Source organism: Macadamia integrifolia, chromosome 5 (genome assembly GCF_013358625.1).
Source record: "Macadamia integrifolia cultivar HAES 741 chromosome 5, SCU_Mint_v3, whole genome shotgun sequence".
NCBI classification, from domain to species: domain Eukaryota; kingdom Viridiplantae; phylum Streptophyta; class Magnoliopsida; order Proteales; family Proteaceae; genus Macadamia; species Macadamia integrifolia.
The window spans coordinates 40,807,232-40,879,320 of NC_056561.1; the positions used below are offsets into that span (position 1 = coordinate 40,807,232).

Genomic DNA, 72,089 nt, shown 5'->3' on the forward strand with positions numbered 1-72,089 from the left:
TCGATCTGTGCAAGTACGCTTTCAACAAAGTTGTTTTCATATATTCAAAGCTATAAAATTGTGTTAGGTGCTGTTTGGGCTTTAGGTCATTGGGTGGTCATAACGTTTGTTTAAATAAAAATTAATGTTGTGGAGTCCAACCCAAAATCTAAAAGCATTAGGTGGAGAAAACTCCTCAAAAATGTATAGGCATCTAGAACTTGAATAAACTGAAGTGGGACTATAAACTCCCAACAATCCCCTCACAGCGGAGTAAGACATCGTCAAGTTTAATTTTTGAACAAAAAAAATACCACACTATTTTAATCCAAAACTTAAAACATTAGGAGGAGAGAATTTCTTAAGCATAGAAGGCACCAAGGACATGAACAAACGGATGTAGAACTATAACTTTAGGAAGAAGGATCTCTAAGCTGCCGAAACATTGTACATTAGGACCTATGTGTTTCTTTTTCCTCTTCACATAAAATGATCTTACTGCCTTCCAATATATTTTACCATTTTATGGCATCTCATTGTGCTTTCCTCTATGCAGTGTACTCAAAGAACATTCTCCTATAACATTATAACTTGGAACAAAGAGGCCCTTAGAAAGGAGAGTTCTCCTTTAAGTCTAATGTTAAAGTTGTGTTAGAATATAGCCCTAAGTAACTGTTGGAGACAAGATGCATGTATTTAAGGCCAACTATCTTTCTCTATTTCTTTTTATTTATTTATTAGTTGGGTTCCGCCGGGGGGGGGGGGGGTGGAGTGGGGTATTGATCGGACAGGTATCTTATAAGCACTATACTATCTGGGATAAACTATATTGGAATGCCATGTTCCGAGGGATTTCTGTCCCTAGACAAGGGTCAAATTTTAATAATATATTAGCAAGTATCATTTCTATGCTTCCGAATATTGAACAATCTAATCTAATCAACAGATTGCTTTTAAAAAAGAAAAAGAAGAAAAAAAAAAAAGTAGTAAATGATTCCCTATTTCAACCAATCTGATTCTCTTTTGCCCCTTCAATGATTAATATGTGGCATCCCCAAACCTAAAGAATGATATTAAAAATGTTTTCCATGACACCAGTGTACTATCATCCTCTCACATGGGTTTTTTTAAATATTTTTTTCTCCGTTATGTGAGAGATTCCTCTTACACTGGCATCACGAGAAGTTTTTCCCCTTGACTTTATCCCCTCTTGCAATGAACGAGCAGCACCTGGACCACAGATGGGCCTTTTCCTCATGTAATTATGTAACCCATTAATCTTGACTTTTCTATGTAAGCTCCTTTGCCTCCTTCCACCTCACTTTCAAAAATTTAAAACAAAATAACAATTCCAAAAAAAAAAAGTTATAACTACTCGTTTCCCCACAAGAATTACGAGAGCAGATCATCTACTTGTACGAGCAGTTTAAATCATTTACTTGTACGATAAATAAATGCCATGTGTCCAACCTCCTTATGGAGGTAACCTTCCGTTATTTTTATTATTCAAATTTAATATTTTTTTTTATTTTCTCTATTTTTGAGGAATTTGAAATTATTCAATTTTATTAACCTTTATTATCTCCTCTATTTGTGGGGAGTTCAAATCGTGAATACTTATGTTTTTCTGTCTTTTTCTTTCATTAAGATTCTGGACCATCACTTTGTTGATCATGTGTGAGTACATGTATGGCTAAAAACCATTACAAGCATGGGTATAGTAATCGAACTCATCAATTCATCTGGTTCTAATTTAGATAAGGATCTTTATTTTTATTTATTTATTTTATTTATTTTTTTTAAATGTAAAAGATTTGGATCAGCTGGATCGGCTTGAAGTGCTCAAAGTTAAGAGTAGGGGACTATGAGTAAATATAGGTTGAGTATAGGAGAGTGATAGTAAATTCCCCTAATAAATCCCTTCTAATATTTTTTTCCTTCTTGATTTTATTGGATTTGTTCTGCAACTTCAATTTTTTTTTTAAGTTTCTAGATTGAGTGATCTAATTCCTCTTCAAGAAGATTTTGCGTACCTTTAGCTCTAATTCTTCTCTCAAATTTCTTATGCTTCATTGTAGATGATCTTCACCCACAAAGACGGTGATCAACAGTCAAACACACACATGATTCGATACTTTAATTACTAAAACAAGTTTAAAATTGGAGAAAAACGAGAGAGAGAGAGAGAGAGAGAGAGAGAGAGAGAGAGAGAGAGAGAGAGAGGATATTACTCCATTTGAAATTTCTGGAGATAAAATTGAAATATATATATATATATATATATAGGACAAATGAGGGGAGATGTGTTGATGAGTCCGATTACTATAACATTGCTTGTAATGATTTTCAGTCACACATGATTAACAAAGTGATGATTGGGATATATATATATATATATGTATATATAGACGTAAATAAACTCCACACAAATAGATGAGATAAAAAAAAGTTGATGAAATATGAATAATTTCAAATTCCTAAAAAAAAAAAAAAAAAAAAAATATTAAAATAAAAAAATTAACAAAAAATTACTTCCATAAAAAAGTTGGACACATGGCAATTATTTATCGGACGAGCAGTTTGAGTCATCTGCTCCTACGAGCAGATGATCCGCTCTGAAGAACTACCACTACCAAGCCCATGTGGGTCCAATAAAAAAAAGAGTAGTAAGCCGACCCAATACATCATCCCCCTCGTCCTCAACCTTGGACATCCCGAATCTGCCACTCTCTCTCTCTCAATAGAACTGGTCTTTGCTCAGCCCTTGTTACAGGAGAGTAACTACTAACAACTCTCCTGCATCCTATTTTTGCATGGACACGTCGCTCCATTCCCTGTCGTCTCCAACACACCACACTATAAAAACCATGCCTAGACGGCCTCCCCAGCTCTCTCTCTCTCTCTCTCTCTCTCTCTCTCTCTCTCTCTCTCTCTCTCTTTGTGTTAGCCAGTCAAGTTTCAAAGACAAGCTATAGCAACGTCAATGACGGTCCGAACCTGGGAGGCGACCTGCTCGTCAACCTTCCTTCCTTCCACTGCCAATGACGCAGGCGCATCCATCCAATTCCCCCATAAAAAGTTGCAGTTGCTCTCTCCCAATCTCTCCGCGTCCGACATCAGAAGCTCTTCCGAAATCCAGACCAGCCCACCCACCTCCCAAGAAAACAGTTTCAGCAGTCCTCGATCCAATTTCTCCATCCAATCACTACCCTCCGTCCCTTCCCTCCAATCAATCTGTTCAGAAACAACCCATAATAACGTCTCCGTCTCTTACCTCTGTGTCTCCATTCTTAAGCCCCAAACCCACCGACCCATCAGTTGCCTCGCCGTCTACGGCGATCTCCTCTACGCTGCCTCCGGCGACGAAATCAACGTCTACACCCTAACAAATTATCAACATATTGACACATTCAACGGCAAAGATCCCTCTTCCGGCTCCGTCAAGTCCGTTACCTTTGGGGAGGGAAAGGTCTTCACGGCTCACCTAGATTGCAAGATCCGTGTCTGGTTGACAACGCCGGAGAAACATCACCGCCTGGTGGCGACGCTTCCGACCGTCAAGGACAGGTTACGCCGTCTCGTTATACCTAAGAATTATGTCCGGGTCAGGCGTCACAAGAAACGGCTCTGGATTGAACACTTTGACGCCGTCTCCGGCCTCTCGATGACAGACGGTTTATTATACTCCGTTTCCTGGGATAAGAGTTTGAAGATCTGGCGGACATCGAACCTACGGTGTTTGGAGTCCGTTAAAGCTCATGACGACGCCGTTAACGCCATCGCCGTTTCAGATGACGGAACCGTTTACACGGCGTCAGCTGATAGACGGATCAGGGTGTGGGGCCGGGCGGGGGAGACGAAGAGGCACGAGTTGATTGCGACGTTGGATAAACATCAGTCCGCGGTGAACGCTTTGGTTCTGAGCAGTGATGGGTCCACACTGTTCTCGGGAGCTGGTGACCGTTCGATCTTGGTGTGGGAGAGGGAAGATAGTGTAAACCATATGGGCGTCATTGGAGCATTGAGAGGGCATAAGGGTGCAATACTGTGCTTGATCAATGTATCGGATGTTCTGGTGAGTGGGTCAGAGGATCGGACGGTTAGGATATGGAGACGAGGAGTGGATCAAGGGTACATTTGCTTGGTGGAATTGAAAGGACATGAGAGGCCGGTGAAATCGTTGGTAGCCGTTATGGAAGGGATTGGAACGGTATCTCCTCCTCCGTCTGTGACGACGATTTCAGTTTGTAGTGGAAGTCTCGACGGAGAAATAAGGGTATGGGAGGTCACAGTTCCAAACGTCAAGGCTACCTCGTCGTCCTTCACTTCGGAGTCCGATCTAACCGACGCAGTTCTTGATTCTTAAAATGGAAAAAGGTCACGCATCCTCCTTCCCACCCCCCCCCCAAAAAAAAAAATTGGTTTTCATGATCTACTATGGGGAGAATCTCTTCACCCATCATAATATGATCTTATGATTGGATTTTACATAGTGAATTCTATCACTATGCACCCATCCTCAAAGAAAAGAAGAAAAAAATAAAAAGAAAAATTCTTGACTGTCCCTTATTAGAAATGATCACAATTACCTATTATAGTCCAATCCAAGGGTGAAAAATATAGTGGCCTACCAAGTTCTCTCAACATCTCACTATGGATGAGGAAAAACTTGTCCCAAGTAAATTGTTTTTTTTTTTTTTCTTCATCTTCTTTTGAGAAGATTATTGTGTTTAGGAATTTGGGTTAGGGTTTTGGAATGTTGATGATTATTGGGCATTCCATGATTTTATATTTATTTATATGTATTATATGTTTTTTTTTTGAAAATAATGTACATATTTTACATATTAAACATTATCGATTATTAATAGTACATAGCTTCTCATAAATTCTCTCTCCTCCTAGAAATTCTGATTTGATCTAATCCCTCACCAAAAAAGGGTTCCCCTTTATATTTATTGTAGAATACCCCTCTTATGTGCCCATTGACTTCTTGGTGTAAGAGAGTTCAATACATGCAGACCGAGTATAAATCCCTCCCTATATTTTATTGAAAGTAAGCTTTAATTAGTGTGGCTGGCTGTGCAAGGAATTTAGTAAAATGAGAATTAAAATTTAATTAATTAAATAAGTAATTAACAAAAAAAAAGATGGAGTATACTTGTCAAAGTGTATTTGGACAAAAGCAACTATCAGCTATCCTAACGCCTTGGAAGATTGTCAAACATGACTACATTAGGGAAAAAAGATTGCTAAGTTACTCTTATACATATTCCTTTATACATTTCTCTTATAATATGTAGCGGGGGCCCACACTAACACACACACTCTCTCTCTTATTCTGACCATTGTGGGTCTCATGTGGACCTCATCCATCTATGCCATAGATAATAAATTAAGGAGGACCAAACAAGAACCAGAACTAGGACCACGACCACGACCATGACCATGACCACAAACAGGACCACGACCACAAACTTGGAAGTTGATATAATTACGATATGTATATATAAATAAATAAATATATATATATATATATTGGATTGATATTGTTGTTTTGTTGATCTTGCTGAGTTGCTGTTACGTTTTTTGTTTTAGTTTATTGGATGTGGGTCTCCTTGATCTCTCAGGTTTATCTCTTGTGAAGTATAAAATGGAGAAGGGAGATGGTGGTGTACGTAATTACTGATGTATATATTTATAAGAAGTCATACGTATAAGGACCAGGCCATGCATGCAGCGCAGGGAAAGGCACAAATTAATACAGCCAAGCTATATCAACATTTATATATATAGTACATTCAATGCTGGAAAAAGGCTTAAATAAAGCAATCAACATGTTTAAGATAATAAAATCCATTGTGGAGGGGGAACCACCTCATTTTCTCTGATGCTTATTCCCTCTCCCTTTGTGATAGGGATGAACTGTTTTGGATTTTCAGCAGAAGCTAGTGTTTGTGGTTTTGGATCCCCTCTCCAGCTCGGATAGGTGCTAGAGAGGGACCAGCGAGGAGAGAAAATAGGAAAGAGAAATCACGAGAGAGAGAGAACCCTCATTGGTCCCTTTCCACCACCCCGATTAGAGAGGATCCTAATCTAGTGTTTGTGAACTGTTTACATCAGACACTTACAGTTAGAGCTTCAATCTTTCTTTCTTCCTAGGTCCATGTTAGGGGTCTATATTCTACCCAAATAAATAAATAAAGTAAAAAAAAAAAAAATTTGTTAGGGATCTGTTAATGTTGTTATCACTATGTTTTGCGGTAGGTCTTGAGATACCTTTTTATAAAAAAAATTTGGCTGTTGCCCGGGTGGCACCATAGCAATGAAGTAGTTATAAGTGCCTGCAACCTTGTTGGTAGCCAATGAAATAGAATAATTCACCTTCTCCCTTGAGTTCACAAATACCCTCCTAGGTCTTAGTATTTTCAATAATACTTTTCTAAATTCCATTTCATTGGTTATCAGCAAAGGTTGCAGCTACTTGACTGCAACCTGGACAGTAGCCAAATTTTGTCCTCTATGAAAAAAATTAAAAGCCAATTGTTGCATAAAATGATTCTCTTTTCTTCTTTAAGCTCACATATTGAAAGAAATCACTTCCCAGAAATGTATTAAATTTGATTATAAGGTTTTGGGAATTAAATGCCAACAAGTTAACAGGTAAAGTGGTTAATAAAACAAAATCCATGGCCAAGAGAATGCATATTCAGGTCATGGGTGAGATCATTTCCACCATTTTTTTATCCCCAAGACCCAGGAGCTCCACTTATACTTCCTCCATTAAACTAAACCAATACCCCTCCTCATTTCAAAATCAACAATGACCATTGTCCGCATCTCTCTAAATATTCTTTTTCAATTTTTTTTTTCCATGACATAAGAGTTTGAAATGGGTTTTAAAAATCACTCACTTCCCCTTCCATTGCATGTAATTGATTGAGGTATCTTAATTAAATAGATTATTTTTTCACTGTTACATGTGACAATGAAGCTAAACAGATTAAAAGAACCTAATTTTTCTCTCTTAATATAAACTAAAAGATTCCAGTTTTCTCCATAAACTGCCATCTTGGGACTCTGATATCCTTTGATTGATTCGTTTCAGACTTCTTGAACCTTAATTAACCAATTACACATGTTTGTCATCGTTATTAATGATCATGTTCATATGATTAATTAAAAGTAGATAACTTTACATTGATCCTTTTGTCTTAATACTGATTAATATATGTAGCCTTACTTGGTTTCTTCGCTTTGCTTGTTTAATTAATTACATTGCAATTAGTTTCTTGTTTTTATTTACTAATAAAACATGTACCAAGGTAATGAGCATGTGTAAAGTATTATTAGGTAATCCCTTTAGATCATTCCTAAAGCTTGTGTGAAACATGTACATCCATTGGCCAAAGCACAAGTTCCTCTTTTCCATACCATGAAAAGTTGTTGGAAATAATTTATCAGATGAACCTCACTGACCCATAAAAGTGCCCCTTTTATCCCCAACCACTTAGCATTACCAGCTTACATTAGGACATATTATATGGTTTGAGAAGCCAACCCACATTTCTCTTTATTACGGTAATCAAGACCTAAACAGTTTGGTTAATATCGGTTAATTTGGAAAAAGTATATTGTACCATACAGATCTATAACTCTTCCATAACAGGCCATGAGCTATCAAAGAAAAGTAGATGACCACCCTAGCTAGTTAAACATTAATTACTTTATGGATTAAGTCTGTGTGATCAGAGTATTATTAATAATACTATAAGTTCAGAAAGAAAATTGGGAGGGATCAAACCTTCATTTCAACTGGCTCAGTTAAATCTTATCCAAAACGAGTTTATCGAAGAAAATTGATTCAACGATTCATTAATTATAGTTAATACCACCATTAGCACCGACATTATTGATTGTTAATTGGGTTTTTGGTACCAAGTTACATCTTCTACAGATTGTATCCTCCTAGTCATCTCATCCTAGCTAATGACTGATTATTCTAAACTTCAGATTTTATTTATTTATTTTTTCAGCACAAACTCGAAGACCACCCACTAAATCCTTATTTATAGGTAATCCTTTTATTAAATTAATGAAGTGGTGCAGAGTCATCATTCAGCTTTGTCTTCACTATGACAAGAGTTAGAATACATTTAGGCTATTTTATGAGTGATGGCTACACTCAATCTTGAGAAAGCAAGATTATCTCACGTAGCTTATAAAATAAGTATTCTTTAGTTGATTCTCTTGAAAGCACAACGCAATATAAGTTTCACTATCAACTTGAAAGTTCCATTTAACACACAAAACATGTTCTAACTTTTAATAAAAGAATTAGAGGGAAATTACTACAACAATGTGCAGACAGGAAGCATCTAATAATTTTTATTTCTTCTTGCTTTACATCAAAAGGTTAGTTGTTGCCTTCTGGAGCAATTCATCTCATGTTTTGAAGAATTTGAATGGGTTAGAGAAAATGATGAAGAAAGGTAAGGAAGGCCAGTGATGGGTTAGGTGGGAGTTCAAAAGGGAAGAGTGAGGATATATATATTTGAACATAAAACAATCTTGATTAAAACAGAAACAAGTGTACAATTGAGTCTATAGTTATACAACACCTTTCCACCCTCGCGTCCCCGGAATGAAGGTTAAGCTTCAGTGTTATTTGAAACATTTAATGCAATATTACCACGACTATGGGATGGATGTTAATAATGACATCCTTTTCCATGAATCCAATTATAACGTCAAATCACTTTGGATAACGTCATACTGTTAGGTATTACCACACTCTTCATCCCCACCCCAACAATTCTCCTTTATCCAAACAAGTTCTCTATGTGCATCAATTGCACAAGATCACAAATGTGTTCACTAACCTTGTTTCCAAGATACCTTTCACTGCTTCTCATGACAACTACACGAACAACTACGAGAGGCAACCAAGGATTATCGTTGCACATGTTAACTGCGAGAGATAATAAAAGTTTTATATCTTGGATGATGATTACAAGTAAATGTTTGAGCTTAAGCGAAGGTTTAACAAATGCACCAAAGAAAATTCTAATGTCTTTACTTCTCTTACTCCATAAAATAGATCATTTGGAATACTTAATTGTGGAATTTAATGAACACTTATCCAAGTTACCTTCAAATTCTGGTGACTGTTGATCTCTACCTGAAACTGGAGTCTCATAAACCAATCCATCCCTACCAGTTTCCAAATTTTTACTAACTGCTTGAGATGCAGTGAGGACCATCCTTCAAGGTTATCGTATTCATGCACACCAATGCAAATAGTATCTTCTACTTCTGCATTAAATTGCCACACAAAGAGAGTTCAGTATGTTTCTACCATTAAAAATCACCTGTGTGTGGTTGAAATTGGAAACATTTCTCTTCACCTGTGGGCGACTGACCACACATGCTAATCTAAATGGGACTGAAACATCACAACCAAGATCTAACATAAGATTCACATCCATGTTGGCACAATCACTCCTGCACCTCACTAATTTAGCACTTCCAACACCCATTAGGAAGTGCAATAACCACCAAAGATAGTTTAACTGGAAGGGGAAAAAAAACCACACCACCAAGGAATAGCAAACAGTTGCAGACCCAACCCAGGAAAGCTCACTGAAATGCAACCAGTTGACTAATAAATAGGATACATATTATCACAACAAGCGCATCCCATTAGTTAATTTCTCAGCAGTTGATCAGTTTCCAAATTTCCGAGCAAAGTCAATGAAAATGCTTTAACAGTCAAACCAAAACATAAGACACTAGCAATAGACCAAAAACTCTTAGGCACCGGAACATCAATTAGATTACCAGTAAATCCAAGTCGCTACTACCAAAATCATTGAGCAAGACTTAATAAAACTAACAAGTACATGAAACAGCAGTGATTACTCCAACTTTTAGTCTTATCTATTGGGTGTGAGGTTCCTAGACTGGCAGTCTAGGAAGGAATCCATGGACAGACACCTAGTTTTGTCACCCAGCAGGTCAGTTGATTCTGAAATTTTGTGGACGCTAATGTCTCGTGCACACATGTCAAGTTTCAGTTCAAACAAAGTTGGCCATGTGGCAGAACAAAGCATTGAAAAATTAGAGTGCTATGGATTACAAGGAGGTGCATGGACATACATGCGAGGGTATTGGACAATAGATGGGATGATATATGATTGAATTTTGAGTATGAAATTTGATTGTGGCCAATTTAGACCATTTCCAAATCTACCTGTTGCAATTGCCATATCATTTTCCATGTGGCAAAATTAAGAGTACCCGTCGACAGAACTTCTCCAAATATTCCCATCTAGGGAACTTTTGCCCTATCCTTTATCTGGGCTAAGCAATACCATCTATACTTGATCAAGAGTGAACCCATTCCTCAGCCTGCTATGGCAAGCAGGAAGTGAAACCCACAAAAACTGGTTAGGGGACAGGTCTTGGGATTGAGTAACATCTTCACATTTCTTCTTCTAATCCAAATCACACTCTTTCTTAAAAGGGAAAAAAACCAAGGACCCCCAAAACTGGTTAGGAAATCACGCACTTTCAGTGCATGAGGATAAAATTGGACATGCTAGCTATGATGTTGAAGGTTACCATTCATTTTTCTTTTCTTTTTTTTGGGGGGGGGGGGCGCAAGGGTATTAGCAGGATCCAATCCTTGTGCCACCACACATTAGATCTGAAGGTGCAAGCTCCTCTAATTGCATTGTGGTCTTCCTTGACATTCTATAACTCCAATATCTTTCATTCAACAAGGCGCAGTGGAACAGATCATTATCCAGCTACTAATCAAAGAGGTTGGTTAAATCATGCTGGGGGCATGCAAGAATATAGAAGATCCTATTTTGACATTTATTTTTTATTTATTTGTTTTAATAGCTTCAGGAAATCTTTGCTGTCTTGTTAACAATTTATTCCTTTTGGATACCAGATAGAAATTGGAGCAGCATGAAAGACCATGAAAGGCTAAAGTAGGTGTCTGAAGGGTCAAGAATGTCAAAGTGTGATGAGTACATGAATGCTGGAATTAAGTTTGTTGATGAAGGATATAATGGAGCAAATCATCCTCCAAATAGAGGGATGTTCTGGTTGAGGAAAATCAACAAAGAGCTAGTGGACTGGTAAGCAAAAGTAATTCAAGCTGAGGAATCCAGTGTTAAAATGGTGAGTTTAGGTAACTTAGCTGTATATTAGAATAGAGAGAATCATCATCAAATTCAATGATAAGCTCAATGTTAGAGAAAATGTTCACCCTGTATCGGGAAACAAAAGACTCATTACACTTTTCATCTATGAGCCACGAAACAGTGTTTCCACTGGACAATTAAATCCAACCTTCAAAAATAAAGGAACACATGCATTTTCACTTTGGTGCTGTAGGTCAAGGGAGCGGAGAAGTCCAATGATTAGGTGGGGCGGTCAGATTAAGGACAATTAAGTGGGCCTACTAAAGAAAAAATGAAGTGAATTGAATAATCTGAGCTTACAGTAAGAGTTCTGACAAGTGCTAATTGCACATTAAAAATAGAGAAAATTTGGTTAGAAAAAATATTGTGGTGGAATCAAGCACTAAAGAAACCTGAACAAACAAAATAAACAGAGATAAAATCATAGAATCCTGGAAATTCAGAAAGGAAAAATAAGGGTTTAAGAAGAGTTAGAGCAAGCCCTAGGAAAGACTGGTCACTGTGGGAAATAGAGGAAGTTGGCTACTTGAGATTGGATTTCTCCAATCTACTGAAGGGGTTCAAGGCACAATTAGATTTAGGGTGAAAATAAGTCCAGGCTCTTGGGTCTAGGGTTGGGATTTAGAACTGGTTTTCAAATTAAGGTAAGGAGAAACAGAAAGGAAAACTTAGAAAATATAAAGAAAAAAATATGATCACAATAGATTGAATTAATAAAAAACATAATCGATGATGAGAACAAGTGAAGAATAGAACATAGGTTCTGCCTAGGCTCCACATGGCTGACTAGCCGCTCCCATATTGATTTAAATTCATTCAACATAAGTCTTACATCAGGGGAGAGTATTATATACATATAGAACCTTGATGAAAGACAAAAAAAAAAAAAAAAAAAAAAAAACTACAATTTCTTAAAAACCACTACATGATTTAAACAGATGGACATAAAAGACTTGCGACAAACATCAACACTTGCATAGAAACCCACCATACAGCTAAAAGAAGGAACCAATCAACCCAAAACAAGCCCACAACTACACAATCCTTGGATCTCAGCTAAAAAAAAAAAAAAAAAAACTCAATCCTTGGTTAAACTACTACTACTATGTCCTAGCTTGTATATTTCCTCAGATTGCAGCCATCGATTGGTTTTGATCAAGTGAAGGAGACTAAAACAATGCCATCTTTCACCTGGCATAGACTGGCAAGATCTTCTCAATTCAGCAGCTGTTCAATCAGCTCTGATTTGCTTTAACATTCTGAATTCTGTTAAATGCTGATTTTCAATTATCAAAGGGTTCTTTACCATCATTTTCATGATCTATACAAAGACCATTCACCTGTTTTTGAGCCAAGAAAAACTCCCAACAAAGCAGCCATAAGGAAGTAAGGAACTAGTAGACAAACTAGAATGTGAGGAAATGAAGAAACCTATATCCAATTAACTATCTCCTTAATCCCCCAAGTCCCAACCAATCATAATCTAACCCTTACCTTATACCTTACGGTTTTCTCAAACCAAAAAACATAAACATCCCTATTACCCCCCTCCCACCCCCACCACACCAAAAAAAAAAAAGAGTACAATACTGCCTATCTTAAACCTGTTATCACCTAAACTTCTAAACACTTCATAGTCAAACTTATCTTTCCCAAGATCCTGCATCAGTTCCATACATTGTTGTAACATACAGGCAACACATAATATCAACCAAGCAGGCCAGAGAAAATCATCTGTAAAAACTGAAGAACTTTTGATCCTGAAAAAGACTTGGACAGTATCTTGGAAAATTGAGGATCACAGAATGTGGAACATGAATGTCAAGCTCCATGTGGATTGAATAGCAGGACTAGATATGAGTTCAAAACACTTGAAGAGTCGGCAAACAAAGGGTAAAAACTAACTAGGTGAGATCCAAGCTGTGGAAAGATAGATCCATCCTTTTGAAGACAACAAAACCATTAAATATGATGTTAGAAACATATTTGAGCTCTTTAAGGAGCTCCATTTTTCTAGCAGTAGATGCAAACCCACAGTTAATGAAAAAAATACAGAGGCATGATACCAACTTTACTCTGTCATAGGAGTAATGTTCATGTTGTGATTTGGGGAAAATTCTGACTTGTGTCAGTAATGCGGGACCGGTGGGTCTCAAATGACTCAACTCGGATTGCTGGGTCCACCCATGAGTGCAATAAAGAAACACTTAGGAGTGATGGCAATTCTTGTAAATAAGCTGAAGTTAAAACAAAGGATGGCAATACTGTAAATAGATTGAAGTTTCTAATGAAGTGGCAGAATCGTAATATAGCACAAATTCAACAAAATAAGGGAGAGTGTGCCACGTAGGATGATAGGGGATGAAAGGGGCTTTGATTTATTCACTAGAGGTAAACTAGGAAGGGGCAAGACTCAATGGTAGGATGTAATAAAGGGAAAAAAATAAGGGTAGTGATATGGAATAAAATAAACGCTATCACAAAAGACAAAAGACCAAAGACTAACGGATATCTAGTCTAAGAGCTTACAAAGGTGAACGGCAATCTGGTAATTAGTTGGGAATTAAAGCCAAAGAGAAAAGAACAAAGGGATAAGTAACATATGAGTTGAGAGGGATATATTAGGAATGGGAAATAAACTAGTGGCAAGATGTAATAAAGATAGGGGGTAGGGGCAATATGGAAGGGGATTTAAAAGGGTTTTAATAACAAAGGAAAGAAATGAATCATGAAAGGAAGGATGGGTCATCTTCTTCCTTGCACACATAACCCATGGCGGAGAGGGCAGCAAGGTTTTGTTGCAGAGATCTCCTTTGTTACCTGTCAGTTGAGTCTAAATTCCAAGAGAAGGGTCTCAAGAAGAAGATCTACCAAAGCCACAAGGTAGCTGCCCAATTCGGCAGGCTAGAATGATGTGGGAAGAACCTGAAACTGGAGCTGGCGATAGATGTTGCTGCCACTCAGCAGGTGTTGAATCTCACAGCCGAGGGGAAACCCATCTCACCTAGAGATGGGTTTCCTTTGACTCAAAACTCAGGACCAATCGGTAACAAACCAAGACTCAAAAAGCTTTCCTTCTTGAGACTGATACTACTGTCAAAAAACAGAGGGTGTGAGAATAAACCAGAAAATAAGGGATATCTACCCAAAGAGAAACAAGGAGGAGAAGAAGAAAGAAGAGAGACAGGAGATAGAGAGGGTCCTGTAGGGAAGAGGAAGAGAGATCGCACAGGTGGGGGTGGGGGGAGAGATTCTTGCATGGAAGAAGGGGGCAGGGAGATTGATTGCACAAGGAGGGAAGGGAAGGGAGAGCACACAGCCACGCAGAGGAAAGCGTCCAGAAACAAAGATTGGGGGAGACAACCTGATGCAAATAAGTCACTTAATGTGCCTATTTTATTGGAAATAAGCCTTAGGTTGGGTTATGTATATGTTGGGCCTTTGATCCCATGGGTTTTCTTTGTAATGGACCACTTTAATGGGCCTAAAATATGGGTAAAAGTAGGAGAACGAGATTTAATTCATTAGTTTAGTTAGAATCCTGTTTTGAGTCTATTGCCTTTGTTATTTCAGTTTCCTAATCAGTTTAGGTTTCCCAATTAGTTAAGGATTGGGTTAGACCTTTCCTTTTTAGTGCTTGAGTAAGTTTTGAGTCTTCTATATATATTTGTAAGGGGCTACAACATGGAGCACGAATTTGATTGAATGAGAAAAAAAAGCTTTGCATTGGAGAACTGTGAGATGCAGTGCTGTGAGAGATAGCTTGGGTGAGATGCCCAAGGGAAGAGTGAGATACTTGACCCAACGTATTCCCTTACACCCATTCTTCCTTTCATTCTCTTATTTCTGTTTTGTTCATACTATCTATCATACTATCTGATTTTTATTAATTTTACTAAAGATCCTACCTGGGATTGATCGATTGTGATTCTATCTTACATTACAACCAGAAAAAAAAAAAAGATGGAAGAGAGAGATTGGTTAGAAGAACGGAGGGAGAATTTCGTTGATTATTGTGGTAAGGAGCGTCATGTTAGAAATATTGTTAGAAACTCCATTGGCGGCCTAGCAATTCTCATGGACATGGTCCTGGTCGATCAAATCAGTCCCATGCACACCATACTGAGACTTCTAATGCTGCCCCCATTGGTGCTTCTTTATCACATGTTGAGTTATCGAATTGTGTCGTCTGATGACCAAGTTAGAGCCCTCATCGACTGGTGTCACTACTGCCTCTATGCCAGTTACATTTGATTCCCATTTTGCCAATTCAGGTATTTCTTTTGGTGGTCATTGAACCTCTATTGTATCCATTCCTTCGATAATCGACTCATTTGCAACCGATCGTCTAACTAGTTCGTCCAGACATTGTTTTAGACTTTTAGTATTCTCCATCTTCAGGTAAAGATAAGGTACAGGTCACTAATGGTTCCCTTTCCTTTGCTTCAGGAAAGGGTACTATTCAATGTTTTTGTTATCCTTGTCATCAATGTTTACACGTTCCCAATTTCTCTACTAATTTTTTATATACTTATAATATTACTAGGGACTTGAATTGTAAAGTCGCGATGGGTGCAACCATTGGTAGTAGTAAAGTCCGTGGTGGTCTCTATTTGCTTGACAGTGATTCCTCCTCTACTGTTTTCACTCAGGCTCATCACACTGATTCTTCTACTGCATTGTCCGTGTTATATTAGTGGCATCAACATTTAGGACATCCTCCGCTAGGCACTGTAGCTAGAGTTTTTCCTTATTTATTTAAATGATGTAATATGAACAATTTTTTCTGTGATGATTGTGTCTTTACCAAACAAGCGAGAAGTGTTTATTCCAAGTCAGATAATAAAAGTCCAGTTTCTTTTTCGTTGATACATTTTGACGTTTAGGGCCCTTCTCATTGTGTTTCTTTGTCTGGATATTGTTGGTTCGTTACATTTATTGATTGTCATACCTGGCTTACTTGGATCTATGTATTGCACCATAAGAATAAGGTTTTTCAGCATTTATAGTTGTTTCATCGTTTGGTTCAAACTCCATATGATGCTCATATAAAGGTATTTCACACTAATAATGGTAAGGAGTATGTGGATGGTGCTTCCTAATCTTACCTTGTTGATCACAACATAAATCAAACTAGTTGTGTTGATACTCGAAGACAGAATGGAGTGGCCAAACGAAAGAATAGGCATTTGTTGGAAGTGGCCCAATCTCTTATGTTTGAGATGAATGCTCAATATTGGAGTGAGACTGATGGGGACATCAAGACGTACAGCTGAAGGAATGAAGAATATTGAAGGCAAAACAGCCCCCAAACCCCCCCCCCACGATTTCTCTTTCTCTTCCCTCTCCCTCTTCTCATCTCTCTCTCATCCTCTGTCTCTCGGTTACTGCTCCTGCTGTATCCACTATTTGTGAGCTGTTGAAAGCTCCATCACCCACACAAGCTCCATCGGCAACAACAAGGATCACTATACAACAAGCTGGATTTTCTTCATCAACCAAGGTTGGATTACAACTCTTTATTTTGGAGGACTTCGACTTCTTCTTTACTCCTCAGACCAGGACAGCAACAAGGTAACTAATTAAACTAAACCCCTCCCACCTCCATATATCCCTGTTACATGTTGCAGCCCATTAACATTGAAACCAACCTATGCCCTTTTGCTTATGTCTATTTTTACCCATTGTTTTAAGACGTTTCGTCACTGTTATGTTTCCAAAACCTTTGCTGATTTTTCTAATTTTAGTTGGCTGCTAGAGAACATTGATTGTTTGCATATCCTATTTGGTGTTTGGATTGATTTGTGCTGAACCTAACATTCGCATGACGTTTGTTCCCTTCCCCATGTCCCCACTTGAAGCTTAAGTAAGAGTTTATGTGTTTTTCCGCCTAGATTATTATTGCTTTTTGCTACTTTGTTTATTAGTCTCATTCTATTTTGTATGCTTAATCTTGTTTGCTGAGTTTCTTTTGTCCTATCTACCCAAGTACCTTGAGTTAACCCTACCTAGTTAGTTAATCATGTAGGAGACTTCCCTACATCATCTTGGTATCAGAGCATGGTTTTGTCTAGGTTTAGGGTAATTAGGTACTGCTGTCCCTTGTTTACATGTCTTACCTTTTGAGGTCTAGTCTCCGTCACCATCTGTCCGTGGTCGAGTCTGAGCTAAGAGAGCGATACCATAGATTAGAGGACACCCTTTTCTTTCTTAAGTTGGCGGGACCAAATAGCATTGGACGCTATTCCCTCCAAAAGCACATACTTGAGAAGGAGATTTTTGACCTCAAGATTGAAAGGGCTAACTACTTGTCTCAATTGGAGATCCTGAGTAGACCTTGAGTATTTGGTGGCAACCGTACTTTGGCTGCCCATCTCGTTATGTCCACTCGCAGTGGTAGAGCATACCAGATATGTCTGACCCTCCTAGCACCTCCACCCAATCGGAGCAACTGGCTGAATTCATGAAAGCCGTTCAAGCTATACAGGAAACACAAGCTATCCATCTCCAAGCCCTTACCGATAAGTTGGCTGCCCTCGAGACAAGTGTCCAAAACCCTGATGGACGGCAAGGCCATAACATAACTGGCACTGAACCTAGGGGCAGAGGCCCTAACCCTAAGGAAGTAAACGAAAATAACCAGATTGATGGTTATGACCAGATAGGGGATAACTTCCAAGGCCTAAGGCGTGGTAGGGATTAGGGTAGGGGTCGAGGCCCACCGCCAAGACACCAAGACGCCAAACCCAATATGGAGATGATGAGGGCTATGAGCACCATGATAGGGGCTTCGATGTCCGACGAATGATTAAGGTAGATGCCCCTACCTACGATGGTCAGATTGATGCTAGGATCCTTCTAGATTGGATCAAGCAGATGGATAGGTACTTCGATTTCTATGATATGCCAGAGGAAGTCCGCTACTGATTTGCTAAGTTCAAACTTATTGGAGCTGCCCAGGACTTCTGGACAGACCTAGAGTACCAGGAGGACCACCTAAGACTTGAGCCAATCACCACCAGGGTAGAGATGCAAGAGCGGCTCAAGAGGGAATTTTTGCCTATCACTTATAGGCTCCAGTTGTTGAAGGAGATGAATACCCTGAAACAAGGGAAGTTGACTGTGAACAAATACATGAGCAAGTTCAATGAATTGAAAATTAGAAGCCACCTGGTGCGAGACGTTCCACAGGCCTTCAGGATAGCCCTTGAGGTGGAATCCTCCATGAGATCTTATTCTCAGAGGAAGAGCTTCCAAGCTGGGGAGTCCCAATTTAGAAAACCACCCCAAGGCTCGACTGGATTCCCAAAACCCCCTGCTGCACCACAACATCAATTTGCCAACAAGGGTAAAGGAATTTTAGGAGAAGCACCTAAGAGTAGTGGGCAACAATAGTGCTTCAAGTGTCGTGGGTTTGGTCACTTCTCCAAAGAGTGTCCCAATAGGAATCTTTATGTAGGAGAACAGACCCCTGAAGAAGGTGACCAAGAGGGTTTTCAGGACTATGAGTATGAGGACCATAGACCAGATGAGACCATATCTGATGAGGACACCGAGGAGGCCGATGACCTCAAGCTAGGCATTTTGCGTTGCATGGTCTCACAACCTAAGAGTAGCGATGATTGGTTACGAACTAATATTTTCATCACTTACACAAGTCATCAGGGTAAGAACTGCAGCGTCGCCATAGGCAGCGGGAGTTGCATGAATGTGGTCGCTAAGAGCGTTGTTGCTCGAATGGGCCTCAAACCTAAACCCCACCCCAAGCCTTACAAGGTTGCCTGGGTTGATCAGTCCACCATTCCCGTTAATCTGAGGTGTTTAGTTCCCCTACATTTTGCAGGATATGAGGATCGAGTGTGGTGTGATGTCCTAGAGATGGATGTTGCCCACATCATTCTAGGTAGACCCTGGTTATATGACCGGGATGTCACCAATTACGGGAAGTCTAACACCTATGTCTTTGAGTTCAAAGGGAAGAAGATCAGATTGACCCCCAGTGCCCTAGGGAAATTAGGGTTCCAGAACACAAGGGAAGTACATCCAAACAAACCCCCACCAAAACACTCAACATTTTAAATCAACAACAATTTGAAAGAGAGTGTCACGAGTCAGGGGTGATTTATGCTCTAGTTGCCGTACAGAGTAATACCGATAGGTCACGCTTATTCACTGAGGCTCCTAGAGAAGTGCAACCCTTGTTGAGGAAATTTGAGAGGTTATTCCCTGAGGAACTACCTGATGAGTTACTGCCTATGCGTGACATCCAGCACGCTATTGACTTAGTTCCAGGATCCTCTCTCCCGAACTTATCCCATTACCGAATGAATCCCAAAGAACACGCCGAACTCAAACGGCAAGTTGATGGACTGTTGCAAAAGGGATTCATTAGGGAAAGCCTTAGTCCGTGTGTTGTACCTGCCTTGCTCACGCCAAAGAAAGATGGCACCTGACGTATGTGTGTTGATAGTAGGGTCATCAATAAGATCACCATCAAGTATAGGTTCTCTATCCCTAGGCTTGATGACATGTTGGATATGATGGCCAACTCTTCGATCTTTTCGAAGATTGATCTCAAGAGCAGGTACCACCAGATTAGGGTTAGGCCTGGAGATGAGTGGAAGACAGCCTTCAAGACGAAGGATGGCCTCTTTGAGTGGTTAGTCATGCCTTTTGGCTTGTCAAATGCACCTAGCACCTTCATGAGGGTAATGAATCAAGTGCTTCAACCATTCATTGGCAAGTTCCTTGTGGTTTACTTTGATGACATCCTCATCTATAGTAAGACCCCGTCTTCCCACTTGGATCACTTACAGAAGGTTTTTCATGTGCTTTTACAAGAGAAAATCTATGTCAACCTCAAGAAGTGCACCTTCATGAGTGATCAAATCATCTTCCTGGGATTTGTTGTGTCAGCTCAGGGAGTATCTGCTGACCCTGAGAAAGTGAGAGCGATTGTAGAGTGGCCTGAGCCAACTAACATTCATGAGGTACGAAGCTTTCATGGTTTAGCCACTTTCTACAGAAGATTCATCTACCGGTTTAGTTCCATTATGTCTCTTATCATCGATTGCATAAAAAAGGAGTTTCAATGGACTAAGAGTGCTACGAAGGCCTTTAATGAGATTAAAAAGCTTATGACTGAAGCTCCAGTCCTGCGCCTCCCAGATTTCTCTAAGGTCTTCGAAGTGAACTGTGATGCATCTGGTATTGGGATAGGTGGTGTCCTAGGACAAGAGGGCCACCCTGTTGCCTATTTTAGTGAGAAGCTTAATGAAGCTAGGCAACGATATTCTACATACGACAAGGAATTCTATGCGGTTGTCCAATCATTGCGCTATTGGCGACATTACCTTTTACCGCAAGAATTCGTGCTATTCTCTGACCACCAAGCTTTGAGATACCTGAGTGCCCAAAAGAAACTTAACCAGAGGCATGCCAAGTGGGTTGAGTTTCTCCAAGAGTACACTTTTGTACTCAAGCACAGACCTGGTGTCGAGAATACTGCTGCAGATGCACTAAGCCGGGTGAACATATTTCTCATTCCCACCAATGCTAGGAGTCGGGCTAGTGTGCTACTCCAGGCAATGAGTGTAGAGGTTGTAGGGTTCGAGCGAGTCAAGGACCAATACCCCACCTGTCCTGATTTTAGTGAGCCGTTCACTTTCTTGAGTGAAAGCAACCCAGTCAACCGCTCGGACTACCTACTTAGGGAGGGCTTTCTTTTTAAAGGAAGCAAGTTATGCATTCCCAGGACTTCACTCTGAGATTTCCTGATCTGGGAATTGCATGCTGGGGGAGTCGCTGGCCACTTCGGTCGCGATAAGACCATCACCCTCGTTGAGGACCGATTCTTTTGGCCAGGACTGAAGAGGGATGTTGCTAGAGTTGTGAGTCAGTGCAGGACATGCCAGACCGCCAAACAACAAAAGCAAAACACGGGTTTGTGCACTCCCCTACCCGTTCCCCATTCCCCTTAGCAGGACCTTAGCATGGACTTCATGCTTGGTCTACCAAGAACTTCGAGAGGCCATGATTCTGTTTATGTGGTTGTTGACCGCTTATCGAAGATGGCCCATTTCATCCCATGCTCTAAGACCTCCGATGCATCCATAGTAGCCAGGCTTTTCTTTAATGAGGTTGTCAAGTACCATGGGTTGCCTCTCATCATAGTGTCCGATAGGGATGTTAAGTTCACTAGTCATTTTTGGAGGACCCTGTGGTGGATGATGGGCACGAAACTTCATTTCTCCTCAGCTTTCCACCCTCAGACCGATGGCCAAACCGAGGTTGTCAATAGGAGCTTAGGGAATTTATTGCGTTGCCTCATAGGAGAACACCTTACCAGTTGGGATCGAGTCCTTAGCCAGGCCGAGTTTGCATATAACAGTTCTAAGAACCGTACCACTGGTCTGTCCCCCTTTGAGGTCTATTCAGGATACCAGCCTCGGGCACCCATAGACCTTATCCCAGTCATGTCTAGTTCTAGGACCTCCCAGTCAGCCGAATCTTTTGCTCAGCATATACATGATTTGCATGCAGGTATAAGGAGACAGATAGCACTGAGCAATGAGCAATACAAATCGAAGGCAGATGTGCACAGAAGGCTACAAGAGTTTCAAGAGGGTAATATGGTGATGGTAAGAATCAAGCCGCAACGTTTTGTTAGGAAAAAAGTGAGCAAGCTACATGCTCGTAGCACAGGTCCGTTCAAGGTACTCAAGAGGATAGGTGCCAATGCGTATGTTCTTGATCTGCCAGCTAGCATGGAGATCAACAATATTTTCAATGTTGAAGACCTAGTCCCATACCATGGTACCTCTACCTTTACCCCTTTCTATTCTGATGACCTTGAAGACTTCCCTTTCAACATTGATGAGACTTCTGAGCCAAGCCAACCACTTCCCCCCACCTCATTACCACCTGTGCCTAAGGTCACGAGAAGAACTGAAGAAGTTGAGGAAATCCTTGATGAGAGGATTGTGTCCACACACACTGGAGGTTCTAGAGAGTTCTTGGTCAAGTGGCATAGACGTCCGGAAATTGACAACACCTGGATCACAGTGCAAGAAGTCCAACAACTCAACCCAGACCTACTTGAGTATTACATGAGCTTTAATTCACCAGAGGTGAATTCTTCCAAGCCGGGAGAGTTGATGGGGACATCAAGACGTACAGCCGAAGGAATGAAGAATATTGAAGGCAAAACAGCCCCCATACCCCCCCCCCGATTTCTCTTTCTCTCGCCTCTCCCTCTTCTCATCTCTCTCTCACGGCTCTCTCTCTCTCGGTTACTGCTCCTGCTGTATCCACTATTCATGAGTTGTTGAAAGCTCCATCACCCACACAAGCTCCATCGGCAACAACAAGGATCACTACACAGCAAGCTGGATTTTCTTCATCAACCAAGGTTGGACTGCAACTCTTTATTTTGGAGGACTTCGACTTCTTCTTTACTCCTCAGACCAAGACAGCAACAAGGTAACTAATTAAACTAAACCCCTCCCACCTCCATATATCCCTGTTACATGTTACAACCCATTAACATTGAAACCAACCTATGCCCTTTTGCTTATGTTTATTTTTACCCATTGTTTTAAGACGTTTCGTCACTGTTATGTTTCCAAAACCTTTGCTGATTTTTCTAATTTTAGTTGGCTGCTAGAGGACATTGATTGTTTGCATATCCTATTTGGTGTTTGGATTGATTTGTGCTTAACCTAACATTCGTATGACGTTTGTTCCATTCCCTATGTCCCCACTTGAAGCTTAAGTAAGAGTTTGTGTTTTTCCGCCTAGATTATTATTGCTTCTTTCTACTTTGTTTATTAGTTTCATTCTATTTTGCATGCTTAATCTTGTTTGTTGAGTTTCTTTTGTCCTATCTACCCAAGTCCCTTGAGTTAACCCTACCTAGTTAGTTAATCTTGTAGGAGACCTAGTCACCTAGGAACCCCCTACATCAGAGACGGTTCTTACAGCAGCATATCTCATCAACAATATGCTGTTTAGGATCTCTTGGAGTCCTGCTGTCCTATTGAGGTACTCACTAGGTCATCCTCTTTTGTGGTTCCCCCCAAAGTATATGGTTTTATTGTATTTGTTTTGCTCACAACCATCAACTTCACGGGAAGCTTGATCCATGTGGTCTTTGATGTATTTTTATTGGGTATTCGAATACCCAGAAAGGCTACAAGTGTTACCGGTTCCCCCCAAAGTATATGCTTGTATTTGTTTTATTCACAACCATCAACATCACGGGAAGCTTGATCCACGTGGTCTTTAATGTATTTTTATCGGGAATTTAGATACCCAGAAAGGCTACAAGTGTTATCATCCACCTCTCATCGTGTGTTGGTAATGATGGATGTCATGTTTCATGAGGCGAAAGCCTATTATCCCACATTGACACCTCTTCAGGGGGGAGTCTACTGCTCTAAGAGAAGATGTGCCTTTCGCGGTTTCTTTTGATAGTAGTCCGATATTTCAAGAGGAGGGTTTGGTTGAGAAGGGGATGACAGATGGTTTGGTTGGAACTGAGCTTATTGAGCATTCGATTCAGGGGGAGCGAAAACCATTACACGTGTATCCTTGGTGGCAACAGCAAGTTGACACCGCCACTACCACTATGCCTAGCCAATCGTCTACCTCTAATCTAGAGTCCAATACTTTGTCAGGTAATTCCTTCCCTCTTAGTGTCAGTAGTGATCCTTCTCTCGATTTACCTATTGATATTAGTAAGGGAAGTAGGACTTGCACAACATCCTAGCTCCCATGTCGTGTCTTGTAATTCCCTATCTCCCTCCTATCCGGTCTTTGTGTCTTCCTTGTCCTTGTGTTTTTATTCCTCAGAGTTGATAGGAGGCTTTTGCAGATCCACAACAAAAAGATGTTATGAATGAGGAAATGAAGGCACTTGAAAAGAATGACACGTGGGATTCAGTACCTCTTTCACCATATAAAAAAACATGTGCGGTGCAAGTGGGTTTTTAGGTACAAGCCAGATTGGTTGCCAGAGGATTTATTCAGACTACTATTCTCATTGTATACGTTGACAACATTATTGTCACTGAGAGTGATCTTACTGAAATAGCTAAATTGAAGGCCTACTTCGGTAAGGAGTTCAGGATTAAAGATCTGGGCAAGTTGCTGTACTTCTTAGGCATTGAAGTGGCTCGATCTACTAGAGGTATATTTCTCTCTAAACAAAATAATCTAAATCTTCTTTCAGAAACTGGGATGTTAGGACGCAAGCCTACCAATACCCCTCTTGAGGCCAATGTTCATCTCAATAGTAAAGATGGTGAGCCGATTGGTAAAGGAAGATACTAGCAGTTGGTCGGACAACTTAATTATCTATCCCATACTCGACCAAACATAGCCTATGTTGTTAGTTTGGTGACCCAGTACACGCAAGATCTCTATTCTTTTCACATAGAGGCAATGTTCCGTATTCTTCGATACTTGAAGTTACCAAAAATGTATTCTTTTTCCACCTCATGATCACACGAGGCATTCATGGATGCAGACTACACTGGTTCACCAAATGATCGAAGGTCCACATCAATGCACTGTACATTTGCTAGTGGCAATCTCATCACCTAGCATACCAAGAAACATGCGGTGGTTGCAAGGTCTAGCATTGAGTTTAAAGCCACGGCAAATGGTAATTGTAGTTATTAAGGCTTCAAGGTCTTCTCCATGATGGTTGTGCCTTCTCAGGTACCAATAATGTTGTACTATAATAGTAAATCAGATATTAGTATTGCTCATAATCCAATTTAGCATGATCGCAAGAAACATGTGGAGATTGATCGGCATTTTGTCAAGGAGAAACTAAAGCAAGGGCTTACTCGTATCCCTTTTGTGATGTCCGAAAATCAGTTAGCAGATGTGCCTGACAAAAGGTCTTAGTAGTAGGGTTTTTCATCCTAATCTGTGCAAATTGGGCATGTGTCATATACATGCACCAACTTGAGGGGGAATCTTGTAATATCGGTATAAGGTAGATTTGTACTTAGGAGGAAGTATTGTACTTGTACTCCTTTCTCACCCATACTCCTTTTTCATCCATCTATTATGAATAAAGATGGCTAGTGTGAGTCTGACATACGTTAGTTTCCAAATCACAACACTTACATTCCTAACAAGGGTTTAGAATAATCACAGCTGATAGGAGTAGTCAACAGCAAGTAAAGGAGGCCTATCACAGGGTATTAACAAGGTCCAAATAACCAGAAAACTAAAAATACTAAGAAGCCTTCACAAAGGTTAGATGGGGCCAACATTCCTATCAAAGGGAGACCCAATAGGTGTGAACAATCCCTCCAAATTTCAGCTTAATGAGATGGGTAGCTACTGAGATATGGGCAAGTCACAAAACTAGAAAGTAATTAAGAAAAATTAGGAAGTATGTCACATAGACAAACCCAGTTATCTTATGTACACCAAACAATCATCAAACTGCAGCCTTGGGGTGCTGATTGGAACCTCCAAGATGGGGCAGCAACAGTTGGGTAGATAGGGAGATCAATGGACCTTTAGGTCTCAGCAGAAAACCTTCAAGAAATCAGATCTGCAGGTGGAATATGTTCCCCTCGGTCAGTAGCTATATCAGCAGCATGTCTTCAATGGAAATCTCAGCATAAAAAGGGTAGCTTAAAACAGGGTCTCGGTTCACTCTTAGATGATGGCTTGATAACAGGGAATTAAAATAGAAACAAAGTACTCGGTAGGAAGAAGAAGATAGATAGTCTCTCTCAGACTAGGTCATCTCATCCAAGGTCTCTCACGTTACAGCATCTCATAGGGATCTCTTGCACAAAGCAAAATTCTTTTCATTCATTAATTCGTTGAGAGGACTCTCAGTGGTCCATTACATATATAGCGATAGTTGCTACTACAAGAAAGGAAATAAAACGAAATAGAAAGTCTCTTACAAAGCTATATTGAGACTTCTACAAGAAGCTAACTAAGATCTTAGCTATCAACCAAAATAAAAGGTACTAAAGACAAATAAAATCTAACCCAATAACTGAAGTTTACACAGAAATAGAAACTACAAAAGTAGACACTTAAACTAACTATACACTTAAACTAACTAAGTAGCAACTAATATTGTTAGAATTTATATTTATTTTATTATAATTAAGTTTCAAAATGAGGTTTTTCTTTTATGTGTTTTATGACTTGTAATGGTGTGGGACCCTTAGGGTCAAGGTAGTGGAAAAGGGTCAAAAACACCCTATGGGAGCCCTAAATTCCATTCATGGCCATTACCATGAGTGGAGAGGTGGGTAAAGAGAATTGATTAGGATTAATTTCATTTATGAAATTAATTCTTAATTCATGAAATAGGTTATTGCCAAATGGAGGTAAATGGTCAATGTCATTATGTGGGTGCCCTAAAGTTCATTCATGGTCACACCATGAGTGGGGAGGTGGGCTAGAAAATGATCAGTAACACCCTATGAGAGCTCTAAATTTCATTCATGACCATTATCATGAGTGGGGAGGTGGGCTAAGGAATTGATTGGGATTAATTCAATAAAAATTAATTTCCAATTCATGTCCATATGACATTATTCTGCAATTAACTTGCCATTAGTTGGAGGTTACTCTTGGGGAATCCAAGAGGGTGCAAAGATTGGTTTTGAGTCTATATAAACCCAACCAAATACCTTGTAGAGACATACATTGACACTCCATCTATTTCTACTCTTTGCAACCATACAAGTCTTTCTCTTTCTTCTATTTTCTATAAGTCTTGTATAAGGTTAGAGGGGGCTGCTGCGCTATAGCTTTTTGCTCCTAGAAGGGACTAGAAGAACTGTCTCATCTTCTAGTGGAAGGTTGTTTTATCTTGGAGGTAGAGATGCAGAACAACTCTTGGCAGTAGATGGCATCAATTACCTTAAAGGCAGCACTACAAGTGTGACTCAACCTCAATTCTGATCGAAGCTTCTTCAGTTGCTGTGGTGGTGATTCAACATCTATTTCTAGTTTTTCTCATCTCATTTCAGCCAAGGATCAACACAACAACATCATAGTTTCTACTGCAAAAGCTTTGTACTGCAATTTGTTTTAGTTTTGTAAGAAATTGTAATACAATTACCCAACAAATATACCTATCAAATCTCCTCCTTATGGGCCCACACCACCATTCACGTGAACAGTCACTCCCTTGAATTGCATCATGCTTCGATTTACATCAACCAGCCTCCCATTCCCAAGAGACCTTTATGCGCAGCATTTCCGCTACACATGGCCTGATGTAGAATCTACGCCAGACATGACCTGATGTAAAATAGGTTTTACAGTTTACACATACTATAGTGCACCCTGACCAATCTATCAAAAGTGGAGACCATCCACTGGAGTTAAAATCACCAATTTTTTGGCTGTTAAGTATAGCAAAAGGAAAGGTACATGAAAAGTATGCCACAACCAAAAGTATACATTCCAGTATTACCAGTCATCTGCAGATACGAATAGGAGCACCGACAAAACCAAAATATTGAGTCTAAATGATCATACGAATGTACAGAAGTAGAATTCCTGTCTTTGCACATGAATATCAGTATAAAGCAGCTCATTACATGTACAGCTAGTTGTGTTAATTCATATGCAGACATGCATTCTTCCTGATCTCATGCAAAAATGGATTATGGATGGCTAAAAAAATGCACAAAACGCAAATATATCACAGCAGTACAATATCCATATATTGGGTCAACTTTAGGTGAATTTTAATTGACCTGAGTAAGCACAAAATCTCTTTCAACACTCATAACAACCCATATAAATTGTGCAAAACACAGGCAAAACTTCATGAAATTTTCTAGAATAGCCATCCCTAATAACAGAATACACTGTATAAACTAGTAGAAGTCCTTCCCATCTCAAGAGGAGATCATATAGAGAAAAATTGTTTTGCCATCACTGATCAATAACCATAAATAAACAAGACTAAAAGTTTGGTCGGCCCAAACCCCCCACCCCCGCGTTTAGAACAGGAGAAAAAAAAAAAAAAAAAATCAATTCTCACCACATGAAACTAAGTCTTTCGACGCAAACGTTTCCTTAGTTTCTTGTATTTGTGCTTGTTCATCTTCCTCTTCCTCTTCTTCTTGACGCTATCAGCCCAAACAGTATTATCGTCGCCAGACACGACATCCTCAGAATCCTGAGACACCATTGGATCGAATCCCGTCGGAGAAACATGATTTAAGCAATAACCAAACGGAAAACTCGGATAGATCCACGAGGGATGAGCATTCGTTGATTTCTCTCCTCGTATAGAGGCCAATATAGGGTTTGGATCAGAAAGATACTCAGGTTTGCTTTCAGTCGGATCGCTTTGACGAAGAACGAAAGGAGCCGCAAGGCTTGATGGTTGTGGCCGCTCGAAGCTTGAGATTCTTGTCAGCGCCGAAGGTTTTTTGATGAATTTATGCAGAAAACTAGTCATTGCGAGATTAGGAGCAAACGGTCTGATGCTCCGAGAAGGAGTTAACACTGCGTTAAATAGGAAGACGAGAGTATTGGTCGCAAGGATTTCAAACTCGGAATCGGGGTCGAATCTGTCTCGTTGATTTCGATTCGGTTTGAGTGGGTCAGAATCGGTACTCATCGAACGGAAAAAAAAAATTAATTGCCCCCATGCAGGATCGAACTACAGACCTTCAGTTTACAAGACTGACGCTCTACCACTGAGCTATAGGGGCTTGGTTACCAGAGATTCGGAATATATTTATATTGTATTTGATTAATTTCGATAACCAAAATTACAAATCCCATTACGCACATCGGCAAAGTTCCCTCCATAATCCAGTGCAGTGGAGCACTGATCCATCATCAATGGAGAAAACCTTTGATCCCGTAAGCATCTTGAATTGTTTTCCACATCTCCTTCGTTATAATGAGATTCTACGTATTCAGGAAGCTGATTTTCTGATTACTGGATGTGGCAGGAGTTGATCCGAGCCATTTTTAAGCTCGTCTGGAGCAGAAGAGCCCTAGGTCATTTTCGTTTCCATTTCTCGGTTGATAACTTCCTCTTGTTTAGGTATATCCTCTCACTTCCCTGATCCTCCACTTTAATCTTCTTGCTTTGTTTCCTCCTTTCTGCGCAGAACGCGAAAGAAACGAAGGTTCTGAGAATTTGGACGGCGAGGTACAGTTTTTATTTTCGTTTCTTTCTCTCTGCTTGTTCATTTAGTTCTGTTTAAATTTTTTTGATTTGGAGGCCAGGGATCATGCCTTTTCAATAAAAGTGAGGGAAGAACCTCCATTAGGTAATCATTGAGCCTTCCAATTAATGATGTTGTTGGGTTATCTTCCTATAATGGTATCTCCAAAACCTGGAGAGTGTGATAGTCTAAGACTTGCAGGAGAATCAAATCTGAACAACCAACCTCAAGTGACCTTAGAAGGTCCTCTTTTTCCCATTGAACGTCCATCAAAATTGAGTTTGAACTTGGGGAGAGTAGGAATGGACAACAATGATTCCTTAAGGCTAAGCAACTACATTCAACTTCCTAACTATATAATCACCAGATATGCCACTGACAAATAGGTTGAAGAACTCCAATGAGCTACCTCAATACTTGTCCTGGAAGATCCTGGCATCTCTCTTATTGCCATTACCTCTGAATGTACATGGCTGTGCAAGAAACAGATGTGTTGATATCTTCCAACTTTGATTTGCCTTATGTGCAACTTCTAGGTGGTGCACAGGACGTCCTCTGTTCCACATGATCATCTTAGTAAAGTTTCATAGGTAATTGAGACCTGATCATTAAAAATACAGGATCACGAGTATATAATTATCGTCAATTACAAGCTAAATAGCCTCCTTCTCTATTATCAATTTAAAGAGTCAGATTATCATGTTGAATTGGCATTAAAATGCTGGAATGACTAGTTATTGCTTTAGATATGGTGTTGGATATAACTTGTTAAAGTGCTGGTTGAATTACATTGAGCTTGTCACAATGGCTAAGAATAAGTCAGCATGGTGCCTCTTCCCTATTGTCATCGGTGTTGTGCAAGAGTAAGTTAAGTCCGTATGAATTTGTGTAACAAATTTATGCTCTGGTCACATTTTGATTGCGATTATTAATTTCTAAATGCCCTGCCCTTTGTGGACCTTAAATTTGTTATGTCCTTTATACCAGCTCCTTGCACATCAAAAGGAATACATCTGTTTATTTTTTTAATGTTCTTGCTTATACCACTATATTGTTGCCAGAGACTGCACATTCTCTGACCTTTCTTTTCCCTCCCTCCCTCTTAAGTTTCCTTTAACATCATGTGCTTCTTTATATTGTGTTCATGTAGTAATTGTCCTGTCCACCAAGGATCGCAGAAATACATGTCTACTTATATCTTGTTTTCTAATCACTGGATTGTTGCTACAGAATGGACATTTACTGACTTAAAAAAAAAAAAAAAAAAATCTTATTTATTCCTTAACATCTGTGTGCTTCTTCATCTGATCTCAATATTGTTTTGCACTTTTGTTGTGGTTTAGTTATTTGTTCTCTCTGCCAGTAAATATTTCTCTAATTAATAAGTCAAAGAACTAAAAATGAATTACAAAAAACTCATATTTTATTATTGTGTACGGTAAAAATATAGAATTCTGATTTAACTGCTTGATCTGAGACTAATATTTTAATTGCTACAGGTAGGTGCTGGAACATCGAAAAAAAATCGCCCAACTACTGGTATTTTACATTCATATTTTATTTCTTGTATAGATATTTCATCTGATTATTGGATACAATAACAACAAACTCAGCCTTATCTCACAAAGTCATCTGATTATTGGATATTTCTTGTGTCTCTAAAGTTTCATGTTAATAAATATTGAGATGGCAGTGGGCGAATTTATTGGTTCTTAGTGCTTAAGCACTAATCCATTCTACATGAAAAAACTCTGGCAGAATTAGAGAGCATTAATAACACAGTTTATAAGGGCATATTTTGTTGTTTTCCAGTATGTCATTGTTATTGGATGTGCCTATGGCAACCATAAGTCATTCTCTCAGTGAATTGTTTGTAGTGATTTAAAATTGCAACCTATAATTTATTCTCCTGTGTAGATTCAATAAGTGTATTGCTACCATCTAAATGTAGATATTCTAGTTCTTTTTTTCTTTTCTTTTTTTTGGGTAGAAATGTAGATAATCTAGTTGAAGCAAAGGATTTCACAATTCTATCATGTTGCATGTTCTCATTGGGCATAAGATGTTTTGCCTATACATTTTAACCTTTTAAGTTTTATGCAACACATTTTCGGTTTCTGTTTTAAAATTGATAAATATTGCGTTAAGAGGTCCATAGAAAAAGAATGCTGGTACTGGCTATCATATGTGATTGATTGGTCTATAATAATGCAGCTAATGCAAATGCCTTGAAGCTGAGCTCTGAACTACTCAGGCTCTTTATCACAGGTGCCTAACTGAACTTTTGAATGCTATTGTACCTTGTTTTTGGAGCTTAATATTTGAGAAATCCTGCTTCAGTGTGCTTACAATTATTAATTTTGTTTACGTATAGAGGCTGTGCAGCGTGCTGCTACTATTGCAGAAGCTGAGGGTGTTTGTAAAATAGAAACGAATCATTTGGAAAGGATACTTCCTCAACTTCTTCTGGATTTTTAAGGTACTGTTAATTTACTGTTTATGAAATTTCTGGAGATTGGTGCACATCACACAACTTGTATATTTTTCAGGTATCAAGATTATTCACATTCTCTACTCTAGATCCATCTTGGTTATATATAACCTTAGCCATGTGAAATCTCCAATAGATTATAGATATAAACTTGGTCTACTTTCAGACTCATTGGTAGATACTTGACACACAGTACAGGTGTTTTACTATTTTAACCAGTGTCAAAGTAAATGCAAATAGTGGTGTAAATTGATGGGACAATCTGAGCTGGACAGGTAGCAAGCAGGTAGGCGTTTTAGGTGGTTATTCCTACTCATCTAGTTCAGGGCGGCATTCCTTAGGATCTAGTTCTATATTCTACACCTGAGAGATGTAGTATGAGATGATGCAATGGTTTAACATATGCATTTCAGCATTTACGTTTCCTGGTTGATCATTTAACTCAAATTGCATTGCTGTGATGTTATCTGTAGGTATTTTTGAAGAATACCAAATGGGTTGTTCATGTTCCTGTAATTCGTCATCCAAGTTTTAGAAACTCTATACTTCAAGTGTTGGAGTCAGTTCAGACCTTTTTGTGGACATATTAAGCTGGTCATTGACCTGGTTAGGTGGGTGATCCAGGATCAGATTCTGCGACTGCCAGGTTGATTAAATTGTGATGTCAAGTTCTATTCAATGAATATGATGATGTTTATATCCACAAAATTGTAGGGGTAAGCATTTCACATTCAGATAGGTGTCCGAAACTAAACAACTTCAATGATGTCATTTCTTTCTTTTGAGTAAAAGGCTAGAAGCACGGTGGTGACCCAACTTGTTTTGGTGTCTGGGTGATAGTTCAATTGTTTCATCGCTTAATGGTTCTATTCTGATCAACCATGCAATGTTTTATTTCTCATACTCTCATTGCTTTTATAGCAAAATTTAGTCTCATTATTTGTATTCTCATTTCTCTGCTAAACTTGGGCCTTTCACTTTCATCTTTCAATTTTTGTTAGATGTTTGTTTTAGGTCCTCCTTTTTCTTCAGGGTGGGGGGAACATGTTCCTTTTTTTCTTTTTCTTTTTTTCAATTGATAGAAATCATAAAAGGGAATGTACATCATGGTAAGCTAGCTATTGGGGAAGGGATTGAGATTCTCTATTTGAAAACTCAAAAAGTCAAACATTTTTAAGGTGGTAATTACATCATTATCTGGTGGTTTAAGATGGAAATTAAGTTTAGTAAAAAATTGAATATCCAGATAAAGGGGAATTTCATGAATAGGTCAAGAGTAGTTTCTGTAGTTAGTCAAAAGAAATTGGAGAGGTTCTGAATCAGTCCAAATATCCCCGCAGTCCCATCCTTCCTCCATATATTTCACTCCCATGAGCACCCCTTGTAAGTATGCTTCATCATGGGGGAATGTGTTTTCTTTGTAATTTTGGATAACGTGTATCCCCTGTTTTTATTTTTATTTTCCTTGCCAGTTATTACTTTAAACATGGCACAAGTTTTAATAAAAGGAAAAAAAGAAGGAAAAAAGAACCTTGTCCACGCAGGATATGCCCAGATATAGGGTGTCTGAGAAGACAATTTTGTCTTCCATGCTTAAGGTGCTGAAGATACTAGTGTATGTGAGAAGACAATTTTTCCTTCCACACCTAAGGTGTTGAAGATACTAGTGTGCTCTTGCATTGATCCCGCATGTTGGTGTTTATTGCATCAAGATAGGGTTTTTTTGCACATAAAAAAATAAAAAATAATACACTTTCTAGCTTTGGTTTTAATAATTATGGGTTTATTTCTTAGATTTAGCTAAAAAATAATAATTACAAGGTTTAAATTTTGTTTTACATCTTTAAGTTTGGATTTTTATAAGATTTACTAAGAGAGATGAGGTGTTAGGATATTTTAGGAAGTTCAATTTTTTTTTTTTTTTAGTAAATTAAGTAATAATAACTTATTTTTTAAAAAAAAAAAAAAAAAACTTATAGATGTAAACAAACTTTAAACCTATCTATCTGGTAATTAATTTCTTATCTAGTGGATCTGAGTAATAACCCTGGTAGTGAGATTACATTCAGCCATGGTAAGAAAAAAAATGTGCCCGGACACAGAAGGTGGTGAAATAATGTCTTCACCCGTATGAAACCCAAAAAATCCACCTGTATTGATGTCTTTGTGCATCTCCTCATTGGCCCCAAATTGGTGTTGAGGTTGCAGAGCGTCCATTCCCCTTTAAATATGTTGTACCAATTTCTACATCTACTTGTTAATCCTGATAAAATTATTAAGTGGCTCAGCCATTATTATGCCCATATACCTTCTTATAACCCTTAGATTTTTAGGACATTATTTTACCACTTGACGAATGTCCTTGGCTTAAAAATTTTCACAAATTGAGAGAGTAACTTAAGCTCTACTTATCCACAAAATTTAGGCTCATTAATTTGATCCACAACATGACAAAATCTTAGCATCATGGCAAGTTGACATTATCTTGAATAACTTGGCCTTTATTGAAGCGGTCACGTGTATATTTAACAGGAAAAAAAAAAACATCTTTTAAGCGAGGGAAAAGTTTGAATGCTTTGAGAAAACAATAAATAATGGATTGTTGGTGCATGGCTTGGTTAGAAGTGCCCACAATATGGTTCTAAAACTTGAATCAGCCAATATCGACCCTACTGATCCCATGATGGTTCTCAAAATTTTCAAACTTCGCATTATCCCATAATGCGTGGCTAACTAGAATGGACTCAACACTTATCTTTTTTTCTTCCACATGAAATCACTTTTCATCTTTGTAATAACAGAAAATAAAACAAGGATTACTCACATGTACGACCAGGAGATCCTAATGCAATAGATGACTGGAACCAATCTCATGGCTAAGCTCTTTTCCTTTTTTAGAAATAAAATCTGCTGGATAAGTAATTCTCAATGACCCTGATAAACATAAGGGACTTATTCATTATTATTCATTATTAATTAGCACACCTCACCCAACAATAAAAAGAGAAATACTGACTCGGAACGTGGTACTGGAAAAGAGAAAAATAAGAAAAATAAGAAAAACACTTCAAACTCAAACTACAAACTTCAAACGTCAAACTTCAACAAGGGAAGAACTAATCAAGGAGTGTCCACCACCGTAGCCGCATAGTCGCCGTCGTAGTAGCAGCGGCGCAACCGTGAGTCCTATGGCCGGAGAGCAGCTAATTAATCATTACAGCAACGGTACATGACGAACTTCTCCATCAAGCGAGGACACTTCTCACAAGGACAAGGCATCTCTTCCGGAATTTTCCCAACGGTTAGCGGCAGGATGAGGCGATTGCAGTGAAGCTCGGTGTCCTGCTCTTTCACGTATTTAATTACGTCCATAAAATCGTACCTTTCAAAGTAGTTCAAGAACACGTCCCCCTTGGCTTTGACCTCAATTTTGGTTCCCCTACTGATCAATGCCCACCCATTCTCGCTGCCATCGAAGGTGAGCATGGATGTGATCCCCATCATTATCTCATCATTCTTGATGGAGCTTGTGGTTTCCATCCTGGATTGCCACATCCCCTCTAGCCGGACCCAGAATTTGGACGCTAGGTCTGGCCAACAATCGCTCAGTTTTTCCTTCTGGATGAGGGCGAAGTTATTCTCCACTCGCTTCGTTTGGTATCTCGCCCCCATGTACACCATCTCCAATTGGATATTAGCTTTCTTCGCTACTGCTCTTGCCTTCCTCGTAAAATTTCTTATCCAGTTTATGTCTTCTCCTCCATACAAGCAAATGAATCGTTTCTCATTTATCTGTTGCATCAAATGAACAAAGCCTATAATTGCAAATCTATTTTGAAGAACATTCTTTATAGTATGTTAGTCTCCTCTATTGTTAATTGTAAGTTTTACTTTGTTTCAAGAAAGATTAATAGCTTGGTTGACTCTCTGATTAGGAGAACTAACATGTATAAAATTAAATCCAATTCTGATCTATAGATTTTTGGGTGTCGAAGTCTATCCATGAGATATTCACGTTAATAGTAATAAATTCCAAACCTTCTCCCTTGATGAAGGGAGTTCGGGGATTCTTGCATGAATTTGGATCGACTACTCGTACGATCACATGGGTGGATGGTCAACGCCTGTCCTTTTTGTTTTCATATATACCCTTCTTCACTCTTGTAATGGTAAAAAGTGAGACAGGTATTGAATCATCACATGTAAGTACAGGTGATAACTCGTTAAACCAATTCAATTTCTTCCTTAAAAAAAAAAAAATTGCCAGTTAGTTGTGGAGGTTACCCATTGGATGATGTTTGTGCCTCGATCAATGGTTTGAAACAAAAGTTGAAGTCCCCAGGTCGCTTGAGTCCATAGCTGTACTTCAGTCTTGATGGTGATAGAGAGATCAATGCCTCCCCAGACCTTTATCCTGGGGAAGGCATTGTGACTGATGATCCTGCCCTGTGGATCCAACACCACCAGGATGGGTTTATTGTTGAAGTGCCACACCTCCCTGATGTACTTAAACACAGCCAAGTTGATCACATGTTCATGGTGCACCAAGTACCACGGCATCTTCTTCTTCATTAGCATATCCACAAAGTCATCCCTTTTGGATTGTTCAGTCTTCCCTAGTGGAAGACAAACCAGTTCGTATTGAGACACTTGCTTTGTGTTTTTATACAAATCAACCAGAATCCCAATCTCTTCTCTGTAGATGTTCAAATCAGCTGATATCAGTAATAACACATTTTTCTTCTCTAACTCTTCAACGCCAAACATTTTCTGGCTGGTGACTTGGAAAAGAGGCTTTAGACCATATTTGGTGTTCAACACTGCGTTGAGAATCTCTATGTTGTCCGTGGGGATAATTGAGAAGATTTGCACAAGCTCTTGATAATATTCGAATATTATCTTCTCCTCTGCAATACCACCACAACGATATCAACATAAGAAAATTTAGAAAATGCATAAATTCAACCGAGAGCAGATCAAGTCCTCGTATGAGAATGTTCTTGTACGAGCTTGTGAGGAACACGTGGATTCACTAAGAGAAACAGTAAAGTCCACGTGTTCATCACAGACCCGAACTCAATTTGACCCTTCCTTCTTATTATTCACTCACCATGGTAGCGTGTGAAGCTTTGGAGTTGCTCTTTAAGGTAGCCATGACTTTCATTGAGTTTGTTCCATATTTTGGAAAGATCCTCATCCTCAATTCTTGAAAGAGTATACTCATAACCCAAGCCAAGGAAGCCGAAGATCTGGGGGCCGCAGGCGAGGACGCTCCTGAAAGTCCAGTAAACAGAGGTTTGAACAACCGATTGATCGAGGGACTTCTGGCGTGGAAGCTTGCAGACATTGACGACGCATTCAATCACGGTTTCCATGGCCTCAATAAGGATCCTCAGCTTCTCTAAAGGCTTTGATTTGTTCACATCCACCACCCCCAGCAAGAAGAACCCCCTGTAAGTGACCGCAAAGGCGGCCAGGACTAGAAGCACCTTCGCATCCCAGGAGTAGCTCGCCAAGGTTTTGATCAGTGACGACATCGTATTGTCCTTTTCTCCAGTGCATTTGCACGATATCTGTCATTAATTAATTAAATACGTACTACCAGCTGAGGAAATCTAAGTTCATTTTATCAACTTACATTAAATCTCTTTCAAAATTGATGTGGGATCAACCCTCATGTAGAGAGAAAATGTTAAAACTAACCTTGCATGAGATCTCATGTATGGTTTTAACCAATGCTTCAAAAGTTGCTGCAGAGGTCTTCCTCTTCAAGCTTTCCATGGCATTACCAACGACCTGAGTAAGAGAGGCAAAAGCATAAGATATATCCAATCCAAATGATAACTTGCCGTGCATGTCCTCGTATGAGAACTATTCTTGCATGGTGTTTGATCCACACATGGAATTTACTCAATGTAAAAATCTATTGTAAGAAAAAAGAGAACAAATGAATTCCATACATGGATCACGCCGGAATCATAACCAATATTGATAAAATCAATTGGTACGTACGTACCAGCTTAGATTACTCTTAATAGTTTAGCGTATCCCTAAACATAAATTACATACAGCGATATTGGTGGTGGTGGTGATGGTGGTGGTGGTGAAGAGGTTGAGGATGTCCTTGATGAGTTCGAGAAGAGGCTCCACATCGACCATCTGGCAGTTCTGAGAGTGGGTAGTCATGATCAGCTGCATCATCTCATTGTCGTCTTTGTCGGTGAAGATGCGGTGTTCATCCCTCATCAGCTTCATGAACTGATCCATCTTCTTTCCTTCTATCTCTCTGTCTCTCTCTCGGTGAATATAATTGAGTTAGAAAAGAAAAATGTGCCAAGTGAGTTCGATTCCAAATTTGGGCAAGAAGCCCCTCTTTATATAGCCATTACAAGGGTAAGATGGCTCCGAATTTTCCTCATTTTTAGAATAAAGAAAGACTGAAGACAACAACCCAAAAGACAATAAAGAAAGACTGCCGATAAACAACACATGGATAATAAAGAGATAGATTACCTTCTCTCATAAAATATTAAAAAAATAATAATAAAGAGATAGATCCAAAAGACAGCAAAGAAAGACGACGAGAAACATTGGCCCCATAGGTAATAAAGAAAGACTAGGGTTGCATCAGAGTTGGATTGTGTGTTTTTAAAAATCCCAGCATAATCTTAAGTTCCTTTAATTGGCCTAGAATCGACCTAACTCTAACTTTGGGTCTGAAAAATCCAATCTTGACCCCAGCGGTTAGGGTTGGATCAAACTGACCCTGATTAACCTTGATCATGGGGAGAGGAAGGAAAATGCAGGGGCTAGGCCAAAAAGAAGAAGAAGATAAGCCGGATTGGGCTAGATCAAGTTAAGCTCAAGATCTCAATCTTAGCCTGGCTTGATCTTAAGTCAGGGCTAAGGTATCTCAGCCTAGGCCCTATTCGGAATCGAGGCATGTCCGGTCTGACAATGCCAAACTTGCACCCCCTAAGAAAAACTCCTAAAACTCTTTCTTTTTTCCCCCCATTGGCTTCTGCCATAATCTTTCCTCAGCTCTCATGAATCATGTAAACTCATATTCATCTCTAAACTCTAAAGTAGGGTTTAAGAATCGGGATCAAACCAATCGAATTTGTCATTGACGCTCTCAAATCTAGCTAGATCAAAATTAGTGCATTCAGTTGGCAAAGATGTCCCTTAAAATTAAAAGGTCATGAGTTCAATTTTTCTTAGAGATAAAAAAAAATAAAAATAAAAATAAAAATAAATCTTTTTAGTGCATGGGTCATGTGTCCATCATGGTTAATTGTCACATGGCCTTTTAAAGGAATTGACCACATCAGCCGATCTGGGTTTAATTGCTCCACATGGTCTGATCTATCTAATCCTGATCTGGCTCGATCGAATTGGTATAGGTCATGGGCTCATAGCTGGTAATTCGATGTATTCAACCATGATTCTTTAATCCTTTCTTGAGAGAATAATCTAAACTTACATGGATCATTGGAGAGAGGGGGAATTTGTTTTCTTTTTTAATCTTTCTTTAGAGAGAGAGAGATTAAGCCTCATGGTGAGCATGGACTTTTACGCGCCACAGCTCACCAACTACAATAGATAGTTATTATTTTTTGACTTCCTCCTTGGTCTTTCTTATATAAGTGTACATGGCCTATGAGAGTTGAGGAGAGAGAGGGAGAGAGAAAATATTTGTCTTTTTCGTTTGTTGGTCTTTCTTTTCTATGAGAGTGAGAGTTCAATTTTCTCGTCGGTCTATTTTTATTTAGAGAGAGAGAGAGAGAGAGAGGGCATTTGAGTCTTTCTTTATTGTTATGGATGAGAGAGAGAGAGAGAGAGAGAGAGAGAGAGAGAGAGAGAGAGAGAGAGGAAGCATTTGAGTTCTCTATCTTTTGTAATAGAGATAGATATATATATACTTAGGGTAATCATATAATTCTTATATGTATATATATTTATTTATCATTTTGAGTGTAATTTTCGACGGTCTATATATATATATATATATAAGAGAGATACTTTAGAAGAGATATATATATATAGATATCTGTATATAAATAGATGAGACAGTATAATATTATTCTAAGAAATTTGGAAATATCCCTATCCCAGTTCCTCCCTCCACCGACCCCACCCTGTAATGGCTATACAAAACAGAGCTCTTGGCCCACATTTGAAAAATAAACTCATTTCGCACCTTCTTCTCCGACATGGATACACCGAGAGAAAGAAAGAAAGAAGAAGATGGAGCAATTTCTGAACCTGACGAGGGATGAACACCGCATGTTCACCAAAGACGACGATAAGGTGATGATGAAGCTGATCAATACTGTTGGGGATTCTTTACCATATTAAACATATGAATAATCCTATAGTGTTTAAAATACAAGAATCATCAACCAATCATAAAAGATTAATTATAGGTGTAGTCCCTAAACCAAGAACAATAAAGTATCCCATCTTAAAATAAATAACCATATAGATTTACCATATCTATAATAATCAATGGGACAACCATAAATGGGAATAGAGAAGTACCTGTGTCCCATGAACATAGATCATGAACCTCTGTCCTATGTGGTTAAACATTACTCCCATAAAAATGACAATGACGAACTACGCAAGTGGAGTTCTTCTACTGAGATCTTCTGCAGCCTCTTACTCTAGGGTTTCCTTTCTTTCTGTGCACTTGCTCTTGTGAGAAAGTCATGCTCCCAAAATCAATAAGGCATTAAGTAAAGTCTGCAGGGACCGTCAGTATTCTATTTATAATAGAATCCCTAAAACCCTATTCCACTCTCACAATGGAAAGAGCTAGGAGTTTCCTAATCAGAGTGGATCTATAATTGCTTGGGCCCAATGGATCAATCGGTATCAGTTAAGCCCACATAAAAATCCTAACAATCTCCCACTTGGGCTACACTGATACTAATGTCTTTCCATTGACTCCTGGCCAAATAATCCCAAGACTGAGCACCACTCAAATAAACTTTGATCCAATCAATAATCTCTACTGTTGAACAATAGTAGAAAATACACTTCAATATACGGCATATAACTATCTAATGTTCCAGACAATAGAAAATTATCAATCCAAATCGCCTGGAAACATATATATATATATATAAGGAGTTGATATCATACCTGTGATCACATGAAATATACATATCCTTATAGGTCCTTTCTTGATCTAAAGATCAGCCTACCTTGAAAACCTCACAAGTAGAAAACTTTGATATTAATCAACACTTGGCAAACTGCCCTTTTCTTGAATTAATATCTTACTTTGGCATACCGCCTATGGCTAACTGCCACTTCCATGGATTTAGGTTAAATACCACCATAAATCACAAACTTTGGCAAACCGCCTGTGGTAAACCACCACTTCTTTGGACATAGGCTAAATACCACCATACATCACAAATTCTGACAACATATCGTCAATTACCTTGGCTAAGCACTGCAATAAATCTTAACAAGCACAGCCTTTAAACTTTGGCTTTTACCACCATGATATCTTTGGTTAAATGAGATCATAAAACTCTCACTAACCAAGCATGTCAAAAACCTCAATAACACCAATGTCAGAAAATATGGCTCTTGAGTACTTTGTCGATAAACTTGGATGACATCACCTTTGGACAAATGTCACCTTTACCTTAGAAAACACACAATTGAACTGAATGTACCACTTTGATGGGTTTCACTCATTCCTATCATGTTTTCAACATTAGAGATGAATATATGTACAGAAGTGTATGCTTTAATGTGTTTCTTACACAATCAGAGACAACACAAACAAATGAAGCATAAATGTACATAAATAATTTAGAGAACAGAATTTAAGATAAAATCAATTCAAAATTACTCCAAAGTCATTATAAACTTAATAGGGTAATAAAATTGTTCCTATTTCCCTTCAGTTGTGCTTTGTTCAGCAACAACACTTGTTTGGGTTCCCTGAGAGCTAAAACCAGATCAAGTAACCCTAAAAATCTCAGGTATGAATCATACACACCAAATAACCGGGCTAGAAAATTTAATATGTACACCTAGCAGATAAACTACACAATAAATGTACATCTAGCAGATAAAACACACAAGAGTCACAATCGTAACTACATTCCTATCCTTTGGGCTAAGAATGTACTGGTCCTCTTGTAAACTCACAAGTATGGTGAATGTAGTGGATATATCCTTCCCTACAAAAAAGCTAGTAGAAATTTTCAACATCTCTAATGAAGCAGAGAGGGTCTACTCTACCCCGAGGATGGGCTCACACCAGTTCCTCAACTTTCAGGAGATAATGGAAGTAACATATTGACAGACTCACTAGGAGGGTGGATGGCCTCAAAGGATATGTAGGCATCACCTTGAGTGCTACGTAGGATGGTGCAACTAAAAATCCTGCCTACAGGAGGCCATTACGACTATGTCTCTATCCTACAAACCTTTGTGACCTATTGCCTATACATAGGTTACCAAATCATTTTATCCTACATACTCATAAGGAACATTACACATAGGGTGTAGTATCCTAGAGAAGGGAATCTTTTCTATGGGAAGATGCTTTCCTCGTTCATCATCCCCTTCGGAGTACACTTTGAGGATGAGGTGGTCAAAAGGCAGGGATCACAACCCTACAACTATGTCTCCCTCAAGAAGATGAAGCTGAGGGCCACAAATAGTAGTGGAAAGGAGGGAGATGATAGTGATGAAGGTCACACAAAATATAATAGATGAGTCAAGTTTCCCAATCGTGAGAGCAAAGATAGTACAGAGCATTTTTTATGTGATACTCTTTTGTAAAACATTTCTAATTTTCATACTATTTACGTATCTAAAATAGTGCTTCTAGTAAATAAGAGGTGCCATGGAGAGCGAAGGTAGGTTTTTCTCTCAGGAAGTCCCATTGATGACCAAAGATCATGATCGGCGTGGCCTAGATGGGAATGGAGATCAGTTTCAAAGGATCACAGATCCCTTTCTACTTGCTGAAATACATCTCATTCCATCTTCTGAAGGAGATACTACTGCTGAAGGTTTAGAAATTCCCTCCCTGAGACCATTATCATATGCAGCAGTTGTAGGCGGGGTAGCAGTGGTAGGAGGTTCAGGTGTTTGTGAGGTGGAAGGGTCTATGGAGAACTCTTCTCTTCCAATGGCTGGCAATCTTCCTTCTCCAACAAAAGTTGGGAATTTGACCGGTATCAGAATTCCACAAGGAGCATACTTACGTCAACTCAATAAGCATCAGTTTGCTCTTCTTGGGAGGGCTAATTTTAGGTCTCTTACCATGGATTCCCTTCGAGCGTTGGTGAATTGTTCTTGGTCTCTTTAAGGATGATGTGTCTCTTAAATCTCTTGGAAAAGGGTTTGTACTCTTTCGTTTCAAATCAGAGACGGATATGATGAGTATTTGGAAAAGAGGACCAATTAAAGTGAGGGGACAACTCCTTCGTTTTCAGCGATGGAGACCAAAGTTTAAAGTGGAAGATGAATATATCACGCATCATCTTGTTTGGGTTAGATTTTCAAATCTTCCCCACATCCAATTGCATCTCCAACCCACATTTTATGTTGCATTTTTTTTTTTTTAATGATTTTATCTTGCATTTTAAGGAACCATTAGACAATCAGACATTGGGGTGTCAAAATCTAATCTGAATTGATGAAATCATTGATATGAGTTTCTTGAATCATGTTTCGACAGATTTTTGTGAACTTGAAACCAAATCCCATTGCATCGAAATTGATAAGGCATTTAATCAAATTAAAAATTAGAGCAAGATTAATATAACTTGATAGAAAACCAATATCAGCCCAAAATTCTTAAAAAAAATTAATTTTGTTTCATATTTGTCAATATATTCCCATAATAAATCGAAACCAAACCATTAGTACACCAATAAGAAAAACCAAATACCCGTGCACCCTCATCGTTCCGTTTTGATTTCACTCATTTTCACATTGAAACCAGACCACAGGAGTTAATAGAGAACCACAATGAACATAAAAGTGAAGCACTGGTCGCTCAGCCCACGTGGGACTCGTGGGCCATTTTGGATTGCATTTTCCAATCTTCTGACAAGTAGTCCAAATTAGATAAGTAGAAAAGAGACTTAAGACCTTACTTGTGGAACGGAGGCCCGACAACCCCTCAGCCCCGACTTGAGTCGACCGACCCGATTCCGATTTTTAACACCCCCTGACTCGTATACCTTCACACCCCGGCTGGAGGTTCCGGACGGAAAACGGGGTTTGGTGAGAGACTGCGACTCTTTCGGTCAAAAGGTACTCCTTCCTCTGACCTTACCAACCCACCCTCCCTCCTTCGGGTTGAAATCGTCTATAATTCCGATCTCGTACAATTCCGTGCAATACCATCTTTAGGCGGTGACACGTGTATTGATACCAATACAATGGTTCAGATCTGGTAGAACTAATAAAACATTAAATCAGTAAAGAGGCATTTAAATCAGATCTGGACTATTGCATTGGTATCAATACACGTGTCAACCTTTGAAGGTGGTATTGCACGAAATTGTACGAGATCGGAATTGCAGACGATTTTTTTCCCCCTCCTTCCTTCCTCTCCCAACTCCCAAGCTTACTTCATATACGCAGGTGGTGCTGCCTTTGATCGGAGACGGTGGGAAGGAATTGGTAGCCATGGCCAGGGAAGAACTTGGGCGACTTAATACATCCGTGCTACACAAGGGAAGAATGTCCATAGTACATCATGATTTATCTCTGCAGCAAGCTTCAGGTGAAGAACTTGAGAGGCCTTTCACTACAGTCACTAGGAGAAAATCTCCTGTCAGAGAGGGGGAGTTTGCTGCGCTAAACCAGAACCATAAACGGGGAAAGAGAGGCCACGAGCTTCAGTTAGTTGATGGGATTATTCATCAAGATGGAGAGGGCGTGATTCGTCGCTCTACAAGGGTAACTAATAAAACTGTTCCTCAATAAATTGCATCTTTTGGAACATTAGAGGTATTGGTAATTGCCGAGCTTGTGTGGCATTACAATTGTTAGTTAATGCTGATGATCCTTTGTTTTCATGTATAGTTGAGCCAAAAATTGAGCCTAAGAATTGTACAATTTTTTTTTTATCCCAATGGGATTATGCCAGGAATTTATTCATAATCAAAAAGATGGAACTGCCCCTAACATATGGTTTTTTTTGGAAGGAGAGGGTCAAGCGACTAGTGGTGGTATTGAGTTCTGATCAACATATTTCCATTTATATAGAGCTAAATGGGATTAAATTCTTTCTATCTGCTATTCAGGCTAATTGTTTCAGAGCAGCTAGAAGGCAATTCTGGTGTGATTTGCGTTTCTTGGCTGGTTCTTTTGTGCCTTGGCTTGTGATTGGGGACTTCAATGCTTATATATTCTATCATGAAAAAAGAGGCCCTGGAAAATTTAATCATGGTTCTTCAGACGAATTTGCTGCCTTCTAGGATTCTGCTTCTCTTTTCTCAATGCCTTCTACAGGTTTAAAATTTACCTACTCCGATAATAGAAGGGTTGGAAGTGCTAGCGCCGTGCTTGATCGATGTCCATGCAACAGGGAGCGGATGGAGGTATTTCCTCGATGTGTCCAACGGGTTCTGCCCCGTGATTATTCTGATCACTCTCCGATTGTTCTCAGTTGCTTGGAGAGTTAGCTTCCAGCCAATGCCGCTTTTCGAATGCAACGATTCTGGACTCATCATGCAAATTTTAAAGAGGTTGTTATATCCTCTTGGGTGGCTCCCGTGTTTGGTACCCCAATGTATATTTTCCTGGCTAAGTTGAAGTGTCTTAAGGTGCCATTGAGAACATGGGCCAGATCAGCTTTTCCCCATCTTAATGAAGATGTAAGCATGAAGAAGGCTCTTTCGGAAACAATTCAGAATTCCATTGAGGTGGTGGGTATTGATGATAATCTCTATAATCGAGAGCTACAGACTAAAGAGGAGTATAATAAAGCTGTTCACTGGCAAGAAAAACTTTGAAAGAAAAATCTAGATTAAAGTGGTTGAAGGAGGGTGATTGATGCTCAAAGTGTTTCCATCTCTCAGCCAAGATCAGAAAAGAACATGTCAATGGCTGGAAGAGTGGAACTGGTCCGCTCAGTTATTTTGGGAATGATGAACCATAGCTCTGCTTTTTATTGGTGGCCCTCATCTCTTGTAGCTATTATGGAGAGGTGGATGAAGAACTTCATCTAGACAGGAGAGATTGATACTGCAGAAAATATCTCAGTCAGATGGGATGTTTGTTGCAGGCCTAAAGATGAAGGAGGCTTGGGGTTGCAAAGGCTCAGAGACATAAATAAAGCCATGCTCTGTAATATGGTTTGGAGGGTCAGACACAAAAAATCTATAGCTTGCAGCTTCCTAAGGGTGAGATTTCTTAGGAGTGATGGATCTTTCAAAACAGGATATAAGTCCTCCTCTATTTGGTCTGGTTTTAGAAAGATGTGGGATTTTATGTACTCAAAAGAAGCATGGTTGATCGGAAATGGGAAAAATATAAAATTCTGGTCTGATAAATGGTTGGGAAAAAATCTATTATGGAGTTGGTCGATCTGGAGGGTGGCCCGGCCCTTCCCTGTGAGGGAAAGGTTAGTGCTTTTATTGAAAATTTTCATTGGAAATTGCCTAATGTCAGCTCATCTTTGTTGCAAAGCATTTTCAAGAAGGTCCGGAATATTAAAATTCCTACATATGCCTGCAAGGATGTGTGTTTGTGGAGTTTGTCTTCTGATGGGAGTTTTAGCTCTAATTCTACCTGGGAGGACATTAGGAACAACAATCCTAAAGTCCCATGGGTCTCCCTGATTTGGTGCAAGAAGCTGCAGCCAAGAATGTCCATATTTGGGTGGAGGATGGCACATGACAAACTCCCAACGGATGAAGCTGTTCAGAAAACGGGCATAGCTTTGGTTTCAAGATGTAGTTTATGTGGTGTGAAGGCCAAATCAATGGAGCATATTTTCCTTCACTGCTCTTTTTCAAAGGAATTATGGCTATCCTTTTGTGGGTGCTTCAATGTGGCGTGGAAGAAAACTGAATCCATGGCTGAATTCTTTCAATGGTGGAAAAGGAAGCATAAAATTGTATGCTACAAAGAGGCATGGGCTCTGGGGTTAGTTACAGTGGCTGACCACATTTGGCACGAAAGTAATAACAGATGGCGCAATGGCAAGGTGAGATCGACAAGGTTTCTGAAGCAAATGATTTTAGAGGATAGTAAATCCTCTAAACCAACCACCAAAGGTGAAGTGAAAATAGTCGTTGATGTTATTTGCTGCAGGAGGCTCGGCCTATTGATTCAGAATATGCCCTCTCAGCCTATACTAGAGGTTTATTGGTTTAGACCCCAGGTTCATTGGATTAAGCTGAACTTTAATGGTAGCTCAATGGGTAATCCTGATCGTGCAAGCGCTAGTGGGATTTTTTACGATGATATAGGAACTGTTCTGGACTCCTATAAAATCTTTATGGGTGTTTTAGATGTTTTCCAGGCTGATTTGGAAGGTCTCATGGTGGGTCTGATGTGTGCTCAAGAGTTGGGAATAAATTGCTTGTGGGTGGAGACGGATTCCAGTGTAGTCGTGACCTCCTTCCAGCAAAAGAAAATCCCATGGTTTGCTTTACAGAGGTGGATTTTCCTTCAGCCCTACTTGGAGGAAATTTCATGGAAAATAACTCACAATTTTAGGAAGGCAAACTCGATTGCAAACTATTGGGCTAGAGATGCAACTAAGATGGGGATCTCAAGCTCAAATATTGTTTTCCCCGACCATGTAAAGGAGATGATCAGAAGAGATGCTGAAGGACGTCCTAATTTTAGATTTGGTTAGTTCGCTTCCCTCTCCCCTACTAATGGCAACGCCAAAGGTCGGGGTAGAACGATTTTTGCTTGAGTTTTTCTCATTGTAATTTTATTTCATTTTTTCTTCTCTTTTTAATATAATGTATCTTTAGTGAAAAAAAAAAAGATAGAAATACAATCAGAGAGCTTCAGAATCAGAATGGTGAAGACGGATGTGGGAGCCATTGGTCAGCGAATAGTTGACCATTTTGAAAATTTTGGCAAGCGTGGGGTGTGTAAAAAAAATAACGCTTTATTATCGGTCATCCCAGAGGTCTTATTTGAAGCAGATAATTCTGCCATCACAACTGTTGCACTACCTAAAGAAATCAAAAATGTAGTTTTTGATTTAGATCCATCCAATGCTCCTAGCCCAGATGGATTCTGAGGTACATTTTATAGATCTTGCTGGGACATTGTTGGTAACGATGTTTGCAATACCATCCAAATTTTTTTCAAAAGAGTTATCATGAAGGGCACAAACAGAAATTTCATTACCTTCATTCCTAAGGTGGATAATGCCAATAAGGTGGGACAATTTAGGCTGATTTGCCTTGGAAATTTCTTCTTCAAGCTGATTCCCAAGATCCTCACTACTTGATTGAGCTCTCTACTTCCTTGCTTGATATCTGAAGAGCAGGGTGCTTTTCAGAAAGGAAAGGTAATCTTCTCAGGTATTGGGGTTGCATCTAAATTAGCAAATATGTTATAAAAAAATTTTTTTGGAGGCTATATTGGTATAAAGCTGGACATTCAGAAAGCTCTAGATACTCTTGCATGGAGTTTTCTCTTTGATGTCTTAAAATCCTTTGGATTTTCTCAAACCTAGATTAGCTGGATCTAGATTATCAATCTTGGTCAATGGTAGTAGTCCTATGAGTTTTTTGGGTGTTGAGAGAGGTCTTCGCCAAGGTGACCCTCTATCCCCATTGCTGTTCATTCTTACAGAAGAAGCTTTGTGACGTGGGCTTCGTGATCTCGAAAACAAGGGTCTTGTGAGGCTGATTCTTGGACCAAGGAATGTCTTCACCCCCTCAAATCTCTTATATGTTGACGACCTTTTAATTTTTGTTAGTGTAGAATTGAAAGGAGTTAGGAGTCTCAAGAATTTCTTGAACTCATATCAAATTTGTTGTAGGCAAAAAACAAATTTGGAGAAAAGTAAGATCTTTTTGGGATTTATTCCTGCAGTTCGAAAGCGCAAAATTAAAGAGATATTGGATGTTCCAACTTGTGACTTCCCCACTCGCTACCTTGGGGTGGAGATTTTTAAAGGGCGTGTCAAGAAAGAATTCATCTTTCCTCTCATTGATAAATTCAAGGCTAGACTAACAAGTTGGAAAGGCAAGCTTCTATCTCTTGCTGGTCGTGTGGAATTGGTGAAGACGGTCATGGGCAACATCCCCCTTCATAACTTCTCGATTATTATTGGCCATCTTCTTCGATCATTCATATGGAGAGGTGGCTAAATTTTTTTTATCTAGAGTGATGATGCTGAGTTCTCAAAAGCCATTACTATTAAATGGAGCAATGTATGTAAGCCAAAAAGGAAAGGTGGGCTTGGCATCCACCGTCTCAGAGAAATTAACTTGGCGATGCTAGCTAAGCTTTGTTGGAATATTCGCTCCGACTCAACAGTGTTTGCTTCCTTTTTAAGAGGTTATTTCATTGTTGAGGATGGTAATCTCAAACGGTCTACTTCTTCATCCTGAATTCTTGCTGGTCTTAGAAAGGTGTGAAGCATTGTGCGAGATTCAGAAAATTCGATCATTGGTGATGGCAATCCTAATAGTTTCTGGTATGATCACTGGTTGTGCAATGCTTCCCTTCATGATGAGATTTTGACTGATTATCCATTAGATCTCGGACTCTCAGCTACAATTTTAGATCAAATTACTGATGGCAAATGGGATCTTCCAGCTATGAGCTCCCCTATTCTTCAGTATTACTGTAATAGAATAGCATAGATCCATTTTCCTACAGTCCCCACCGTAGACAAGAGGATCTGGACTTTGACCGAATCAGGGAACTTTTCAATTTCTTCAGCTTGGGATAAAATCAGAAGTAAGAACTCGATTAGGGGTTGGTGGCATCTTGTTTGATAGAAAGGAATCTACCCTAGATTCTCTTTATTTGGCTGGCGATTGGCCCATGGCTGCTTCCCAACTGATGATTTGGTCTCAAAAAAGTTCATCCCCATGGTGTCAAGATGTAGCTTATGCTACAGATTTGAAGAATCCTTCAGACACCTCTTCTTGGAATGTGAGTACTCTATCCAGCTTTGGTCTTCTATTTTAAGGGTCTTTGATCAAAGATGGAGTGGCTTTCCTTTGGTTGAAAGTCTTTTCTCTTGGTGGAAGAGAAAGAAAAATGGAGTGCACTATAACATTTTATGGACTCTTCTACTTCAATTAGTCCCTTTTCATATTTGGGCAGAGAGAATTAGTCTGGAAAGACCTCTATGACTTTTCAAATCTAACTCTAGTGCAGGTTAGCTCTGTTGCTGATCTTATTTTAGCCAAGAAGTTGAAGGTGACTACATCCTTCCCTCGAGCCAAAATAATTCAAGAATTATTTTGGATCGCCCCTACTAATGGTTATTAGAATCTCAATATTGATGGCTGCTCCTTGGGGAACCCAGGACACTCGGGTGTCGGTCGTATTTTTAGAGGAGAAAAAGGAAATTGCCTTGGATGTTTTGCTACATATGAAGGTATTGAATTCAACTTCATGATGGAGTTTGCTGCATCTTTTCATGGTCTCAAGTATGCCTCAACAACAAGAATTGATAAATTGTGGATTGAGTGTGATTCTCAATCAGTGGTATCCTGTATAAAAAATCAAAAAATTCTTTGGTGTTTTCAGCAAAAGTGGCTTTATTATAAGAAGTACTTGGAAAGCACCACATGGATGATAACACATTGTTAAAAGGTGAACAAAAGCAGATAAACTAGCGAAACTGGCAATAGTCACACGTACCTCTTCAAATTGGGATGATGCTTCAAACTTAGTTTTATTTGATCTTAATTGGGATTGTCTTAATAGACCCCAATTTCATTTTTTGTAACTTCTAAGGTTTAGGATCTATGCTGTTGATGGCCATGCCGAAGGTGGTGTAAGATCTGAAAGAACTCTTTTTCTGTATTTCTCCATTCTTTAATTAATCTATTCTTTTGTTGACTTTTGGCATAAAAAATAGTGATGAAGGTCGGGATGACAAAATTGATGATAGGGGTACAAAGCACATGGAGAGAGAGAGAGATACTTACAGGAGGCGGCAAGGACATACATATGGCTTCCTCCACCACCCATGACATCGGGGGCCTCCTAATATGCATTGCCGCCTGAGCAGTACAACTGGGCTCACGTGGTGGGTTGTCTGGACACTTTGGCCTAGATGGTTGGGTAAGGCTTTACTAGGATGGATGGGAGACAACACTTTGGATGGGTGGGTCGTATTGATTGAGCGACGGATGGAGTATGGGCCCCATTCTTTCTACCACCACCAACAATACCTTTAGCAGTGTGATCTGCCAAGTGTTTAGCTTTTTTTGTTTATGTTTTATGTTTTACTTATCTTTTTTAGTTATGAATTCTTCTTATTTCAGATGTATTTTCTTCTTTTATTTATTTGAAAAGGAAAATGGCTTTTACATGTATCTAAAGTAGTTCCCTATTTTTTATTTATTATTACACTTGTTTGTTCTTAGGGCTTTTATTATGGGCCCTAATCTACCAATAACCCTAGAAATCTATTTGATTAAGACAAAGCATCATGCTTTGAAACCACGTTGTAATACCCCATTCCTTAGGATATTGAAGATGTGACGAAGATGCTTACCTTCATCCTATTAGACCTACCAGGATCTCAAATCCAGTATCTTACACTCACAATCCACAATCAAGAATCACTAAAATTAGAGTAGGGGAAATAATAAGTCATAAAAAAAAATTAATTCTTGCTGGTGAAACTAATCGTGATAATATATTACATAACCAATTTAGTTGTTCCATTCAATAAGCAAGACATAAAGTATAAGACCAGAAAATTTAATTATCCTAAAAATATGAAGCCAATAATGGACAATGCATTATCAAGTATGGTGCATTGTAAGCATATTCATCATAAGCACAATCCACATCGTGCTCCTAAGTCTCTGAATTCTACTGGTCTCAGCAGTACTCAACCATGGAAGAGTAAGTGTCGCTACTCATCAATACAAACGTATCTACATCATCATCTATTGAGGAACATAAACTTCTTCCAAGATAAATTCATTTAGGAACAAGGTTTTGAGAACTTGGTATCAGGAATGGGATCGGTCAAGGCCAATACTAATTCAATACCAATCCAGATCGGTGTAGACAACTAATTTTGTCCCCCTGAATATGATGATTTACGAGCAAGGATGAAGCTTGTATTCTCTTTCACAAAGGAATCAAATTTTTGTCACAAACCCAATCAAACCCGGTTAAAGCCAGTGTAACCCAGTCAATCCTAGATATCCCTAACCTAACCCACTATGCATTAATTCATGGAGTACAGTAGAGCGTAGGAGAGACCAAAAATTCAAAATCGATATTGTTTAAATGATACTAGAAGGTTGATCGAAAGTGGTTATTAATTCCTTTTGTTAGAATATGACGATCGAGCCTAGCATGTGCTTGATTTTTGTGTCATTGGATACCATTCATAAATATGGTACCGTCAACGTCCTGAATGTTAAAATGAAACACCTAGGCTAGTTGTAGGGTGCACTAATATTTCAAATTGGCAATCATCCAAAATGAAATCCACTTAAAGTCTTTTGGCTTGCCCTAGACCTTGAATTTGTTGTTGTCCGGTGATGGCATGTCGATGTTTGACTTCGTTTTTTCATGTACTAGTAAAAGATTTCGGGAATTACTAAGAAAATTGTTGTCAACCCTTATAACTGCCAGATTATGGTGAAATTTCCTTTGTTATGGAGAAAGGATTGAATTCAATACCCACATAATTGGATAAGACTTATCAAGACGATTTTGTTAGTATATTGCACGATAAAACCAAATACATGGATCATTTGCAGCAGCCCTAAGAGATCAAAAACCGAACCAATTTGTATAAACCACTTTAGACCTATGGACTATATGGTTTAGGGTACAATTAAACCACATACGGAACCCATATTGGCAGTTTTGGATGCAAAACCAAAGCTGCATAACTCTCTTTTGTGGTTTTGGCGCAAAACCAAGACTGCAAAACACTCTTTGGTGGTTCAAGGTGCACACCCTAAATCGCAAAAGTGGATTTTGTGGTTCAGGATGCAAATTCCAAAACTGCAAAACCCCATTTTGTCGTTGCAATATAGATCAGGCTCCTCTGTAGCACGAGGGTGCACTATCTATCTTGTAGCGTGGGCTACAGTGGCAACACATGGCATTGATCGATCGAAGGGATGAAGCCACAAGGAGATCATTAGAGGAGTGAAATAACTGATCTGCATTGGTCTCCCTGCGACTTCATCCCTCTCCTCCCTTCGATCACGTGTTACCACTGTAGCCCGTACTACAAGATGTGTAGTGCACCCCTGAACTAAGATGTCTACCTTTCTCTCTTACCTACATTGCACCTTCGTGAGATGCCATAAGTGTGTCCCAATTTCTTTGTTGCTGTATTGAACCAAGGCTAATTCATCGGCTATGCATTTTAATTCCTCTGTTGGAAATTTCTTTTCTTCCACTTCTTTGGTGATTACAAATAGGCTGTTTTGTGTTGCTTTCCAAACAAGGTTGTTATGTGCATAAGTAAAATTTTTAAAGTGACATTTCTAGTAAGAACTTTTTTAACCATTAAAGTAGGGTGGTATAGATACTTTCAAACCTTCCTAAGGGCCATTAGATTGGGATGATGCCATAATCTTTTACTCTGATATGACAAACAAAAGAATCTTCAATGTTGAGCTCCCGATTGATACCAATGGTTATTGAACTTAGAGGGGTGAATAGGTTAAAGTTTTAAACTAGTGAACCTTGTTTTTTTTTCAAATTTTTTTTTTTTACTCAATAAAGTGATTGAATAAAATGCGAAAAATGTAAAGCAGCTAAGGTAAAAATTTCAATCATACATTGAACGCCAAGGTTTATAGTGGTTCGAATCAACTAAGTCTAATACATTCCCCTCAAGATTCCATTGATAGGTATTCCACTAGCTTCTTCTTTCAGTACAATAGGTGGGGAAAAGTTCAGCTATCTTTAAATTTTTTAAGGATAAAAGGACCCTACAATAATCTATTCACAGGATGAGAGGATCTTTTCAAAATCTCTTAATGATGAGAGAGTCCTACATAGGGGTGTCAATTCGTGGCCCGAACCGATTAAACCGATCGGGACCGACCGTTTATAGACCGGCCTGGCCCGGACCGTTTATTAAATGTGTCGGGCTTGAGCTCGGCCCGTTTATAAACGGTCGGTCTTGGTTTTGCTACTTGGACCGTCGGGCGCCCGACCGAGACCTACCGTTTAACACCCGACCGAGACCGGCCTATTGTGCACTTGCCTAGCCCGACCCTTTAATGATTGTAGAATACCTATTTTACCCCCCAAATTAAAAAATAAAAACTAAAAAGTAAAAACATGTTCACATTTTAAATAATGGTTATATTTGGTATAATTTTTTGATTTATTGTCATTTTTTTGGGCTTGCATGAGTGGGCCGGAATATAAGAGCACATTTTAAAGAGGGCCCGTTTAAAAACCAGTTAAAGCCCGTTTAACATTAAACATGTCCGTAGCCTGGTTAAGGCCCGACTAAAGTCCGATTAAGGTGGCCCGATTGTAGCCCGAGGCCGACCGACCGAATATAAAGCGTACCATGCCCTCAATAACTAAGCCCGATTAGTTAAATGGGCGAACACGGTGTAGCCTTTGAAAGTCTTCAAGCCCGATTAAGCCCGACCGAAACCGAACCGGCCCGACCGCTTGACACCCCTAGTCCTACACATGTTTAAGTACAATTTAGACACTGTGTACATAGCTTAGTTGTAGAGTTCAACCAACTCTTGGGCCCATAAAATAATTACAAGAAATAAGAGTAGAGGTCAGATGTTACCTAGAACATGACTGCGAGTATGATATGCAAAATATAAAGAACAAGAGCACCTCTATCTATTGAAGCTTTGCATAGAGTGAATTCCAATAAAGAATAAAAGAAAGCTTTTTTTAGTTTTTCTTAGAATGCGATTAGAGAGAATGATTTTCGAAGTAAAAAATAATGTCTTGAATACTTAGATTAATGCTTCATAATTGATAGCAATCATTGTGTACTCAATATCATAGTAATGGATTTTATAGGCATGACTAAGGACTAATTATGGTGATTAATTGGAGTCCAATTGGTCTTATTTTAGGTGAACCGGTTGATTTGTATGGAACCCATTCGTATCAAATCAACTATCCTTTGGAGATATAGGCCTTAAAAACTAGATGTATAGGCTTTCTAAAAAATATATGGTAGACTGTTCGAATGGTTGTTCTGACTGGATTGATCCAGCATTCTGATTGGCCTTTGTTTGTAACCCCACAATACCTCTGTGAACCTCTGGTTCCATCCGGTTTGTACCAGTTGGTGCTTTTTTGCTTGTTTTGGGTTCATTTAGCCAAATTGATGTATGAATGTGTCTGGGATTTTGTATGGATTTTACATATCCTTCACCATATCTCAGCCCAATCTCCTACTTGTCGCCCAAGGCATTTACCTAGACATATTCTAAGATCTTATGACACCTAGAAGGCTCCAGAAAACCCATGTGATAGAATATTTTTCACCCCCTTTGGAAATTATATTTCCCATATATAGACACCAAATCTCTTTCCAAAGAGGAAAGAGATCATCCCCACAAATGGAAGCATCCACACATTCCTTAGTTGAACAAGAGGTCTTTAGTTTATAAATACCAAACCCTCCCACATTTTGGAGATCCTACAATGGTTCAAGCCACCATTATCGATGAGATTTGGGCACTTGAATCACGCATAGGGACTACGTTATTGTACTTTGCATCAGTTTTAGTTTGCACTTACAATACTTGAGCCTATGCCTTCCAACCATCAAACACCCATTACAAAAATTGTATAGGGGTAAGTTCTGTTTACATTTTACGCTTTTACATTTTGAGTTTTACATGCTTAATTATCATACTTTTACTAAGCACAACTCACTATTGTCCCCAATAAGGCAGCAGTGAAGTAAAATCAGTTACATGGATTTCTACTTAAATTTTTTAGGAAACTTCCTTCTTCAAAGTGGTAGATTAGGTCCTGCCATTACCTCTATTGGTTTTAAAATGATTGAGAATAATCACTCTATGTATGTGTAACAGTTTAAGGGAAGTTTCCTTAATCTATCCTTATATGTTAATGACATTCTATTGGTTGGAAATGATATAAAAACGATTGTCGCCACTAAAGACTGGATCTCTTCTATTTTTGAGATGAAGGACATGGGTGAAGCCAATTTTATATTAGGCATCAAGATCATGAGGAATAGCTCCAGGGATTCTCTTGGGTCTCAAGAGATTTACGTAAAAAAGATCCTTAAATGATTCCACATGGATAAATATAAACTCATTGACACCCCGTAGTCTTGATCAGTTTCTTAAGACTGATGAAGAGAAGAATCATATGTTTAAAGTACCTTATGAAATAGCAATAGGTTGTATAATATATGCGATAATTTGCACGCATTTGGATATGCTTCGCAATTGGCATAGTTAGTCAGGATTATAGTAACCCAGGACCATATCATTGACATGTAGTGAAAAGAATCTTTCGATACTTTCATGGACCACTTGTTACACCCGTGCCCTAACTTGGTCTAAATTGAACTATTGTGATAGGTCTCGGACCAGGAGTGGAAAGCCCCATCGAGTTTTGGCTCGCAGCAGCCCATTGCCAAAGGGGAAAGGATGACCCCACTTGCCAGTGCATCTCCTGCTTATCCAATTGGAGGGGATTCGATCCTTCCAATCCCAGACGGTAAGTGACCCGACATACACTTAAATCCTGGCACCCACCAAAACTGTCGGAAGACCATACTTAACACCTAGGGCAACCACCTATGGGAGACCAACTAGAGGACAACAAGCAGTCAAGACACCTAACTGTCTTGACTACCAGAAACAAGCCACTGGAAGCACCTGGGCCTGGATCTGGTGGGATGAATCTGGTGGCCACTTGTGCTGTCCAATAGGCTTCGATGCTCGTGGGTCCCACCACCACACCAAGAACAGCCTTGGATGACCCCACAAACTCTCCCACACCACCCCCATGACTTGTACACCTTATGGTCTATGGAGGTGCGCCCACGTGTTCTGAATGCCGAATTAACCTACTTAGACCAGACAAAGGGCCAACCAAACGGACTCTAAGGACACAACTAGTATAAATAGGAGAGGTGAGTTCATTTCTCACCTCTCACTTGTACAAAACATGGGAGAGGGAAAGAAGAGGAGAAAAGGGAAGAGAAAGGAAGAAGAAGAAGAAAGGGGGAAGAACTCACCTTGGCTCCCGGCTGCCTGCATAGTTATCGAAATCCTTGTCGGAGGTAGGTGTTACTTCTCCTACAACATTCTTTCTCTATATTTTAACCTAGGATAGTTGGACACAAGGTGAATCATGATCCCAGCACCTCCCGGAGCTCGAGGAATGATCATTTCACCACCCCGGTGTGATTGCCGAGCTCAAACCAAGTCCGGTGAGCTCCGACAAACCTTGTGACCAAATGACCACCTAGGGTTTCAATCTCTCGATCGATGTATCTCCCAAATGGCCCAATGGGATCGGGATTTCTTAAGTTTCAAATGAAGGTAGGAACACCCTCTATAAACTCCACAAAACAAATCCCGGTGATTGGACCCAAGCCGAAAAGCCCCAAATTCCATGGGCAACCTCTATGTTTCCATCGGAAACACCCCACCAGAAACACTGGGCCTGGATCCGGTGGCTATTTCTAGTGAGGCCTCTAAGCCTTAGGAGCTCTCTCCAGTGTCACCAGATTCACATATGATGAATCCAATGGATTTTCACCTATTCTGGTGACCTGTACTGTCTAGGTTGGACAGTGTCTAACTTCTTTGGGGGTAACCCCTGTGGCTCCCTTCCGATGTTCCCGAAATGTATTGAGTGAAACAACCGGTTGACACACTTGGAACCAATTTGACATAACACAATTAAGGTGAGGGATGGTTGACTTTTGTTTTTGGGTTGTTTAATTATTGTAGAACTACTCGCATGTGTTAGGTTTTCACATGTTTATAAATTACTTAAATTGTTATTGATGTTCCATAACATGTTTTTTTTTTTTTGCTAAAGATCAGCATGTGTATACTAATAAAAAAATAAATGGGGAGAATGCAAGAGAACTCTTCAAGTTCTTACTCCACCTTCGGCATGGCCATCAGCAACGAAAATAACTCAAAGTAAAAGAAATTAATTACAAATATTGGAACTTTGGTCTTTGAAGACAATCCCAATCTAGATCAGAGACTATAAAGTTAGGAACACCATCCCGGATTGATGAAGTATGAGTAGCAGAGGCATGTTTTGCTAACTTGTCAGAAACTATGTTTATCTCTCTATAGCAATGAGATATCACCCAAAGGGTGCTGTCCAAATAGCTTTTGAAAAATATCCATGATTGCTAAAAACACCATGGATTTTTTTGGTTTTTTATATAGGATACCATTGAATGTGAATCACACTCAACCCATAAATTGGCAAATCTTTTTGTAGATACAATTCTGAGGCCATGAAAGAATGCTGCAAATTCTGCCATAAAGTTTGAGCCAAATCCTTCATAAATTGCAAAGCACCCTAAGCTATTGCCCTTTTCTCCTCTAAAAATGCCACTAGCTCCTGAACATCCTAGGTTTCCAAGGGAACAACCATCAATATTCAACTTAATGACTTTATGGAAAGGAAGAATATACTTTAAACTTTTTGGAAAGGAGAAGATCATCCAATGACTTTATTTGGGTAGGAACCAGATATGAAAAGTCACTGAGATACCTCAAAACAGGATGCTTCGTCAATCCCACCAATTTGAGATTATTATTAAACCTCCTTTTGTTTCGCTCTAACCAAATCTGATAAGGAATGATAATAACTAGAGGAAGCCATAGCATATTACAATGAATTGCATTTTTTTCCTTTTCCACCATGAGAAAAGATTTTCAATATAAGGGAAGCCACTCCATTGCTGATCAAAGTGATTGAGCATAAGAGACCAAAGATGGACAGAGTACTCACATTCAAGGAAGAGATGCGTGAAAGTTTCTTCACTTTTGCAATATAAGCTACACATAGATGCCAACAGGATAGATTTTTTTTAACCATGTCATCCATAGGCAAGCAGCCATGAGCTAAACGCCACCCAAATGCTGAGTATCTAGGATGAAGGCCTTTTTGCCAGACCATCGGCCACTGGCCTTGGATAGGGTATTTTTCTCTTAACTTTTCCCAAGCAGAAGATATAGAGAAAACACCTGATTCAGTAAGAGACCAAATATGACTATCTTGAGTAACAACTGACGGGAGAGAAACCAATGAGATTCAATTGCAAATAGATTGCAAGAGAGGCGATTGCAAAATAGGCAAATTCCATTGACCGTCTGAGATGAAACCAGAAACTGGAGACATTGCCCTGCAATTGATTGCATGATCATTTGCAATTTCTTTATACAACCTTATAGAGCTTAACCATCGATCATACCAAAAATTAATGGAGGCACCATCTCCCACTGCCCAACATTCTGATTCACAAACAAAACTCCAAACTTTTCGTAGTCCAGACATAATAGAGGAAGAAGGAGCATACCGTTTAAGATTACCATCATGGGTCATTTATCCTCCTCTAAAAAAAGTAGCAAACTCTAAAGAATCTGACTAGATGTGCTAGCTTAGCTTAGAAAGCAAAGCTAGGTTGACATCTCTAAGACAACAAATGCTAAGACCTCCTTCATTCTTTGGCTTGCAAATAGTGGCCCACTTAACAATAATACCTTCAGAAGAATTAGCGTCACTACTCCATATAAAGTTTTTGATCCACCTCTCCATTAGTGCAATAGTTCCATAACATGTGAAATTATTACATAATATGTTGTTGTTGGAACATGGATATTGATTATGAGATGTATGTTGTGAGACGGAATCCGGTTTGGCCGAGGTGGTTCCAGTACCGTGATTGTTGTATGGATGTTGCATTTATTATGTTGTGAGACAAAATCCAGTGTGGCCGAGGTGGTTCTGGTACCATGATTTTCATATGTTTGCTGCATTCATGCATTGATTATGTGCATTAGAATTAGATGTAGTCATGGATTATGCTTTGTGGCCGATCGTAATCTCAATATCGTGTACTCTGGGACTGCATTAGGAAATGGATATGCTTTGTAGCAATGGTAATCCTGGTGTTGCGTAATCCATACTCAACTGTTTTATATGCTAGAATAGGTATATAGTCGTGGGTTACACCTTATGGTCGATGGTATCCCGATATCATGTACCCCAAGACTATACTTGGAAATGGACCTGCTTCATGGCCAATGGTAATCCCGGTGTCACGTGGTCCATACTAACTATCTCATTATGAAAGGCCTGCAGGATATTGTGGTTAGGTGACATTCCCCATGCTACATCCCCTTTCCAATAGGGGTAAGGTGTTGGATAACCCAATGGTGGTATGTTTGATGAACCTTTCCAGAATGCCACACCCGCGGTACGATGTGATTGTTGTCAGAGGTGGGAACTAGTTCGGCATGGCCTATGGTAATCCCAGTGCCATGACTGCCAGGAGGGGATTATCAGGGGTTTACTGGGTGACTGATGGACGCATCCCAGGACCAACAGGCTCCTAATCACGAATAGGGCTAGTATCGTTGTGTGGTCGATGTGCAAGTTCTGAGACCAGAGATACAACCTAATGTGCCGTAGTAGTATTACCCAACTTAGTTGTATTGTTAGGTGGTTTAATAATCAAATGGAGTGCATCGTTTGCATCATGGACTATGTGTTTAATTCTTATATTCATGTCATCATGGAATATTATATATGTAAATGCTTGTACTCAGTTGTGCATGAACCCCACCCCTCACTGAGCAAGTTGGAAGCTCACCCTATGTATATGCTACTTTTTAGATGATGATGCAGGTACCGTAGTGCAGTTGGGTGGTGACTCAATCTCATCAGGGCCTAACTATGAAGTAGGTGACTGGTGGATGCCAGAAGCCGAATAGCATGATCAAGATTATACCTATGACTACTGTGCATACACGTCACCATGAGATGCACGACGTATTTTTGATATTCTGATACCGACCTGGTGACTGTATACTTTTGGGCTTATTATGTATAAGTCTTGAATTATTGTATTTGAATAACTTGGTTATATTCATATAATGTCACTAGATGTTTCCCATTTTAAATTATGATTCCGCTATTATTCTCTGATTTCATTGCTATTGGTTTGGTTCGTGTTGTGAGATTGGGTATGTTAAGGTACTTCTATCAGAGATCCTGGTAGGCTTGTAAGACGGGTTAGCGTCTTACTCACAACACCAGTATTCCTAATGGTAAGTTGGGTTTACTGGAATTGGGGTGTGACACCACTGATCTCATCCTCACTTATAGTAGTTCAGATTTAAGATATAAGCTACCGTGATGCTGACTGGGCGAGTGATAGAGATGAGTGCAAATCTACTTTAGGATATACATTCGTCCTAGGAGGCTGCTAAATTTTAGAGTAGCAAACAAAAGTCCTACATCATCCTATCCATGATGGAGACAGAGTATGTCACGTCCTTGGTACTAAGTCAAGATGACATTTGGCTTAGGAGGTTCTTGTAGTGCCTTGGCATTACCTCTCATTTTGGAGATGCGGTACTGGTATACTATGATAATACGACAACCTTGGAATTTGTAAAGGCCCCAAGTTTAATGGAAAATCCAAGCATATAGACATCATATATCATTATATTTGAGATATAGTTATACAATGGGACTTGTCCTAAAGCATATCTCCGCGAGTAGCATGTTGGCTGATCTTTTGACTAAGGCCATTACTCAACACAACTTCCTTATTTATGTTAGGAATCTGGGCCTTCTTCATGGTTGATGTGTATTTGAGTTGGATATTTCTTTAAACATTATTTGTGTCACTATTTACTTTATAAATATACAATACATTTGGGTGATTAACATGTGCACAACCTATTTGTTTAGTAAATAATGTCACTATGCTTGAATTGACCCAATCGCACAAGTAATTCACCTTGGCGCTTGGAGATAGTGAGCAAGATGAGCTAAATCCACCTTTGCCATTATAGGTAGCGAGTAACATGAACCAACAACTTTACAACTGACTGGCACCTTAGTTAAAACTAAGATGAAATACATTTCTTATGGTGGAACATAGAGATCTCACATCTCACTGTAGCCTACTGACAACCAAATGTGAAACTTTAGATAGGCGCCTTGGAGGGATTGGGCTAGATGACTTAAGTGGTTGATAGAGCAACTGTCTAATATTCGTATAGTGCTATTTTATGAGTAACATATCCACCTTAGTGGGAGTTTCACTATAGCATAAATTTTATATTGTATATGCTTATACCGACTGTTCATGAGAGTGATGAATAGATCCCTTGCTAGATCACTGTGTGAGCTATATGGATTAAACTGAATTTGTCCTATTTATACCTTCTACCTGTGATTGTCATGAAGAAGATGCCTAATGTCACTACTTTTGCTTGCTCCTTATGGTCATGAATGATGTGGTAAATAGAATAAGAATGGGAAAGTGGTTGGAAATAGTTGGATTGACTTGAGGTCTTAGAGAAAACTATTCGATAGTATACCTTCGTTTTGTGGCTCACTACCTGGGCAACTTATTGTATTTGTGTTTCAATGGAGTCATGAGCATATGATACATTTGGGGTTCGCACTACTCATTAGAGGGATCGAGAGTGCTGGATCTGGTGTAGTTGGATCATTTGGGGTATTGCAAATTATTTATGAGTTATATGCTATGTTGGTTAGATGGAAGCTTGATATAGCACTACATTCGTACTATCTCGTTAAGTTGCATAACTCATTTCCTGTATGATGAGACACGTGTGAGAGAGATTAGATTAGATGATTCAGTATGTCCACCTTGTGTGGGCAATTGGGAGATGTTAATCGAATTGGGTCTTGACCCGGTTTGTATGTGGGTCACTCATATGGGACAATATAGACCCGCTAGAAACCCTAGCTGGGCCAGATCCCTATAAATAGGCGGTATTTTTTTTTTTTTTGCTAGAATGGGAGAATTTTATTAAAAATTTGGGAAAAAGGAAACAACATAAATAGGAATGGAATAATAAAAAGAAAGAACATGAGCTCCTGACCCCCCACATTCGATATTGCCATCAGCAGGGAAGAAAGAAGCCCCATGAGCAAACACGGTAACTGGGTCTACCTATAGCATCTCTAAAAAGGTAGTTGATAATGTGAGTAGGAAAGAAAATATTGGATTCTGATATCCCACACTTTGTTGCGTCTCTAGCTAGATAATCAGTGACAGAGTTTGCCTCTCTAAAATTGTGGGATATTTTCCAAGTGATACTGTCTAAGAATGGCTTTAGGAAATACCATCTCTGAGCCACAAACCAAGGAATCTTTTTTTGATGCATCAGTGTTACCACCGCGCTCGAGTCAGACTCCACCCAGAGCTTACCAATGCCCATCTCTTTAGCTTGCATGAGACCCTCCATGAGACCTTCCGTCTCAACTTCAAAGACACCTGAGATCCTCATAAATATTTTATAGGATCCCAAGACTCTTCCCGGTTGATCTCGAGAGACACCGCTTGCCCCTGCAGGCCTTGGATTGCCCATAGAACTCCCATTAAAATTGAGCTTGACCTAATTTGGGTGAGGCTTACACCAAAAAACCTCAAGGATCGGTCTGGACGACACCGATTGGATGCTCAAGCCCAATATTTTATAGCATAAAACGTCAGCAATTGATCTAACCACTCCTTTAGTAGAAGGGTTGCTGTTTTTAATCTCATCATTAATCATCTGAAAAATGTACTTGGGGTGTCTATATTGGCATCATGCTGCCTCGAATTTCTTTCCCTCCAAATATTGTCTGCTACAATGACCAATCCCATCTCCCAAGCTTCTTTGCAGCAAACATGATTTAGCACTCTTTTCCACCATTGGAAGAGCAAGGGAATAGATAGAGGGCTTATCCATCCAACAATAAAATAACCATAGAAGCAGCTCCATAGCTCCACAGAGAAAGGGCAACGAAGAAAAATATGGTCGATAGAATCTTCATCCAAACCGCACAGGGTGCATTTTGAGGCAAGAGCAATCCCTTTCTTCTTTACCACATCATCTGAAGGCAGCTTCCCAGGGGCTAGACGCTAGCCAAAGGTGGACATTCTTGGTTGCAACTTTTTTGCACCAAACAAGAGAGGCCCAAGGAACTTTTGGATTGCAAGTCCTAATATCCTCCCAAGCAGACTTAGAAGAAAAGGAGCCATCTAGTGTGCATTTCCAAAAACAAAAGTCCTCACAGTCATACTGAGGGATTTTAATATTTCTAACCACATTAAAATGTCTAGCAGAGAAGAGGATTGAACCTGAGGTAGAGGCCATTGAAAATTATCAATAAGGCTAGCGATTTTCCCCACTGAAGGCCAGCTATCAATCCCGTCTGAATTTAGAAAGTCATGGACAGAGGACCCGCCAATCCATTTATCAGACCAAAAATTGATCTTCTTACCATTTGCCACCACCCACCGCTCATTTGAAGAAATGAAGTTCCACATTTTCCTAATGCCAGGCCATATAGAAAATGATTTATATCCTGTTCTAAATGAGTCGTCCGTTTTTAAAAATCTAGCCCTCAAGAACTTGTAAGCCATTGAGTCATCATGCTTGATTCTCCATGCCATGTTGCTAAGCAAGGATTTGTTAAGATCTCTAAGTCTTCTCAGCCCCAAACTGCCTTCCTCCTTGGGCCTACAACACATCTCCCATTTGACAGTGATTTTTTTTAAAGAATCAATTTCACCAGTCCATTAAAAATTTCTCATCCACCGCTCTATAATAGTGATCATGGGGGATGGCCACCAATAAACTGCAAAGCTGTGATTGGCCATACCCAAGATAATGGATCGTTCAAGCTCCACACGCCTAGCCATGGATAAAAGCTTCCCTTTCCATCCTACAAGTTATTCTTTGACCGTGTCCAAGATTGGAAGCAGAGCCTCCTTTTTCACTCGTCCTTTGAATATTTCCATGCCAGGGTATCGAGTAGGAAAATGATACGCAAGGAAGAACTTGCTTTTCTCAAGATTTATCCGCTGCCTAGAGAAGGCCTCGTATTTGGAGAGAAAAGTTATGAGGTTCTTCACATATTTAATTGAAGCATTAGAGAAAATAAAAATATCGTCTGCGAACAAGCTGTGAGCTGGAGTGACTACACCGCGAGGGCCATTTAGAGCTTTCATCTTCTTCGTGGCTATCAGATCAGATAGGCCTCTGCAAAGCACCTCTTCTGTAATAATAAATAGCATGGGAGAAAGAGGGTCCCCTTGGTGCTGGCCCCTCTCCACCTAAAAATAACCCACAGATCCACCATTGAGCAAAATTGAAATTTTTGCAAACTGGAGAAGCTGGTGGATCCTAGATATCCACCTCTCAGAGAAGCCAAATCTTTTGTAGAACATGGAATAAAAAATTCTAGGATATGGAGTCAAAGGCTTTTTGAATATCAATTTTGATACCCAAGCCTCCCCCTCTCGTGGTAGAGAACATCATATTTGCCAACTCCGAGGCCAGACTGATATTGGAGTGAATAATTTTCCCTCTTTGAAAGGCCCTCTGCTTTTAAGAGATGATACTGGAAAGCACTTTCAACAATCTCTGCACTAAAATTTTAGATATAATTTTACATAAAAAATTCCCCATACACAGGGGTCTAAATTTATCCAGGGAAGCCGCTCCATCAATTTTCAGTATCAGTTCCAGAAAATTATTATTGATCTCGTAGGGCATGTAGTTAAATCTAAAGAAAAAATTAACAACCCTACAAACATGATAAGCAATTATATCCCAACATACCTGGTAGCAGCGTCCAGGGAATCCGTCTAAAATCGAAGCACTCTCTGGGTCAAGCTCCCAAACTGCATCTTTGATTTCAGCATCCAAGGGAATCTCATCAAGATTATGTTTGTCATCATTCGTTAATGAGTTGGGGATGCAATCCAACAGCACCATGTGGCCTTAGAGGGACGCAACTTTATGGAATTGCTAATAAAAACCAGTCATGTATGCTTCAATCTGATCCTTCTCATAAATCACTGTCCCATCCTCTTTTTTAAGTATTCGAATAGTGTTTTTCAGGTGCCTCATCTTTGCATATACATGGAATAATTTAGAGCACCTATCTCCCTGAAGCCTCCACTTAATACGAGATCTCTCAGCCCATAGCTTTTCATAGTTTTTTAAAGCCTTCAAGTATCTGGTTTTTGCGTCTGCTTCTAGACCAAAGAGATGCTCTGTCACTCCATTAGCTTCAATATCACGTTGCACCCATGCCCTTTTTGGCTTCCTCTAATTCCAAATTAAAATTTGGGAAGTTGGTCTTAGCCCAGGATCACCACACCCCTTTAACCCTTTTTAGTTTTTGAACTAAAACCACCATAGGAGATCTAGCATTCTCATCTATCCATGAATTCTGCATAGTATAAAGGAAGGAGTCATGCTCAGTCCAGAACCTCTGAAATTGAAAAGGGAAATTCTGAGGTCTCTCTGTCGCTATAGACACAACCAAGATAGGGGAGTGGTCTGAGGCCACCCTTTGTAAGATAGTTTAGTGACAATCCTGAAACAGGGAGAGCCACACATCATTGCAAAAACTATGGTCTAGAATGATAGAGACGTTCCCCCTTCTTCTATTGTTAGACCAAGTGAACTTCTGACCCTGGGAAGGAATTTGCATAAGCGAACAAGCATCAACCATAGCACCAAAATCCGTAATCGATCCCAAATTGAATGCTCCAGGACCCCTCTTTTCATAAGATTGTAAGGTTGCATTAAAATCACCTACCACCATCCAAGGTGTATTTTTGACTAGGGATGGCGGCCGCCATCTCAACCCACAATTCTTTCCGAGCAGTGCGAAGGCATTTGGCATGAACCACTGTGAAGAGAAAATTATCCTGCAACCATTGCACCGACATAGTGATTTGTTGCTTAGAGGAGGAAATGATGGTCGACATACTCACAGCCCTACACCACACAACCTAGAGGTTTGGGGCTCTATCCCTTCTATCATTATGGATGAACAACGAGTCAAATCCACGCTTGCTAAAGAATAGCTTGGGGAAAGGCTCTGCCTCAATCATAGGCTCTATAACGTACAGTAGAACAGGCTTCTACTCCCTTAAAATATTACTCAGAGCCAGCCTAGCAGCTAACTTCTTTATCCCTCTAATATTCTAGAGGAGGGCAATCATTAAAATTTTTTAAACACTGTAATATGGTCAGACTTTCGCAAAGTCTGCTCCGCATTGACCGCATGCTTCCCTTTATGTTGCCTAATAGACACTCTTGTAGCTGCTTCTCTCTCACAAAGAGTGCTGTCGACTTGGGAAATGTCTATGTGGGTTACGACCATGGTGCAGCCCTGCATTTGAATTGGGCTGATGCTAGTAATAATCCTGTCTTCCTGATTCAAACCGTCTCCCCTTGCATTCCTAGGCTGAATGTCAGAGTCGTCTCTTCCTTGGAGTGCCTGAGCAAGAGCTTACCCATGGTTGTCCAACACCTCATGGATGTCGCCTCCCAACTCAGAACCATGGACCAATTCATCAGATCCATTTAGAGACCCATTGGCCGATCCGTCAATGTGTAACCGATCATAACGCTCTCCAGTTTCCATATGGTTCTCAATCTCATCCCTATTTTGTTTGATAGATAAGGAAGGAGATTGAGTCCTGGAATGGGAACACAATCCACCCAAGATGGAATTATTTCTTGCCAGAGCTACACCAGAATGAGTAGCATCAGGCTGCGGGGCATCGCTGCCATCCTCAGGGTAGACCGCCCCTGGAATGGAGCCCCTTCTCTGTGTCTCTTCCCTCACATCTGCCATCTTCTTCTCCCTACACTCATGAACATTGCATCCAAGCTTTTTGCAGTAGCCACACATGTCCATTCCATCCTCATAGATAATGGCTTGTTTGAACTAAAAAGCCTCGTCTGTCCCGAGCTGCTTCCTCTCCACTTGGATTTTAGGCAACCTTTTCGCACCCAGCTCCACCTCAACTTGAATCTTGGCATAGGTGCCCATCGCAGTAGAGCACGTATGCCTGCCTAGCACCATTGGCCTTCCTGCTGCCTTGGCCATAGACAAGAAAATTTTCTCATGCCAGTACTCAAGTGGAAGATTTGGGAATCTAATCCACACAAGTTTGGTAGAAATATTCTTAGCATGAACATCAAAGTCAGGCTTCCAAGGTTGAAACCTGATAACCTGCCCTCCGACCTAGGTCAAACTTCGTTGCCACATTGTCACCATATCCCCCTCCTAATCGAATTGGAAAAGAATATATCCCTTCCCCATTGGTGATAATCTGACACTGCCTTTGAGGTTCCACGCCTCTCTAGCCTCCTTTTGGACAACATCAAGCGATATGAATTGGAAGTTCACCCTTCCTATTAATGCATACTTGAACCTTAGCAACCTTTCCTCATAGGCCTCTTGTGGAATGATGATTTTTGTGTAGGAGCCGGCATGGATTGGTTCTGGAAGTTGCCCCACATCAGGGATCACCCTGCCCACCACCAAAGAGAAGGATCTTTTCGTAGTAGGTTTCTGCGAATTCAATCCTTCTTCAATATCAGCACGACTTTCTTCATTTGGACTTGAACCGTGCAAGTTCATCTCCATCTCTATCTGCACAGGTAGTAAGAAGTCTATGATAAGCGGTTGCCACCATCCCGGGCAAGGTCCTCACTCACCGGCACGTTCACTTGCTCTATCTTTCTTTCTCTTCTCAAGTTTTTATAAATAAGAGGTCTGGTCACAAGAGAACATAACTAGAATTGTAACTCTCTCTCTCTCTCTCTCTCTCCTGTTTGTCCCGACTGTTTATGAGTGCCTCTAAGGAATTCCATCACATTCATTAGATTTGGAGTGTGGATTGTTGTGAAGGATCGCATTTTATTACCTACTAAGATTTCGTAAACCCTATAACATGTCTGCTTATGTGGGATGATACGTAAAGCTACCAGATTTTTCTACTACGTGTGAACATCATTTAGGTAATCCTAGGATTTGTTCCATTTCCGTTCTACAATAACTATTTCATAAGAATAAAAAACTAACTTTATCAATGATCTAATTTCACTCTTAAACTTTGACACACACACACCCACACACTCACTCTGTTATACCCGTGCCCAAAATCCCAGGTAAATTTAAATTTTTGGACATAAGTAATACAACCTGGGTGACAACAACTAATAATTATGGATTTCCCCAGCTTATTACATGGAAGGGTTACAAACCACTGAAGGGGCTAGGGTAAATACTCTGCCATTGAAGAGAAAATCCTCTAGCCTTAATAGTAGAATATACTAAGAGGTGGGACCCACACAATGAAAACACCTTAGGAAGGCGCCACTCAACATAAGGATCCATTCCCACCTAAAGGGAACCAATTCGGGCTTCACTGGTAAACACCTCAAGTGAGATATACTGGCCAAAACCGGTTTATTTGGATGTGGGACCTGGGTCCTCGCACCCGTGCACCACAAACCACTCGCAATAGTTGGGACAACATATTGAGGAATGGATTAATATATTGGGACATCCCAAGGTGGGGCCGTTACCCCAAATTATATTTTAAATGATAAAGGGTAGAAACCCATTATTCTGCCAAATAGTCCTTAGTTAACGTAAGTGACTATGAGACCCTTACCATTCTTTTCATTTCTACCAAACTAAAGCAAGAGAAGGGAGAAAAGAGAAGAAGAAGAAGAAGGAGAAGAGCAAGAGAGGAGAAAGCAAGGGTTTACTACCAAGTAAGGTAAGATCATTCTCTACCCCTCTCCACACACGCATGTCTCTCTCTCTTACTCTTTTTCCTTTCTATTGAGCTATTGGATAATCACCCCAACCGAATCTCCCTACCCACTTTCCCAATGTACGAATTGGTATGGGAAATTTGCGTGGGGAACTAGCTAGCAAGTTTTACCACTGACATTGGGTGCAAAAGCCTCCTCTATAGGAAGCCCCACCAAAAACCCCCAACTTGACCAACACAAAACCTAGAAATGGGAAATTTACTAAAATCCACCTTCTCACTTGTCAAAAGTACAAATTGTGAGAGAGGTTTAGTGTAAGAGACCCATCCTAGAAAGATTGATGGATCAATTTATGTCCATGAACCCTCCCTAGTGAAATCCCCAATTTGGGTAACTAAACCCTAAAAATAGTGGGTTTTGCCCAAACCCTCTATATCCCACCATTCAAACCCAAAATTGGGTTGGGAAAAATGAAATTAAAAATGGGTATAGTGGATTGGGGTGATCACATAAGCCAATAGTGGTCACCACCCACACCTTCAATCGAAATTCCCAAATTTAGCTTAGTCACGACTTGAACTTTGGGGAATTTGGGTGCAATATGTAAACTCATCTTAACCAACCCATTGATTACACTTAATCTAAGTTAATTGAGGTGGGTGAACATGCCCCATATATAAATCAGCTCTATAGTCATAAAACCCCAATTTGAGAATGATTTCAAAGAAAAGAGAAATAGGAAATAAAGCTAGAACATGTGCCTAGGGTCTCATTTCTCTATGGGTGATTTATTTTCTTAAAAATTTTATGTATCCTAGGACTAGAACCAAGAGGTGATGAGGCAACATAGCGAGAGACCATCGGCTGTCCACCATCACCTAGGATTCGAGGTGAGGGGATTTATGTGATTTTATTTTATGGAATGTTTATGTTACGATGCATATATGGATGAGCATGTTAATTGCATATCATAAACTTGTTACTTGTGCTGGATATGTATGTTGCATAATGATATGAGTTGTGAATAGAGCATGTGTGTGGCTGGGATGCAGGGTAGCCGAAGTTTAGGTTTCGGCATTGTATGCCTAGGGTGAATGTGTGTTTTGGAGATTGGGGTGCAGGGTGGCCAAAGGTTGGTTTCGGCATTGCACACCCATGGTGTGTGAGTGTGGGGTTAGGGTAGCCGAAGGTTGGTTCCAACACTGTATGCCCATAGGGTGTGTGAGTGTGATTGTAATGTGGTGTGGCATGTTAGAATGCATTAGGCTAGGATAATCACCCTGGTACGACAACCTTTACCAATAGGGGTTTATGTATTGGCTAATCCTATTGTCCGATGGTCCGAGGTTGGGGACAATTTTTGGTGATTGAGGTGCATAAAAGCCAGCATTGTGTCAAACCCTCAAGCAATGTTGGATTCAGTGGTGGGTATACCCTACATACGATGTTGGATTCGATGTAGTGGTATTATGGGGGATTATTAATAGGGGCTTACTGGGTACCGAAGAAAATATGTAGGGACCGATATGCTCCTGACTCGCAACTGGCTTGTATCCTTGGGATACATTCATGACTGGGGATACCACCTATGTTGTAGTTGCACTAATACCTATTATGGACTTAAAATATGTTGATTAGGTTTGTTTGTTAACAATCCAGATCATGGCATTGCATTCATATAAATGCATTTATATTGGTTTGGTTGGGCATTTACATTATTTTATTTTAAGATTTTACTATGGATGTTTGTGTGCACCTCTCACTGGGCTTCGTGGAAGCTCACCCCCATTGTTGCCCCCTTTATAGATTTGGATTTAGGGAACCCTTCAAAGACTATGGCTGAGGAGCCGGCTCTCCACAGAGGTGATCTCAAGGATGAGAAGCTAGTCATGCGTGAGGACGGCTGTGTATGTGATGATTGTGCTTTCGGAGTATGTTGAGGATGAGAGTATCATCTGTCCTTTTTATTTTTATTTTTACATGTCAGATGTAGCCCTAGGGGCATAACTGATATTAACTTTCCACAGCAAAAACATTTCGGTAAATATGGTAAATATTATTAGACTTTACCAGTTATGTATATTTGAGTATTATTATTATCTTGTGATTGTAGAATCGTAGAATCATTTCATAATTTTATGCACTTAAAGTACTACATCGTGGATCTTGGATGGATTGTGGACACATGTGCATGTCCATGTCACCAGCCTTCAGGTGA

The 72,089-nt window shown here is 39.6% G+C and overlaps 3 protein-coding genes and 1 non-coding gene across 5 annotated transcripts; 2 read left to right on the forward strand and 2 right to left on the reverse strand.

Moving 5' to 3' along the window:
* The first annotated feature begins 2,560 nt into the window (after positions 1-2,560).
* Positions 2,561-4,391, forward strand: LOC122080272 (protein JINGUBANG). Its single transcript, XM_042647220.1, has one exon. It carries the CDS (start codon positions 2,963-2,965, stop codon positions 4,343-4,345), a length of 1,383 nt encoding a protein of 460 aa, XP_042503154.1. The 5' UTR covers positions 2,561-2,962; the 3' UTR covers positions 4,346-4,391.
* A 24,458-nt stretch (positions 4,392-28,849) lies between these two features.
* On the reverse strand, positions 28,850-28,921 carry TRNAT-UGU. The gene has a single exon. It is a non-coding gene; the product is annotated as a tRNA-Thr (tRNA).
* A 54-nt stretch (positions 28,922-28,975) lies between these two features.
* LOC122079556 (protein MHF2 homolog) lies at positions 28,976-32,693 on the forward strand. Of its 2 annotated transcripts, none has more exons than XM_042646127.1 (7): positions 28,976-29,075; positions 29,168-29,216; positions 29,330-29,370; positions 30,886-30,925; positions 31,601-31,654; positions 31,761-31,865; positions 31,936-32,324. In XM_042646127.1, the coding sequence occupies exons 1-6, from the start codon at positions 29,055-29,057 to the stop codon at positions 31,862-31,864; spliced, it is 309 nt and encodes a 102-aa protein (XP_042502061.1). In that variant the 5' UTR covers positions 28,976-29,054; the 3' UTR covers position 31,865; positions 31,936-32,324. The 2 variants fall into 2 exon arrangements, with proteins under 2 accessions (XP_042502061.1, XP_042502060.1); XM_042646126.1 differs by lacking the exon at positions 31,936-32,324 and adding an exon at positions 32,351-32,693 and having other exon boundaries at positions 28,977-29,075.
* Positions 32,694-34,817: 2,124 nt separating this feature from the next.
* LOC122079112 (protein SIEVE ELEMENT OCCLUSION A-like) lies at positions 34,818-38,210 on the reverse strand. The gene is made up of 5 exons (XM_042645364.1): positions 37,947-38,210; positions 37,581-37,673; positions 36,988-37,450; positions 36,162-36,784; positions 34,818-35,669 (listed from the first exon to the last, which is right to left on the reverse strand). Exons 1-5 carry the CDS (start codon positions 38,142-38,144, stop codon positions 35,085-35,087), a joined length of 1,962 nt encoding a protein of 653 aa, XP_042501298.1. The 5' UTR covers positions 38,145-38,210; the 3' UTR covers positions 34,818-35,084.
* Between the last annotated feature and the right edge of the window lie 33,879 nt (positions 38,211-72,089).

Excerpts from the sequence above, each read along its gene's own strand:
- LOC122079556 (XM_042646127.1), top strand. The coding sequence starts at position 29,055 with ATGGAGAAAACCTTTGATCCC. Across the intron at positions 29,371-30,885 it reads CTGAGAATTTGGACGGCGAG|GTAGGTGCTGGAACATCGAA; the intron begins GTACAGTTTTTA and ends TAATTGCTACAG. Across the intron at positions 31,655-31,760 it reads ACTCAGGCTCTTTATCACAG|AGGCTGTGCAGCGTGCTGCT; the intron begins GTGCCTAACTGA and ends GTTTACGTATAG.
- LOC122080272 (XM_042647220.1), top strand. The coding sequence starts at position 2,963 with ATGACGGTCCGAACCTGGGAGGCGACCTGCTCGTCAACCTTCCTTCCT.
- LOC122079112 (XM_042645364.1), bottom strand. The coding sequence starts at position 38,144 with ATGGATCAGTTCATGAAGCTGATGAGGGATGAACACCGCATCTTCACC. Across the intron at positions 36,785-36,987 it reads AAGCTTCACACGCTACCATG|AGGAGAAGATAATATTCGAA; the intron begins GTGAGTGAATAA and ends GTGGTATTGCAG. Across the intron at positions 35,670-36,161 it reads GCACAAACATCATCCAATGG|ATAAATGAGAAACGATTCAT; the intron begins GTAACCTCCACA and ends TTGATGCAACAG.